The sequence below is a fragment of the Rhipicephalus microplus genome, chromosome 7, assembly GCF_043290135.1.
Source record: "Rhipicephalus microplus isolate Deutch F79 chromosome 7, USDA_Rmic, whole genome shotgun sequence".
NCBI classification, from domain to species: domain Eukaryota; kingdom Metazoa; phylum Arthropoda; class Arachnida; order Ixodida; family Ixodidae; genus Rhipicephalus; species Rhipicephalus microplus.
Window position 1 is genome coordinate 54,434,155 of NC_134706.1, and position 72,089 is coordinate 54,506,243.

A 72,089-nucleotide genomic window follows, 5' to 3' on the forward strand; every position below is an offset into this window, starting at 1 on the left:
TACGACGAGCTGCGGCGGCAGCGCTTGATGACCCGTCGACCGCCACCACATGATGCTGATCTCTCGGCCTTGTTAGCAGTTCCTGACCACGCAACCTTGCTCGCCGAAATCAAGTCGTTCGTGCGTGAGGAAGTTGCCCGCCAGGTCTCTTTACTGGCTTTTGCTTCCCCACAACATGCTCAACAGCCATCAAGTACCCTTCTATCTTCGCTCCACCGAGCCATCAAGCAGGAAATTGCGGAGGTCATCCCTGATTACCACCAGCCGCCTCCTGTATCTGCGCCACTCAGCTACGCCCAAGTTGTCGCCAGGCCGCACCCACCGATTTCCCCTAAGTTTCCCCTGTTCCCCTAAGTTACGCCGAAACCGTCGCGAGGCCCCAGGCCTTCGCAGAAACTGTCTCGCCTACATACGCCCGCGTCACCCACGTGCCCCGAGTGCCGCCTACCATGCACTCATATCAGCAGCCGGCTCGCCCATCGCGTTCTGCGACATGGATGGGACCCGCGAACCAATGGCGCACTGCTGACAATCGCCCCATCTGCTTTGCTTGTGCTTGCGTCGGTCATGTAGCACGCTATTGCAATCATGTGCAGCAACTACCGGTCGCCTCCCACTTTCCCAGCCAATCAAGCCGCTCTTATGACCAACCGGTGCCTATGTCACCGTCATCCCTCCCCGTTCCGTCTACCCGCCATTGACCATCTCCACGACGTCGCTCACTGTCGCCGATGCGGCCACGTCCACTCGAGGGCGACCGAGAAAACTAGCCGTCTGTCACAGAACGAGCGCTCAAAAACGGCGCGCCGCCAAATTCTCGTGACGAAACGACGGAGTGACGCCGCGAGGTCAACGATAAAAGAACAAAAAAAGAGAAAACAAACATCCAAGGCTCCCCGAGCGCACGACCCTCTTCCCTCAGAAGCGTGGCTTCGCCGACGAACCTCCTCACCCCACATCGGCAGCCAAGCAAGCACTCGAAAATTCTAAAAGAAAAGGGGCGTGTTATGCCGGGTTGAGTCATCTGTCGGGGACGGCCCTCGTACAGTCTCGCGCCTTCCCCCAGCCTCCGCTGCGCATCGCGCCGACGAAATGATGAGAACTTTCTGGAATGTCGCGCGGAAAGTATTTAACCGAGCAGCGGAGATGAGAGATGAGGAGAAGACGGAAGTTAGCGCAAGAGCGCATAGGGATTCCGCCGTGTAGTCGGCGAAGGTTTTGTCCGTAAGGACAAAGCAGGAGAAGACGTGAGGTTTCCTGGAAGAGAAACTTCGGAGGAGAAGACGGAAGTTAGCGCAAGAGCGCGTAGGGATTCCGCCGTGTAGTCGGCGAAGGTTTTGTCCGTGGAGACAAATCAGGAGAAGAACATGATTTCCACCTGAGGGGTGACGACTCGAGCTACAGGCAAGAGTGTGTGTTTACCGCTATTGAGCGAAGACGCGTAGCAACAGCAGCGTGTGTGAAGCCGACGTGGTTCCGGCGAAGAAATTTGAACCTTGGAAAGAGGCCAACTGAAGACGCGAGGTTTCCTGGAAGAGAAACTTCAGGGGCAGCGGAACGACAACAACGCTGGACTTTCAGTGAGTGATTCTCGGAAGAGTATCATCCAGACTTTTGTTCCAAGAACTTTGGACTGAATAGGTTTTTTATCTCTTTAGTCTTTAAGTGTCTTGGTTGTTTAATGCATGCGACTGCATTGTGGTGCGTATTGTTGTATTTGTCTATTGTTTCGAGTGTGGCTGATTGTACTGTGTAGTACGTTGTTTGATTGGTGACATATTGTATGCAACTATTGTGGAGTGTGCATTCTTGTGTATTGTTTTCGATCTACCATTATTGAGAATATATTTTTGTTTGTTTATCAACTCTCGGCTCTGACTTGTTCTTTGGGCCACAGCCGGCGTCCGCTGGCGCGCTAAAAAGGACCACTTCTAAATTGTCCACGCTTTGGTGGTGCGGTTCGGGGGGCTCATACTTCGGCCCTTGGAATTAGCCCGGTGATCGCCTCCCTAATTAACGGGACCGGTGTGACACCGTCACAGTCAACGAGGCAAGGGCTGTGACGCTGTCGAACTGCGGAAGCCCTCAGGAAAGCCCATCGAACGTAATAGACGTGCTTGTGGGTGGCGTTCGTGCATCTTCCCTTGTAGATACTGGAGCCGCCGTATCCTTGATGGGCGCAAAACTTAGCCGAATACTGCGCAAAGTGACCACGCCGCTTTGCGGGCTTTTTCTTCGTACAGCCAGCGCCCAAAGCATTCACCCTACAGCGATGTGCACAGCCCGCCTTATGATTCAGGACGTGATGTATGCTGTCGAATTCATCATAGTTTCTTCATGCTCTCAGGACGTCATCCTTGGATGGGATTTTCTCTCCCGCCACGACGACATGATTCCTTGCGCAGCAGCAGAAATAGAACTCACGCAATTCTCTTCTTTGACACCGACCAACAGTCCATCTGCTGCAAGCATGTTACTCGTTAGAGACGACACTCAAGTGCCTGGAAACTCGTCCATGGCGGTGTCGCTCTATTGCGCAAGCCTTTCTGACACCGCTGCACTCCTCTCGCCATCTCATCATGTTTTCATAAGAAAAAGCTTGCTGGTTCCTTTCGCGCTCGTGCAACTCACTCGCGGCAGCACCACTAATTTTGTTGTGAACTCATCTCCGTACAGCGTTACGTTGGTGCGAGGGGAATGTCTCAGAAGCGTGGAACCTCATCGAAGACGCGCAAGTTATGGATCAACCCGATGACATGCACTGCTCAAGTTCCTGTACACTCAGTGCTGTTTCGACATCTGCTTCATCATCGGATGATGTATTCGGTCCCTCCATTCCCGACAACCTTACGCCGGGCCAGCGTTCCCAGCTTTTCGGCCTGTTGGAAGAATTCCGCTCTTCTTTTGATGTCGCTCAAACTTCTTTCGGTCGCACATCCACCGTTACACATCGCATCGACACAGGTGCACAGCCACCACTGCGGCAACGTCCATATCGCGTATCTTCCATAGAACGCCGCCTAATCAACGAGCAAGCCGACGACATGCTTAGCCGCAATGTTATTCGCCCCTCTAGCAGCCCCTCAGCATCTCCTGTCGTTCTCGTCACGAAGAAAGACGGTTCTGTGCGGTTCTGTGTGGACTACCGACGCCTCAGCAAGATCACTCGTAAGGACGTGTACCCACTACCACGGGTAGATGACGTGATTGACAGCCTGCAAGGAGCAGAATTCTTTTCATCCCTTGATTTGCACTCAAGGCACTGGCAAGTACCTATGGCTGAGGACGCTCGACCGAAGACCGCTTTTGTTACCCCCGACGGCTTGTACAAATTCAATGTCATGCCGTTTGGGCTGTGCAATGCGCCCGCCAATTTTGAGCGCAAGATGGATACTGTTCTGCGTGACCTGAAATGGCACACGTGCCTGTGCTACCTTGATGACGTCGTCGTATTCGCTCCGGACTTCTTGACGAATCTTCAACGCCTTCGGCATGTTTTAACGCGTCTGAGCGACGCTAGTCTGCAACTGAACCTAAACAAGTGCCTATTTGCAGCTCGACAGCTGACAATACTTGGCTACGTCGTATCCAACAACGGAATTCTCCCTGATCCAGCCAAGCTTCGGGCCATGACCGAGTTTCCCAAGCCGACATCCGTCAAGGAACTGCGCAGTTTCGTAGGACTGTGTTCCTACTTTAGGCGCTTCATTCGAAACTTCGCGACTATCAAATCGCCGCTGACGAACCTCCTCGGAAGTAACGGGCCTCTCCATTCGTGGTCATCACAGTGCAACGACGCTTTCACAACACTTCTGCGTTTGTTGAAGTCGCCTCCCATACTGCTCGACTACTACCCTACGACCCTACAAAGGTACACACGAATGTCAGTGGTGTCGGCCTCGGCGCTGTCCTTGCGCAGCGCAAACCAGGGTTCCCGGTATATGTCGTGGCGTATGCAAGCCGTACGCTTACTAAAGCCGACACTAATTACACAGTCACCGAGAAAGAATGTTTGGCGATCGTCTGGGCCCTTGCAAAGTTCTGACCTGCTTCGTATAGTCGCCCATTTGATGTCGTCACCGACCATCACGCACTATGCTGGTTGTCGTCATTGAAAGATCCCTCAGGCCGTTTCGCCCGGTGGGCACTTCACCTACAAGACTATGACATCCGCGTGCTGTACCACAATGGAAGGCAACATGCTGACGCCGACGCCCTGTGGCACTCTCCCTTGCCTGACGAAAATGCCAACAACTCAGCGTCTCACCTTGCGATTTCTTCTATTAGCATTCATACCATCGCTACTGAACCGCGCAAGGATCAATGAATTGTCTCACTGATAGGCTTGCTGACTGATCCATCCACTCCACCCACTCGCGCGTTGCGTCGTCAAGCCCACCGTTTCGCCCTTCGTGACGACCTCCTACACAGGCGCAATTACAACGGTGACGGCCGCCAGTGGCTACTTGTCATACCTCGCCGTCTGCGCTCTGACATATGCGAATTCTTTCATTCTGATCCACAATGTGCGCACTCCGGGATATCGAAGACTTACCACCGCATGCGCCAACGGTACTTTTGGCGCGGCATGTACCGCTACGTGCAGAAATTCATTCACTCCTGCATAGATTGTCAGCGCCGCAAAGCTTCAACACACCTGTTGCCAGTAGGTCTGGAACCTCTACCTTGCCCTGCCAGGCCCTTTGGGCGCGTTGGCATCGATTTGTATATGCCACTTCCACTAACGTCGGCTGGTAACCGCTGGGCCATTGTCGCTGTGGACCACCTCACGCGATACGCCGAAACGGCCGCTCTTCCCGCGGCTACAGCGAGCAATGCAGCCTCCTTTCTGCTCCAACGATTCATTCTGCGACACGGTCCACCCCAGGAACTGCTCAGTGACCGAGGCCGTGTCTTCCTGTCTGAAGCCATTGAAGCCATTTTCAAAGAGTGCAACGTTGTTCACCGCAAAACTGCTGCTTACCACCCGCAGACGAATGGCCTCACCGACCGCTTCAACCATACGCTCCGCGACATGCTCTCCAAGTACGTCGCCGCCGATCACAAAGATTTGGATTCCATTCTACCCTTCGTTACCTACGCGTATAATACCGCCCCTCAGAGCACTACTGGCTTTTCACCTTTCTTTTTATTATATGGAAGGCACCCGTCACACACCATCGACACGATACTTCCGTGCATGCCAGATCCGTCTGAGCGGGCACCTATTTCTGCTACAGCCAAGCTTGTAAGAGTGTCGAGAGCTTGCAAAGACCTTTACTGCACATGATCAAGAGCGGCACAAAAGCATTCGCGCTGACGCCAGCACTACTGCGCCCACGTTCCTCCCTGGAGCGCTCGTCTGGCTCTCGATCCCTACCGCTGCAACTGGCCTATCTACGAAACTATTGCTCAAATACGAACGCCCCTACCGTGTCGTCAAATGCACTTTCCAAGTCAACTACTTGATTGAACGCATCGAACCATCTTCGGACATGGGCCGTCAAGGACGCGACATTGTTATTGTGGAGCGCCTCAAGGCCTACCATGACCCGTTCATTGTAACCAGCTGCTAGGTCGCCAGGCGGCTCCCTTGTCGTACCCGGGGTAGTTGTGGTAAAGCCTTTGAACAGTGGGTCGTCCTCTCCAGCGCCTTCTAGTGGGTCGCCCTTTTCATAAGAAGAAGAGCAGGTCGTGCAGAGAGTCGGTCCCCACATTGACTGTCGCTGTCGTGAATCATCGCGGAGTGTCCGCCAATAAACCTCTTAACACATTATTTATTTACTCACAAGCTGTGAAGAATGTACATCATTGAAACTTCTTTTTGTTTTCGGTTTTTGTTTTTAGGCTCGCTTTTTGAATAAATGGTTTACACGTGATATTTATTTCAGTACATAATAATTATTAGGGGTCATTACACCTCACTTCCTCCGTGCACATGTCTATGAGCAAACAATCCTAAAAATATTGCAATCTCACAATTAGTTTTCTTTCGGAATGGCCTGTTGGGCTCTACGTGAGGTGCTGACTCTCGTAAAGAATTCTTTTCATAGGTGTTAAAAATTAGCATATTTGCCAAGGAAGAACATTTACTACAGATGCGCTTGAAGAAAGAGACTACATGATCATGCGTGCAGCACTGTCAGTTGGTAGCCGACGTCTCCGAGCAACTTAAATTAACTATTGGCATCATTACTTTTTATTCCTTTTTACAAAGCACTGTTCACGGACGGAATAGCTGGTTACACCTTGACCAGAGTGTAGCACGACGCCAAAACAACGACCAGTGTAATTGTGAAATAACATTTATGGACTGTTTAACGCCCTTTAACTGAAGGCCAATTGTTGACATTTCTTCCCAGAAATACGCTTCCACATATTCGGCAGCATAGCTGAGAGATAAGTTCAGCAATGTCTCATGACTAACGTGGCTGACACCGTTTTTATTTATCGAAGTCAAAGCTAGCGGAAGAGGACACGAGCTAGCGTGGAAGGGCGCCTTGAAACTTGTTATCTCTTTTTAGGAGTGTCAATAAATTGTTTTGTTGTATTCGAGAAACCGAAGTTGCTTTGAATCCGGGTGTTTAGTTAAAATAAAATTTATTAGAATCTCTATCAAGATGCGAAAGGTGAAATAACTTTACTTACGGATGTCTTGCTCGACTTACGAACAATTTTACATATCTTTTTGATACAACGTAAAAAAGGGACCGCCTTTTTAACAGCACGCTTCTTGCTCAGTAAAAACAAGGCCAGTTTTGATGGCATTTCTGCTTCGCTGGAAAAGCTTTGTCGCGGGTTTAGATTTCAAATACGTGCGTACCTGTGCGCAATACTTCCTTGGTCGATTGATTTTTTTGAAACACCACCTTTAAAACTATGCATTCTATTCACATAGGATGACGTTAGAATTAGCTACCCAGGAATATTGTTCAACTAAACAACTGTTGAAAATTGTTGTATGGTTAAACGTTTTTCGCGTGCACAGCAAGTGCCACTTTCCATTTATGCAAGTATTTCATTAATGATAGTTTTCCACAAATACACGATTTTATGTTGGCAGAAGATATGATGTGGGTTCCTAAATTTATTATTCTTTAATTTTTGTGTCGTTATGTGAAATTAAGAAGGCCATAAAACATCAAAAGCAGCAACCCAATGCTTTTTTTTTTGCATATGGCTAGCGTAGCATTGTCATTTTTGGTTGTGAAACTCGAAACACCATAGCTAATAGACCAGTTGAGCAGCATTTAAATTTTTGAGTATATTTGTTCTTAGAAAATTGCTAGAAATTATGAATGTTCTCAAGACTCCATGTTTCTGAATCTTAAAAAATGTGCTTATTTTTATTACTTCGTGTTTATTGTTATTTTTGTTGTTTATCGACGTACTGAGAGCAGCTTTCGGTACTGCAGACGTATTGAAACAAGATACGACGTTTCACAATAGGTGCGAGGTTTATAACGCATCTTCTGTAGTAGGAGCTGATACCATATTTTAGCAATTATCCGCTTCTAGGATCATTATTTGTTATTTCTATTTCTTTTGTTTCATTATCGGGGAATGAGGTGGCGTCCACATTGATATAGCACCTGCTCATTTTTCTAGACTGTTGCTCGAGCTTTACACGTGATGCTTCTACAAGCTGCCCTAGTAATTCTTGCTGTTGTAACTTGCAGTTTTAAACATAGGCAGGATGGTAGACTTGGCAGTTTGCATGAAATCAAGGTATTTCAGCAACACAAGAAACATTGAGAGTGACAAAGCCTGGCATAAGCCAGGCTGCCCCACCACGGTGGTCTAGTGGCTAAGGTACTCGGCTGCTAACCCGCAGGTCGAGGGATCGAATCCCAGCTGCGGCGGCTGCATTTCCGATGGAAACGGAAATGCGGTAGGCCTGTGTGCTCAGATTTGGGCGCACGTTGAAGAATTCCCGGTGGTCAAAATTTTCGGAGCCCTCTACTACGGCATCTCTCGTTATCATATGGTGGTTTAAACTCCATATATAAATCAAATCAGGGCATAAGCTACGTTCTAATTGCAGCTGAGCTTTTCTAAGAAATATTTCAGCTTTTAAAGCAAGGACAGTGATAAAACACATAACTACATAATAGCAGAAAAACCAAGAAACCATGTTTATTACATGCATTCTTGTGCTTGAAATCGTGAATTTCTCATGGTTATTTCTCTTGACCCTGGCGCACTGTAAAAAGGACAGGATGAAATTTAGCTTTCAATTGTGAGATAGAGAAGTCAGAAGCTGAAAAAAGTGACCGAACTATCCTCAAAACACCTGCACAAGCATAGTTCGTAATTAAGCGTCGTCTTCTTTAGAAATGTGCAAAGTAGAAAAAAGTATGGTGGAATGTGATGACGACGACACTCGCCACCACTAAATAATCAATGACACTTTACCGGCTAACTATTCGATCAGTAGCTATGGTATTTTTTTCGTGTTTTTTCTAAGATATTTCACTTGTTCTTTACAAAGTGGGTCTTCCCTAACACTAGCGTATCGCTCGAAGAAGTGGACAATCTTTATGTCCTAAATATAGGACATCAGGGCTCAGTGGTGGTCAGACATCTGAATGTCGTGTTCAATCAGCTTGCCCTTGTAAACATGAGTGGAAATAACTCCGGCACTGGAAATCAGGATTGATCAATTTTTTTATGTTGTTGTATCTTCCGGTGTGTGCAACAAGTAGACAGTGGTCATTCAAGCGCAATAAGGAGGTGTTTGTCCCGAGCGCAAAGCCTTGCTGTTGAACCGTTTAGGTGCTATAAGAAATACGTGGTTGCTGTATGTTAGTTTCACAGAAATAACTTGAACTAACAGGGTTAAATGAATAGATGTATTTGATTTCACCATATATTCACCATATATCACTTCATAACCGCTAAGACAGGTGTTCTATTCACAAGATATGGAGCCTTTATTCTCGTATATTATTGGGATGCTAAGAAAAAAATATTTTCGTGTTATCGAGCTTGTAGTATCTCGAAATCAACGAGAAACAAAAATACCTGCCGGTTAAAAAACTTCAGGGCTGAAAGGGTTAAGCACACCTATCTCTTTTTTGATTGTTAGACAATGCCACAGAATCTAACACATTTGTTGCCTATTCTGGAAAAATGCAGGGCTTCCTGTGCTTCTGTAGTACACGCATCTTTATGCACACACTGAAACCCCGTGCAATGAAAGAACACTGCGCAACTGCACTCAAAGCTATATATCACCTGGTTACTTCACTTCTTTGAAAATGAATGTGGCTGAACTTTTCATTTCTATATTCAAAAACTAAACTATTCTTTTGAATAAACACATTTTGAAGCGCAGCAATGTTCTCGTCTGTTTCATTTGTATATTTATCATGTTCTTTGCACGGCTGAAGGTAACTTGCATATTCACGCCAGCTGTCCTACTCACTGTTGTTATCCTAACTTCCACGTTTGCGCAAGCTGGATCATCGCGAAGCAGAATGTTTCCTTTCACTAAGCTTACCAGCCATTTCCATGACGGAGCTGGTGTTTTTTTTTCACAGCTCTGGTAGTCGACCCTGCAAGCAATAGAAAAAAAGAATTATTTATAACTAACAAGTTAGTGCATATTATAAAAAAACTCCCACTGAAGGGTAATTTCTTTTATTGGTTTGTTAAAATCTTACCGCGTTTTGGTAGGCTTTAAGAGGTATTTTGGGCAGAGAAGACACGTAAACACGATAATGAAGCGAATCGTTACTTTATTTCTTTGTACTATTATGACTACAATAGGTTTGAGCTGCCGGAAAACATACGATTCAGTAATTTCGTATTATTCTCAAGGAAGGATTTTCTTATTTTGTGTGTACCAAATTTAATACTTGAAATAAAGAGATGTAAGATGACATATTCGATCACAAAAACAAATGCTTAGAGGCAAAGTTGTGAATAAATCACTGGATAGGAAGAAGTCTGCTTTTCATCTATTTTGCATGTTCAGCCACTCCTTCATTGCCCTGTGCTTGAAGCTCCGAGTAAGCGATGCGATATTTTTTCAAACGTTTTCGAGTACCCTGCATTCCAATACAAAGTATCGTCAAGGTACAAGCGAACTACGCGGAAAGCCTTCCAAGTTTGCATCCGTCGGTGTTGTGATCCAGTTGCGAAGTCCTGCGAATTGTTCTGCTGCTGTGCCATCCTTTAACGATGAGTCACGTAACCTAAAATATTAATTTAAGAAAACTCTTCCTGGTCATTACTTCTCAAAACAAGCCTAGTACAGTATGCGCATGGTGGAGGCCTATTCCTATCAAAGTTGCAGGTACTGATGGCTCCTGTGTGACGTAGTGGTGTTGTGTTCTTGGATTTGCCAAAATTAGTGCTATTGTTGCAGCTGTAAGTCAAGTGCTCACCGTTTCAAAGTGCAAGGCGGGATCAGGTCTCTTCCGCAGCGGCTGCGCCCTTCTTCTTCTTCTTCTTCTGCTGCTGCTGCTGCTGCTGTTGCAACTGTTTACAGAGCCTGAAGAATTGATAACGACAATTATTGTTCCAATGACGTCTTTAACTCTATTTTATATCTATGTTTCGGCAATTTGTGATGTTCAAGAACTATAAAAGTTTCTATCATTAAATTTTTTTTGTTCTGTTACCTCCCTTAACTTTGACATTTATTGAATACGTTTGCTGAATTCCCCTTTGTGCATTTTCTGTCATCAGGATGAAAAAGATTGGTAATTCTTGATAACTGGTCACTAATGTATAACATTCAGGAAGATTATACTAACACTAAATAGAAAATGGGACCTGGAATGACTGCATGTTCTCTATATTGGGGGCTGTAGGCCCGTGAGCTCAAATTTCGGAGCATGTTAGAGATACCATAGGTGGTCGAAATTTCCGGAGCCCTCTACTACGGCGTGTCTCATAATCATATGTTGGTTTCAGGACTTTAAACCACACATAATAATGAAAGCATCTTTATATTGAGACTACTACTCAAGGCTACAGCCACAGAGATCATTTATTTTTATTTTTTTCTTGCCGCAGAAAAATACACACTGCGACGAAAAAAAAAAGTCTTGTCAAATCTGCGCGAATTATATATTTCATTACAAATCATTCTAGCTGTGCGCCGCAACCGCTTGCTCTAGCCCAGGCTACTTGGCGAAGCTGTCATGTCAAACCCACACCTAGAGTGACCCCACCACCGCCGCCGACGTTGGCCTTTTATTTTAACTGAACGAGGAAACCCAGGCATAAAAAAATACGTCACCTCATCAAGGAGGGGAGCTCTTCCCGATGTATCCAAGCAATGGGCTCTTCATTTCAGCCACTGCTTATTCGCGGTAGCTCCGCAAGCTGCGTGCCCTCTATCTCCGGTTATTCCTCTTGAACGTGATGTTTACGAAACGAAGTTTCCACAACTTTCGACTCAAAGGAACTGAGTGGGCTTCGACGGCAGAAGGGCAAAAATAGAGACGGTGCACCTATTGCGTCCATAAGCGAACCTCCTCTGAAACCACTAAATGTTCGGGATCACTTCCAAGTTACCACAATGCTGTTGTTTTCACATTTCTTTGTGAGCTTATGGGGAAAATAAAAACGAAAATTTACCATTAGGCGCGCCGCCCGTAGGGCTGAAACGGTAACGTCGTCTATAAAAATGTCCCAAATATTTAAATGTGTTCAAGTCGTCAACAGAAAATTTCCAGATGAGATCATTGATGCAGCATAACCACCCAAACCTGCATGGTCTAGTTTCCCGATGTTAAGGGTCCAGGTAGTGCAGAGGACGTGGATTGAGGAACCATCAGCGACAGAGATGGGTGGACTTGAGGTGAAGGTGATCGGCTAAACCTTCACCTCGAAATGTTGGTATCAGAAGGCTGGGTACCGTATCGAGAAGAAAACTGCCAATAGTTGCCTTCAAAGTGACGCCTTGTCCCAGTGTTCCAAAATGAAGTGGATGACCAACGATCGTAACAGTAACGCGCAATGTGCCTGACGCGAGAACAGTGAAAGTAGATTGGTTGATCATCTGACGTCCTCCAGTTAGCAGAGTTCCGGTGGCGTGAAGGGTACACCGGGATCTGGTTAACCACAACAGAACGTTCGGGAGGGCAAAATCATGAGTATTGTGGTTTAGGGACGTTAAACCAAAAATATTATTACTTCCCCGCTCTACGATTTCTCAGTTAGTGGTTTTGGTGGTGTCTTGATTGCTTTCGTGTGTCTGTGTTTGCCTCTCTCTCTTTTATTGTGGTAGCAATTACACAGACACTCTCGGATGGATTTCGCAGCCGGCGTCGGCTTCAGCTTGGGCGTCGGCGTCGATGTCATGCACCGTATAGGTATAGTATCTATATATATATATATATATATATATATATATATATATATATATATATATATATATATATATATATATATATATATATATATATATATATATATAAAATGCAAAAAGAAAAAGAATCCAGGAAAAATATTCTGGTGCGCGGAATCAAACATGAGGCCTCCGCGTCGTGAATGCGAGATGCTGACCACTGAATTACTGAAGGGTACCTCCTTCAACGTTAAAACGGCAAGCTATTTATATATACCACTTACCACTGTATGCGGGCATATGAGGGGGGGAACACTATCGTGTTTTCAGCACTATCAGAAAGATGGCGCAATGAGCGCGTGGTGGCTCTCATCTCTCACGCGTACTTTGGCCCGTGGAGAGGAGGGGAGTGGGCGATCTATCGCGTGCCCTTAGGTACCAGTGGGGAGGATTTTACGTCTTGGCTGGCGTGGGGCTTGCACTGGAACAATTATGTTGTAGTTAAGGGGCAAACAAAGGTCACTGCAATTGCTGCACAGCCTCCGTTCGCGAAAAAGGCACGCTTTTCAGACACAGCGAAGTAACAACTGAAACACTTATTCGCGTTCATCTGTAGCTGTGAGTAGGTTTCATGCGTCATTTGTGCGTGAAACCGCAAGGCACATTTCGGTATGCTCTCCATGTTGCACGTGACCTTCCAATTTGTTGCTATTGCGTTCATTGCTTCGCCATTGCGGCAAAGCTTTGGCTTTTTAAGGTCGTCAATACGGCCTCTGAAGATAAAAATTCGTGTGAGTTGTTCCCTCTTGACGTTTTTGTTTTCGCTTCTCGTGACGCAATAGTGGTGATTAAAGTGACATGGTTAGTGCCCATACCCTCGATAGGCACATACACTAGAGATATCAGTTGTTAATTTTCTTTTACCCTGCTTTGCCATGCATTCGTTCATTCATCCTTACCTGACATAACTATGGTGGGCGATAAACTCATTTTACATCATTTTGTGACTTCTCTATTGCACATGAGGATAAGCTCGAAATCCTGATGGGATCAACGCCTAGCGTTAACATCCTTCATGCGCTTCGTGAAGAAATAAGTGTGCAGGAGATATAGCCTGTACAAAGTGTACTGAAAGCGAGAAAGAACTCTGTTGAAGAAATGGCGCATTATTTTATTGATCTAACGGACAAACTCCCTGCAGTGAAGGCAGTGCATCTCCGTAGAAAAAACTCCGAGCCTGCTTCTATATGGTTTCTGCATTCTTATTGCGATAATGATTATATGAACATGTCTTCATCGCTGCCGTCATGTTTTGTATGAAGTTCAAATGAATAATACCTGTACGCGCATAGTATGTTGTAGCCGCAAGTGAAAGCTCTCGTGCGCGAGCGAGAAACACGCCTGAAGCACACCGGTCAATCGGATTGTCCATATCCATCGCGCGGAGAGCGCGTGCGATAACATCACTCTCTGTGCGTGGTCCATTGCTCTTGACCCTGAAGCAAGGCTTGTATGCCTTTGACTGCATGAAGAATTATGAAGGGATGCCAGAGTAGGTGGACTGCGTGAATCACAGCCGCCACTGTGAACGTTGACTGTAGGACGGGATCGTGAGTCCGGGCGCGCACGCTGTCTCGGAAGGCATCAGCTCATCGTGCTATAAGCTCATCGTGCTATAAGCTCACCACTTCGTGCTGTAACCCTTGATACGACAAATTGCTCGAAAAGCGCCTTTTTTTACCCGGAGTGGCCGCGTTTGTACATACCATGATCTTGCACTTTCGAGACATCAGATGATTAGCTACTAGCCTTAGTTCGTAATAAGCCCCGCCGCGGTGGTCTAGTGGCTAAGGTCCTCGGCTGCTGGCCCGCAGGTCGCGGAATCAAATTCTGGCTGTGGAGGAAATTTTGGATGGGTGCGGAAATGTTGCAGGCCTGTGTGCTCAGATTTCGGTGCACGTTAAAAACCCTAATTGATCGAAATTTTCTGAGCCCTCCAATATGTCGTCTCTCATAATCATATGGTGGTTTTGGGACGTTGAACCCCACATATCAATTAATCATTAGTTCGTAATACCTTAGCACATGTAGCTTCACATTTTCAGAAAAAAATTTTTAAAGAGGCCCTGCAACACTTTTTGAGCATGGTCAAAAAACACTACCGATCAGTAGTAGAGGCTCCGGACAACACGTGAGCCAAATAATCTGGCACAGCATGCAGCCGGGAACTCGCAATAAATTATCCAAGTCATCTAAATATTGCGTTTTCTTCTCTGAAAAAATCACGTTATATGCCTATAAATCACACGTCAAAGACCCATCTATCAGCCATTGGCTGATTTGAACATGGTGTGCTCGCTCGTTACAGCGATCACCGCGGGATGCCACTACTTGTCCACGCGTGCGCGCTCAATTACACTGCGAAAGCCGCGAATTCGAAGAAAGAAAGTGCTTAAGGTCACGAAGTGCGCGTGACGTTTTTCTCTGGCCCTGCCATTCCTCCCTGCTTAGCTTCCAACGCTTTCGTCGGGATGAGAGAAGAGAAAATGCAACTGCAGCATAACTCTATGCACGCGGACGGTTTTTAAAATTTTTTGCGGCGCTGAATTCATGAAGCAATATCTTCCAGTGAATTGGTTCCATGGTTACCTGAAAAAGTGTTTTAGGACTTCTTTTAAGGGGCGAGAGAAATTCCTACCTCCACAAACTCTTTATTCAGATTTAACCCACTCCCCCCTCATGCTGCACCTCTCCAGATACTACCAAATCTGCGCTGACAGTGCGCCACCGTCGGTAGTTTCAGGCCCGGTGCAGTGGTTTACCTAGTATTGGACACAATTGGCACTTAAAATCATAATTAAATCACTAGGGTTTCTAAGAATGAAGCAATGCAGAAAGTATCGGTGAAATTCACTCTGTTATGGGCCGATCCCCCATATTGGGTACGAGCCATGTGCAGAGGAAAAAAAAATTGGCAGATAGCACGTACCTGGGAAACGACGTTATGTGTAGAATGTGCAGGGAAGTTGACTGTTTTGCATTTTTTATAGCGAGATGCCCTGAAATGAGGCTAAATATATATATAAATGTTTTATGCACAGACATATGTTCAAGAGTTGCAGATGTTTATATAACCAATGGTTTGCACCTGCGCAATTTCGCCAGCTGGAAAACGTGTGTTAGCAACACGAGACGCTGATATAGCGCTGATGCTCGCAAGGATTCTGGCCCTGGACACTGCTGCATAAATCAACTTGTGTGCATGGCAACTAACCACAACTTATGTTGATCCGACCTGACGGCTGTATCAAAGGAGTATATATGTAGTGCTTATCAAATTGTGTAGGCAGCACTGCAACGACTATTGACATTTCACGAAGATTGGCGTCTATTTGACAAGTAGTTCCGGGACCTGCCGTAGCGTTTCGGCGAGTTAAGCAAGGAGGGCTGTCTCTGTGCCATCTGTTTCTTAACCAAGTAATATCACGTTTCCTGCTCATTAAAGACCAGAGAGACTCTTTTTTTACGTTCTTTATTTCAAACAACGCTGTTACATCACATGCCTGACTTCTTTGTATCTTCAGACAGGCGAGAACGACACACCTTGTCACCGTTCTTGCGCGAAGTTGTGTTCTCATATCGTTTCTTAAGGGCGAGGTTTTCGATAGATTACCTAACTAATGTGAAAAGAAAGCGCCTTATGAAAGACCTAATAAAGAATGTTTTTCCTGTGCCTCTGTACCGTTCAAAGTATGAAAAATAATATGGTCATGACGTACTAAAGCGAGTGAAAAACATGTGTATACCACCCAATGTGAAAACCTTCTTTTTTAAACTTCATACGGGAACCTTGCCAGTAAAAACGTGGCTTGAAGAGAGAGGGATGTATGTACCATGGGGAAGCAGCTGTCTCCTGTGTAACAAACCTGAGACCATTGAACATGTGTTTATTGATTGTAAGAACGCTATTTTTTTGGGACATTTTACAGAGGAATTATAAAAAAAGATTTACCTGTTACTCCATATGGAATTCGTTTTTTGCCTTGTCATAGTTCTGTGCAAAATTTGGATGTTATATTTTTACTTGGTCTTCAATCGGTTTGGCGTAGTATGCTATCGTACAGGCACTGTGATGTGAGAGTTCTATCCGGTCATGAGTGTTCCGTGGAAGCTGTTATAAAAGTGCGAGATGTGTATAAGACTACCGACTGTGTTGAAGATGTAATATCTTTGTTTGACGCGTTATCACGCATGAAACACGTGTGATAGTGATCGTCATTAGCTTGACCTGTAGTCGAGAAGGCAATAAAGAAAAAAACTGCCGTTGCTCAGTGGTAAAATGCTTCATTGCCACGTGGAGCACTTGGGTTCGATTTCAGCTGGGACCCTGACATTTATTTTTTGCATTCGTCAGGTCAACGCTACCGATGTCGGGTATTTCTTAACGCTCGCGCGTTAAAATGGCCGCAATGTGTTCTCATCCTCCCTGGGCAGATACTGAGTGTCAGTCACCTGTGGCACATACCCGCAATCAGCGGTACATGCCCGGCCACGGGTATGTGTCGCTTTCTGGCGAGAGTGTTTGACAACATACGCGACGGGTGGTGTCCTTATGACCTTATTCATGTTTTGACAAGCGCGTCATATTCGTCAAACCATCTTACCCTCCCACGCTAATTTTGGTTAACGCCAAGTTAAGGGGGGGGGGGCGCACGAGAGCGCTTAAACGTAACACGCTAGATAGATAGACAGACAGACAGACAGATAGATAGATAGATAGATAGATAGATAGATAGATGGATTGGTAGATAGATAGAATAATAGATAGAAACGCTCAAAGTCGCCGAAGTTCACTTAAAATGCTTCGAATTGAAAACAACAACTACAGCCTTCCAACTGCGCGTTTGAACCTATGGAAAACGAGGCATCATCATCAACAGCGCACGAGCTAGCGAATGATGCTTTCCAATCCACTAGGCACGCAGAAGAGAGCGTATAAGAAGCAGCAGTCTGCTGAGCTTCTTGTACAATCGATCAGGTTAAAAACAAGTTGCGTTGTCCGAAATGGAGCAGGCACAGCACGAAAACCATGCACGCTGCGCTGCACCACTTGAGATGCAAGGGGCGGCTGCTTCGTACTGGCCTGCGGCTCCTGTACCATTCTGGGCAGCCCGAGAAGACTATCCCGACCGATTCTGTAACGATGTAAGTGTTGCGTGTGGTTCATTACACACTCTTACAGTTACGTTGATATTGACAGCGAGTTCAGTGGTGCTAGTGGGTACATCCTAATAATTACAAAGCAGAATCGCGGGTTGGATAAGTTGGTGCATGTTCTTCGTAGAATGTTTTACAGCGTAAAGGTTTATTGTTGAGCTGTGCTCCTTCCCTCTCCGTATAAAAATCGTTGCGCTCTAAAGGAAGCTACGATAAGATTATAATATAGCGATATGCAGGGTAAGTGACGGATGATAGAGGAAAATGGCGCACTGCAATATTTCCTTAACTGATCCTCTGTCTTGGCATTATTGCGTTATATGGAGACTCCAGGAAGACGCTTTTTTGTCGTCGCCGTCATGTCCTACATAGAATCCAAATCATTTACCGGCACCCCGTACCTCGTATGTTCTATGGACGAGTGAACGTTTGCGGACGCAGCAAACAGGCACACGAAAACAAAACAATGAAAAGCTCTGGGCCGTCCAGCAGGCCCGCGAGGTGGCGGTCAGGCAAGGTCTTGACGTCCCCACGCGGGAGACTTAAGGTCCGGTCAGCGATAGCCCTGCCGGACTTTCGATAATGTTGTTACCAACCAACCAAAAGCTCTGGCATGCTCATTCAGGCAAACCAGTGCTGCAGCCTCTGGTGAAGTGGCTGAGTCCCTCGAGGGGCAACTGCTAAAGTTGATGAAAAAGGCGTGTTCGTGCATGAGTGACCGCGCAGTTGTCAAATGGTTCGTTATACATTTGTACGCCTTCTGATTCCTCTGTTTATTTCGCGTCGAGCTCAGAGACGGCAAAAAGAACTTCTTTACTCTCTGAAAATGCCCTATCACCTTGCACCAGCGATTTGTACAGTCACGTTAGATTGGTACCAAAAAAAGATGACGGCAACGCTTACTTCTAAGATCACACAGTGCTTACGCAATTTCTTTAAAGAGCTTGCTTTGAAAAAAATTCCAGCATCGGTGTCATCATTGCTGTGACCGTCATTGGTTGTGAGCGAAAATCATAATCCTGTGCATAACCGACATATCCAGGAAGACTGAAATAAGATAAATAAAAATTTCATGCTGAGTGAGGATCAACCCACACCGTCCTCCTGGCCCGCAGATGTTTTGCCACACAGCAACGCTTCTTATTGGAAGGAGAGCGAAAATCACTTCATCAGCTTGTAAATGTAAGCAAAAACTTTTTTTTGAAGACACATGTCTCCTGTTATAATAATATTATTTGTGTATAAAGTCCCAAAACCTTGATACTAAAGTGACAGACGCCGTAGTGGAAGGCTCTGGCAATTCAGACGCCCTGGAGTCGATATTTCACTAACGGCCGTGTACCTGCGTGCGTCGCACGCCACCTAAGTGCAACACTAGGCCAGGAACACTGCATTATGTGGTGCCTCGGGCATGTAGCGGAAACGAGTAACGATAGAGCAGACAGTGCGGCTCGAGCTATTACTCACCGAGCAACCGTCCCTCGTCCAGACACGCGTTTGCTACTCGAGGCTCCCCACACCCCTCGAGATATCTTAGAATACTAGCGTCGACAATGACGGCGATACTCAGAGCCCCATCCTCGGCTGAGTGTAAAAGAAGCGCATAAGTGGCGCCGCCTGCAGACAAATACATATCTGCATCTGCTTTTGAAACATGCGATGCACCCAACCGCATACGCGGCTTCTTTCGCGTAGTGTGGAAGACAGCTAACACTTGCTCACATTACATGGGAATGTAAGTTAAGGGCAGCTTAAATAATACGCCTCAAACTTCGTCGAAAAATCTTACGAGGGGCAATGGGAAACCCTTGCTCACCAGCAAGAAAAGGGAGGCCCAAGTGGCGCTCCTGGACCAGGCACGGCGGGCTGTTAAGGCCAGTGGAGCCCTGGACAAGGGGCCCCACCCACCTGTTTCTAACCCTTATTTCCTTTTTTTTAAAGACGATAGTCTTTCTTGGGGTCCTCCGACGCGAAAAATTTGACCAATCTATCTATCTATCTATCTATCTATCTATCTATCTATCTATCTATCTATCTATCTATCTATCTATCTATCTATCTATCTATCTATCTATCTATCTATCTATCTATCTATCTATCTATCTATCTATCTATCTATCTATCTGTCTGTCTATCTGTCTATTTGTCTGTCTGTCTGTCTATCTGTCTGTCTATCTGTCTGTCTATCTGTCTGTCTGTCTGTCTGTCTGTCTTTCTGTCTGTCTGTCTGTCTGTACATTTGTCTGTTTGTCCACTCTTAACGGCTCCGGGTACTAGAAACAGCCGACCCCATCCGCAGCACCCACCAATGTTGCTCAAGGTTTAGCGTTCATACCTGTGCAACTGTCAATTAATAAGCAATTATTGCGCAAGTCTGGGGCACCATAACAACACGTGTATATTCTGCATGTGTATCTTTTACTACAAAATGGATACACAAGTGACCTTAAGGACCGTAGCGCTTATCATGCTGCGTTGACCACTCAACCCTTGCACGAAAATAGTGAGTGTTTCCAACGCTTTGATAAGACGCGATGGTGGTGGCACCCACCCGTCGCCTTGCATTCCTCACCTTATCACCTCTGAGACGGGCGTGCACACCCATTTCAGAACACGCGCTTTGTTTTGCAAGAAGACTGCCAGGTGGCGCTCATGTCTTACGTGTGACGACTTAATGCGCTCGTTCGCCTCCGCTGCACTCTCGAGGCACTCTAAGGCAGCGTCTCCAAAATATCGTTCATCAATTTTCTTGCGCAGAACATCAAAATAATTGTTCCCTCTCTCCACACGCAAGACTATCGTCTTTCGATGACATTTGCAGAATAAATGCAGATACGGGGCTAATTTTTTTCTCTGTAATAAACGTTTTTCCATGCATGCTGCTCATTAAATAGTGCGGCCATATGCGAAAGCTTCTGTGGCACGTCATGCGCAAACTTATCGGCCTAAAATGAAGTACACAGCTTCTCCAGTAACTTCGTATTGAAATCGGCACATCTGGCGTACATTGGAAATCAATGTCATGCTAAGCACGCGAAAGGAAAGTGACCACGTTGTAATTTTTTTATTAAGTGACATGGCTTCAAATAATGCCAAGTGTATGTATAAATGTTGCACGTACGGACATGTGAACAGTTGGAGTTGTTTATATACCCACTTGTTTGCACTTGTGAAAAGATGTCATGAGGGTCACGAGTATTAGCAACGCCAGAAGCGAGAAGCAGATAGGTAGCGGTGGTGCTCACGAAGAAGGTATACCCTAGGCGCTGCTACCTAAATCAGCTTCAGTGTATGGAACCTATTTACAAATTACGTTAACGTGACATGACGGCTGTATCATGGGAGTACATATATGTCAACAATATTCAATAGCCAACACTGCAAGCACAATTGACATTCTACTAATAGTAGGGTATATTTGAAAAGTAGTTTCAAGTCCTTGCGTACGCAACAGGACGTTTACGTTATCAATGTTATGACCAGCGCCTCATATTCGCCAAACCACCGTGCCCTTCCATACTAAACTAGGTTCACTCCAAGCAAACAGGGTGATCGCGAGAACACGCAGGCGTATGTGGGTGGATGTATAGATAGATAAACACGTATATAGACGCCAAAAGTAGTTGAAGTACGCAAAAAAGCGCTTGTAATTTAATAAAACGTATGCATTCGGTGGTTCCACACTGAGATCAGGATATTCCTATCGAATTCAACTCCTGATGGCGTAGCTTCATGATTAGTGCAGTTTTTGGCGCAAGTGCCATGGTGGCCACAGAAAAACGTCATGTACATACGATGTAAGCGATGATCAGTGATTGCGATGAAAAGGTGTGTTGCGGCTATTTAGAGGCCAAAAATCAAGCGCTACATAGCAGCGTAAAATGTGTGTTATACAATCAAAGTATGATATTGAATTAATTACAAACGTTCCTCGTACCTGCAAGTGAGCCATCGTAATTGAGCGCAAAATGCCTCCTCAATGCATTTGAAACAAAAGGCTTAGAGGCAGGTGCTTCTCAGAGTGGCTACCACAGCAACAACCTCTGTGATTGAAGTCGCAGCTTAAGGATCTCCAGATTTTCTCTGTGGCATTGTATATTTCACTTCTGCACTGAAACAGACACTTTACATTCTACGGAATGAATGAGTGCTATCTTCAGCAGCTCCCTCCCAGCTTCAACAGGATCAAAATCAAGGAACACCGGAAAAAGTAAGGCGCAATTTCGGTACTTTAGATTACACATTGAACTTTAGACGTTTACAACGCCACGCATTACGGTGACTTTATGTTATGGGTTTTCTTTCAATATTTAGTAGCTCGAAAGTAGCCCTTGCATTGGTCGTAGAAATGCGCAATTTAGGGTACTTTAGGTGAGACATTAAGCTTTAGACGTTTACAAGGGCACAGATTACAGTGGCTTTACGTTATCGGTTTTAATTCAATACTTAGTGGCTTGAAAGTAGCCCTTGCATTGGCTTTGTTGCTAACCTAACTATCTGTGCGAAATGTTCTCTTATTTTTCAGTAAGTGGATTGATTTCTTTTGCAGCTAACATGATTTGCATAGCCACCAGTGTCAAAACCACTGCAAACTTAAATGACATTACCAATTTTGTCGTCCTGGGAGGCCATTTTTATGTGGCATAATGACGTGATGAAGCTGCTATATCTGACTAGGTGACTTTGCACATTGAACACGTTTAATTGAAGTCACTTTACATTATCGGTTTTTAGCAAAGGTGGTGTAGCGGTTACAGTGCTCGCTTGCTGGCCTGAAGGTCTCGGGTTCGAACCAAGTCGTGGTGGTTGTCCCTTGTCGGAAGTAAAACGCCAGAGACCCCTGTACTGTGTGGTATAAGTGCACGCTGAAAAAAAATCACAGCATATTCACGAAGTGAATGATTGATGAGTAGGGCGAAACATTCGTCCATCTGTCCCTGCGTCCGAACGGATGGACAGACAGAGGCACGGACGGACGGATGGAAGCATGGATGTGCGAAGGACAGATGGACGGAGGAAGCACGAACGGACAGACAGACGAACAGCCGGATGAATGGATGGACAGAAGCTCGGACGCGTGGACGTTTGGACTGAAGCACGGACGGATGGACATGCGGACGGACGGAAGCATGCACAGATGGACTTACGGAAAGACGAATGGACAAACAGGGGCGTGAACGGTTGGACACACGGATGAACTGGCGGACGCTTCGCTCCGCTCATCTTCATTCCCTCAGTGGGTATCCTGCGAAAACCACTAACACCATCTAGTTTTAATATTCCCAATCTCATGTAAAAAGAAAGTAGTCTATTTAGCAAGTCATAAACTAGAGGTGGCTGCACATGTACATACGCAGGAAAGAATGACCCATGGACCAAAGGGCTTCACCTCTAAAATACCAGATCGGCAAATTTTCGAAAGCCTATGGCTTTCCTCATAATAATAGCGCGCTCTTGTGAAAAAAAGCCCAGACATTAGTATTATTACAATATCAGTTCCATTCGTGTCATGGAGTATTCGATCGCAATATTTCATTGACTTCTGACTGCTGTTCCAGGAGACTGGAGAATTCATGGGCCACAGCAGCCTATCGGCTGGCCAGAGCACCTGGACGAGGAACGTGACCCGCATGCTGGTCTTCTCTGTGTTGCTCATCGCACTGCTGGTGACGTCGCTGCTGCTCGGACGCACCAGTGCCTGGATGGCCGAACACAACGAGGCGAGCGGTCGTCCGGACAACCACCAACACCTGTCACCCGTGGCTGCTGGAGTGGCCTCCCGCAGGAGCAGCGGCGTTGGAACCTGGATGCGTGCAAACGCGTCTGCGCGTGTTGCAGCGGGCCCGAACAGTGATACTCGAAAGATATTCAACTCACGGTGAGGAAAAAAAAGCGTTCGGTTGGTGGGGCGTGTAGTGCTTTCTTGTTGACGCGGGGAGCCAAAGGTTTTAATATCTCTAAGTTCTGACTTTAAAGTTGTTTCTTGAAGTGAATCCTTACGGTGTCTTTAATGTGTTATAACTGTATTGTACTACCTCTAACCATGTGTATAGTGCAGCAATCGGTGAGCACCTAATTATTGCCTTTTGTCGTATATTCAATGGCCCTGCTGGCGAAATAATTTTTATTTTCATTGAATAGCACATAGAATAGTAAACCAGGAAAGTGTCCGGAGCGACTACTGGTGGCAGCAAGGATGGCAGCTTCAAACAGAATTTCCCATGGCGATAGATGCACCGAGTACTGTGCAAAGCAACGTATTTCAGTAGTATGTAGCTTTACTGATCGTGCACTTGCATTCACCCAGAGACCCTTCGCAAGGCTGCATTTTTCAAGTACTTCTACTTTGCACACGATAATTAGATGAAGAGTAACAATTTTCAAGAAAGTGTTTCTTTTTTTCGGCAATTTGCAGCAAAGTAGCGAGGTTATGTAACGATGCCAACGAGAACGTAAAAAAACAATAATAGCGTTCTTTGCAGTAGTAGTTTATAAGTTCAAATGGTTGTGGTAGAGGGAAATATTTATACCGGAAGAAGGGATCACTGCATATGGTCATGAGACTTCAGAAATGCTGGAGTTGTTTTATAATACACCGAGTCGACAGCTTCTGAAAAATGCCACCGTCGCGGCTGAATCTCAAGTGGAGATGAAGCAAGCGATCTTATTTTCTCTCCTATGACGAGAGCTACTCTTATTTTCTACCCACGATGTGCACACGGCAAATTGTTTTGTGCATTGATAGAGCAATGATTTTTGTCTAGTTGTCTCTTAGGAATATTTATAGGTTCACGAGTATTGTTAACAGTTCAAATGGTATGTTTAAAGGGCATAGACAGCGCATTGCTTTTCTCACCGCCACCAGAGGCATTACGGTGTAACATTTTTTGCCTGGTGAATACTTATCTGAATTATGTGACGTAGACACGAGTATTCTGTATCTAGCTGCAGATGCACTCGATGCCAAGTAAATAATAATGCGTGAAATGCTAAAATCTCCTTTTGTAAAACTACCTGGTTACAATATTACCACACTCATAGCTTCATGTTGTCTTAACACAAAGGATATAGACAATAGTAAATTGGTCATATTGAAAAGAAGGATTACAATATATGGAAGTACTTGTCATTGCAAAAGGATGGTGACGTCAACTTTGAAGTGAGCTTGGATCTTCTTCGACTAGTATAAAGTGTTTTAATACCACAACTTGAAGATTTAAGTAAATAAATGTTAAATGTGAATGTCAATCGAATAAAATACTTTTCAAGTATGTTCAAATACAAACGTAACGGTGACTGACTTGCAAACATTTTCTCACGGCGATGGTTGGGCACTACCCCTGAATAATTGCAAATTTCTAAATGTGCATTACAGCGTCGTGAATAGGCAACTGCAACTAATATGCCTATATCTCCTTTAAACCCTCCAAAATTTAGCATAAATGGGTAACTCTTTGTGCAATTATTTTTCGGATAGTACATGTACTTGGCGAATTGAATCGAGTATTTGAAGTTAAAAACAACATGACACCTTGTATGATTGCCTATACTACTGGTGGGGCTTGAAGGCTTTGATTTGAGCTTTCGACTCATTTGGAAAAAAGCAGAAAACGTTGTTGAATTGGGATTATCTGAAAGAACATTGTAAAAGTCATATTATAAAAATTAATAGCTTTCACTTTTTTCGTGTGCTGTACGAAGTTTCAGTGACGTTGGAATTTGATTTGTTGAACTACAAACACACATTTCGGGCTTGCGCTATCTCATTATACTTGCGCGAAGAGTTTTCACCTTTTGCTCCTTTGTCTGGTCGTGTTGGTAGCTACGTATGCTTTTGTAATTTATTTTTCGCAAGGGTTGGCCTTGTTGGCACTGAATTGACGAAGACGGAACAGGGAGAACACACAAGATAGCCATTATTTTTCGTGATTACGTACCATAACTGCAGTAGGTCCTGGGATTCAATCCTCGGTGTAGGTGGCTCAACTTTGTAACTCTCAGACGCCTTGTCAAGTTTCGTTGAACATTTAGGTTTCACTATAGTCCCATCCGGCCTACTTTTAGAGGTCATAACAAACTAATCGATTAAGCAGCGTATTGTGCAATGTTTTTTTTTTCCACATGACTCAGCGGGGTGGACAAGGCACCAATAGAGGAAGCGGAAACTACAGACGTGGTGACCAGCACGCTAGCAGATATGCCTGCGCAGGTATCACGTACGGTGAGCTATCCTTTTCTTTAGAGTAGCTGTATACACTGGGTGGGGGAGGGGGTCTATGTAAGGTAAAGGTTGGCTTGCTTCAGTAGTGCTATTTCGAACACAATTGGTAAAGTAATCAATCATTAGGTACGCCTAAAACTTGGAAACAAAACTGCTTCATGTGGACTCTTCACATTTTTTGAATGAACAGATTTCATTCCGAAAAAGTTAGGAAACAATGAAGCGAAGCTAGAGGCCATTCGCCCTGACGTGGCTTCGATACGCGAAATCACGGCAACTCAAGAGCAACGATGTGTGCTATGGAAGAGCCCATGAGAATGTTTCCTTTGCTCATCTATATCATGTCTGGCGCCACGAATAAGTGTTTTTAGAGATGCGCAATTAGCTACACTGAAGTAAAGAGCATCCATGCAGAAAAAATTGATTTACCCTATCATACACAATGTTTCACTTGACAAATGACAGCAATGGCAGGTTCGTTGTCTTTGGTCACATTCTGCGAGGGGGTTTTCTGTTTTTTTATCGATTGCTCTTTATCTAGAATAAGTGCAATCAAAACGTACAGGTGATATATAAAAGCTGCTGTCGCTAATTAGCGAGCGCAAGGAGGAAGCTGTCGCTTTTAATCCAGGCAGAAACTTATCAAAACTTGCATCTTTTTGTTCAATAAAACCAGCCCTACAGAATTATCTGCGGGCTTCCCATATTGCTCAGAGAAACACTATCTAATGCAAACTATGTGAACTTGCTGGATCACTGCCTGCTTGTCCGTCCTTGAATAAGCGAAAGTGGAGTAGGGTCAAGAGACGATTAGATCAGTTTGTCGCTAGGGCACGCAAAACTACAACCGCCTGTGGAGTCCTCGACTTAGGACAGCAAGCACTGACAGATGTCACTTAGCCAGCAAATGGCTACTAAGCACAAACCATTTCTGTCAATCTATATTTTTCTTCCTTTCTTCTACTAAAAAGTATATTATTTTTTTGCCACTTGCAGGCTAAGAAGCGAAAGTTTTGCGGGACATTCCGTCTCACTTTCTGCGGGTCTCTGAAGCACGAGTTTTACTTCGACGCCTCCCGAGGAGCGTGCCTCTCAGTCTCTGATGTAGAGGGGGCTGCCCTGTGTATCCGGGGAGCGAACAAGTTCGCATCGCTGGCCAGCTGCGACGCAGCCTGCGGTTCAAACGCCAACCACTTAGAGCCAAAATGCCGAGAGGCAGCTTCCTTTACGGAGTGCAAGAGGTGAGATGATCTCGCCCAGCATTTGTTTCAAGCTTTTGTCGAATATTTCTTGGCGAAACGGTAGTCGTATGTACTGCTGTCTTGATTAAAATCTTACATATTCGTTTCAGGTGAAAGAACACTTTCTGATCTTTTAGAACATCATCGCCAGATTTAATTTTGAAAGTATTTTGGCACAACTATGACATCAATATGAGAATGGGTTCAGTTGAGCGCTTTGAAATTTCATCCACCTAGTCTACTTAAGCAGCGCCAAAGCCTGAGGTCACGGGAGATCCAAAATTTTGCCTTCAATATTATACGATCGTTGCGGTTGCATATCGATAACTGCTCTTGCATGTTTACCGGTAAATCTACGTTCAAGTATGTAGAAAAACATATTGAAACAGGTATAGAAAGGTACCTCAGGCACGGGCGCCGAAATGACACAAAAGGAATGAAGATGACGATGTTCTTGTGGGGCTGCGTCTGGACTGCCGTGTCGTCCTGCATTCTTGCGCACTGTGTGCAGGGTTAGCCCAACCGGCGTTAAGTCAATAAATACTCCCTGTTACTATATAAAGGCTGACGGAAATGTTAGCTCCGTTCGAAATACTTCTTCCAATAATTGTGAGAAAGTTGTTCACCTCGTAACGGTAACATTTTATCTAACATCTCTCAAGCTCGAAATCATCGAGTGAGGTATTTGTTTCAAATCGTGACATGTGATCACTTACATCGTTGCAGCAGGGACCTTGCAACCAGTCGTAAATACACGCACAGCATTCTTTGTGCATTTTCTTTTCGCAAACTTTGTTGCTTTTGGTGTTCTGCATCATGTGTTGGTTTCACAGCGTTGAGGAGGCACCAAGAATTATCATTACCTGGACAGAGGCGTCATTCCGTACAATTGTAGGTGAATGAAACATGCTTTTTTTACATCATTTTTCATAGTGATCGCCCCTACTTCATCAAAGTTTACTGCATGAAGTAAACACTCAAATCACTGAATTAGAAAATGCAGTCCTAATATGTAATCAGTCTGGTGATGTGAGCTTTGGTAGCTGGCTTCACCCAGCCGATCAATGGTCTGCTTTCCCCTACTTTTCGTTTGCCTGGAATTACGCAGTCCGGTATATTGATGCCTCTTCGTACCTGTTTAACAGAGTTCAGCTTCTCCGTATCCACAGCCTTTTGTTTCCTTATGGCAGTAAATGTCACGACAATGATTGTGTACGTCAGTTCCTCACTCTTGGGTACATTTAAAAAGATAGAAACCAGTCATAAATTCGGTGTCCCCGGCCTTGCTGCCATAGTATTACTGTTAATGATTTGTCGCCTTCTGCTGTGTGTAGGCCTTTTCATCTGGCGTCACTTGACCCAGGCACCCTAAAAACAGTTCGAAAGCACTAAATAGTAAAAAACATTACAGTGAATCAACGTGTGACTGCACCTACACTTCTATGGTAGAAACAGCGGTGAGCCATCTAAGTACCATCAAAACAGGCAGTCATGTTATTTTAGTGCCCAAAAGGAAGGTCTAGTATAACCCTTCAAGGACGTCATCTTGCATACTGGCTCATAGCGGCCTCAGTCGCTTGCGTGGCTGCATGTCAGGAAATGCACTTCGAATGCGGATGAATTGTTCGGCGGTGCATGCGAAAATGAGACAATCGCATCGACACACATGCACAATTCGTGACTGCCTGTGGGTGCTCATTGTAGAAAAGATCACCCTGTTGCTAGGCCATTGATCGCATTGAAAATATAAGAACTGGCGAAAAACACACTGACACCGTCAAAGAAGTTAGTAAAACGGGCCACACCACGTCTTGTTCCCTGTACCTGGTGTTCAAATTTAAGAACTATGGTTCGCTTCAAATTCACCACTGTGAACTACAAGAAAACCGCCTTCGCAGATAACTTATGTCCCAGGGGGACACCAATTGAGATAATAATAGTGAATGTCAGTGGCACAATAACCTAAGGTGCAGTCTTTGACTAATAAGCGAATAAACCCATTAGGGATCGTTTTCTTATTTATGAAAACAGTAAAAACAGATTATACTTTTTATCTTATCACTCTCTGCATAGATCGCATGAAAGTTTTATCGTAAACGAGCTTTTTTTTGTTTTTGAAAGATATGGAGCATAAACTTATGGTCACCTTAGAATTTCAGACTAGTGATAAAAACGACAAAAATTGGCAAAATATACTTCGGGCCTTGAAGCAGTGCCCAAAATAAATTTGGGCATTTCTTGGGCACTCATTGAGGAACGGTATGAAGCATGGAATGAATATGGCGAAATCACATATACTGTATACTGTGTAGGTCACGTGCTGTTGCAGTTCTGTCCATCGCGCCTGCGCCTTTTGCAGTTAGGCACAGTTCCAACGAAGTGGACTGGTTCTTCATTCAAAATGTGGACTACAAAATGCACTTCCAGCAAGCTTCGACGTTGTTAAACGGCCACTTTTGTTTTAGGCTTGTCCCACGTTTCCTCGTAGCATTAAGAGGTTGAACTCCTGAATCCGAGTTCAGTGACGTCACATCAAATGCTGCAAATAAGCACCTCGCGTTGCTTAATGACTACTCCGCAAAACAAATCTTGTTCAGCACCATAATTTTCGAACGAATTGCATTCGAAGAGGCGCCTAAGTTTGCATCCATTTGGTCAGTGCCTCCCGGGAATGAGTTATATTGGGTAATTGCATTTGGGTGATTTTATCTTCTTCTGCGCACTTGAAGGAAAGTAACTTTGCGTCAAAACTCTCATCTCTTACACCTCAGCACATAATCGCATCGATGTTGTATCGCCTTGTCTTCCATATTCTGCTTCGTCTTCATCACAGTCACATCCAGCACTGAGATGACCGTCAGCGAGCGCTAGTCTAGCGCCTGCTCTAACCTGCCTGCTAAGGCTGTTTGCGATTCAGGTGCACAGAATGCGAGGTGGCGAAATTTACGGAGCCCTCCACGATAGCATTGCTCTTAGTCACATTGTGCTTTTTGAGATCCTAGAGTCTAACAGTTATTCTATATTATACTTGAATTTTCATTAAAGGACTAACTTTTAACTGCGACATCTTAGTCTAACTAGGTGGTCGCCTCTTATAGCTCATTGTGGATGGTCGATACATATGTATTGTTCTCTTAGAGTATTCTAGGTATTTCGTTTACAGCATACCTGGGAATACATTGAATTGGCACGTGTGTGCAGTGGAATCGATCTACAAGGGGCGTAAAACGATGCAATGGACTTGAACAAAATACGGCACCTAAAAATCCAGCGGGATCTAATGGCTACACGTAAAATTGCACGCCTGTTCACAAGAAAGACATCGTTATAGTGTTTCACATTTTCCCTGAAGATTGTACGGTGCATGTACGAGAGCATGTGCATCACTCAATTGAAAAAGTAATTGATTGATATGTGGGGTTGAACGTCCCAAAACAACCATAAGATTATGAGAGACGCCATAGTGGAGGACTCCGGAAATTTCGACCACCTGGGGTTCTTTAACGTGCACCCAAATCTGAGCACACGGGCCTGCAACATTTCCGCCTCCTTCGGAAACGCAACCACCACAGCCGGGATTTGAACCCGCGACTTGCGGGTCAGCAGCCGAGTACCTTAGCCACTAGACCACCGCGGCGGGGCAATCGAAAAAGTAATAATACGAAAAATTGTTTTTTTTATGAAAGCACGGTGCATACGAATGCGGTGAAATGTAGAACCACAATTTCGCGCTTGTTGTACCAGCTGCCCAATAAACTGAAAAATATTCTTCCACATAGTGTTTGTAAGGGTACTCTATCGCAAGGCGTATTACCGGTGCACTGGTGCGCTTTTTTAAACCTGCATAAAAGGAAAGGTTTCGCAAACAAAGGAGTGATCGTATGTTCTCACGAGAACCCATAGGGTTTAATTAAGCGAGCATACTTGTGTTGAAAAATTCAAGGCAGTCGCGTTTCCTCACAGTTAGACGGGGAGGAATTACTCTATCGCGTCTGTGCTTCGAGATATCACACGGCGGCGTTTATACGTTATTTGCATGATAACACATGTAAAGTGTCGAAGATTGATGCAATGTTCCTACCCGGATGTGACGAACAGCCACAGCTTGCTATTGCCAGCCGGTACTAAAAGTGTAACACTTATCCCCGCTTCTTATGCTCGACCCGTTGTCAGATTAAACGATGCACCAACTACGGCAGCGCATCAGGGAGAAGCTTCAGGAGAGTGACTCTCTTGCATGCGTGATCATACTAAGCACAATTAAATTTGCCGCGGGATATCTTGGAGTCCATGGATGCTATAGGAGGATTACTCCATGTGCAAATGTGTAGAAAAGCGACTGCCTCCAACTTCTTGTTACAAATATCCCCGCTAATTGCAGTCACTGAAAACTTAAGTAATATTTCTCAGGTAATTCGGCCACTGACAGCCCCCCGCCGTGGTGGTCTAGTGGCTAAGGTACTCGGCTGCTGACCCGCAGGTCGCGGGATCGAATCGCGACTGCGGCGGCTGCATTTACGATGGATGCGGAAATGCTGTAGGCCCGTGTGCTCAGATCTGGGTGCACAATAAAGAAGCCCAAGTGGTCGAAATCTCCGAAGCCCTCCACTACGGCCTCTCTCATAATTATATGGTGGTTTTGGGATGTTAAACCCTACATATCAATCAATCACTGATAACCAATGTTATTGTCTTAACCTGTGTGCCCCTGAATACATGTTATCTGCGAAGGTGATTTTAATTTTCTTCCCAGTGCGGAACTTTAAGAAAACCGTCAAGTCTAATTTTGAACACAAGGTATGTTCAAAAATTTTTACCAACTAGTAACTCTTCAGTTTCTGTTTTTTACACATTGATCTGAAGTTTCTTGCTTCACTTTGCGTGACCAAGAGAATGCGAGATACGTTCATCTGCCATGTTTCTGCAACTGTTGCACATGACAGTCAGCTTTACCGAGAGGCCAGTCACAATCGTGCCCGACTATTCGCGCTGGGTCATAACAAAGATCAAATATGAAATGTCCAAGAAGCCCGTTAACGCATCCCATGTTCATTGTGATGTAATGAGGGTGCTCATCATACAATGGCGTCGTTGTCACGCCACTCGCCTCTCGAACGCGCTCAATAATGTATACTGTTGATACTGTAACACACGTTCCTCAAGCGTGGCCTACTCGCAGGCGTGGCCCTTGCACACTTGAATGGTACTGATAGCGTCAGTTTTAGGAACCACATCATTGATGTCGACTGATGAGTAGATACTTTAGGTTGGCAAAGCACACGCTATCGGCGAAGGCGTCCGCGTGCACATTGGTGTGGTCACAGTTCTCTAGAAGCCGGGTGCGTTGTGTGAATCCCTTCGTTAACAATAACATAACCACGTCAATAGTCACGCGGTCAGAGTACATGCCATCCATGCAGAGGAAATTATCCTCTGTTGTTACGCCTTTGGCCAGTGATGCCAGAGGCTTCTCATGCAGTGTAGTAGCAGCACCTCTACAAATTCTGTCAATGAGAGCTCTTTTGCACGGCAGATAATCTTGTGTAACTTGCGATTTTTTCATTTGCTTCGCCTATTTCCGCGAGGGGACCATGGTTGATAACTGAAGAAATGAGAAGCTATAAATGATGTCCCTTAAACAAGAGCACTTGGAAGTATTGAGATTGTTCCTCATTCCAACTACAGGGATAAATAACGTTGCACCCGCCATGAAATGCGGCCGCCGCAGGCTATTTCACACCCTTCGGGTCAGCAGTTGAGTTTTCAAGCAAGACGAAAAATGCACTGGTAGGATGCGCGACGGTGGCTTGATGTTGGTGGGTATAGCCTACAGTTTTGAGTATTACTTGCACGTAGTTGCTGCAAGATAATCGGAACTGCAAGATAACCTGCACGTAGTTTCTGCAAGATAACCCGAAGAAGGGCATGATTTCGAAGCCACAATATGCCGACATGTAGAAGAACCTTGGGAACGCGAAAACTCTGAGGTAGAAATTTAAAGTTCGGATGCCGTGTTCCCTTAACGAAATTTTATTCCACGGGCTTGGCAAGGGATGCACCAGTTTCGTACGCGGTAGTGGACCAGATTCAGCTCTGCAGGCCCAGAGTCCTCGTCTCGATGTCGAAACTGTTCTTTAGGTTGTATATGTACGCTATGCTGACGTTACCCTTGTGAGCTTGAGCGCATGCACGCATGTAGGTTGCACCAAAGACATGCTGTAGGCTTTTAAGAAATCAACTGGCGAAGAAATACAAATGCCTTTATTCACGCAGTGAGGACGTCGTGGGGCCGCTGTGGTACTACAACGGCCATCAGTGTCAATGGTGGGACTTCCCGGGCGGCCTCTGCCCGGCCGCAAATGACAGCCAGGGAAGCTTATTTTCAACGTCAGAAGAATGCCGGCGTGCCTGTCTCAATGAGGGTGCCGGTACCGGCCACTGTGGAGCGCCGAGGGAAGTGGCCTGCGCGCTAGACAGGCTGAAAGATCCCTACTTCGCCAACATGGCGGCATCGGGGGCGGTTAAACGATGTTTGAAAGCCACGGCCAAGAACCTGTCTGGCCACCTGTGTCTGGCGGGAAAGAACCGCTTCAGGACACTGGAGGTTTGCAGGAAAGCTTGCTTGCGCTGAAGTTTGACGACTAGGTGGCAGCGTCTCATCTTCTGTCACATTCTCGAGACGTTAGCGCAGACTTGCTCAGTAGCGCTTTATTTATTATTAAAGTTTCCTTTCCCAGGCACTCTTTGAAGCAACACCTTGTCGGAGAAACTTATTTTGTCATGAATTTTAATGTTACAAGTGTACATTACGCTGAAGAAGCAAGCCAGACAGCGAGAAAGATGACGTGATTCTGGGATGTGGGGCACACTCTCGCTTGCCATTTCGGCTCAGGTTTGGCGTCGTGCAAATATATCACAACTGTCACCTCATTTCTCTGGGTGCCCACCCTTATCAACACATATAAGAGCACGCGCATCTGATATACTTTGTTGTTTATAATTATTTAGAATAATTATGAATATTTAAAATAGTATGTCAGCGGTCTTTTTCTAGTATTTTTAATTGACTACATGAATTTAATAATGCCATTTTATGAAAAGAACTTTTTCGATTCGAAGAAATGTGTAACAAGAATGCTCAGATAGGGTCACTTATACTAATGTTTTTCTCACTTAAGCATTTTTAGTTATATGGAACGATGGGTGTGCCAACGTCCTCGCAGGTGTTGTTTCATCTGCTTTGGTGTGTTTCTTCTTGCCGAATGGCTGGACTTTTTTATACTTTCCGTTTTGGGTAGTATAACAGCCAGAACAAAGGTCGATTAAAAGAAAAATTCGCGTAGCCATGCTTTGTGGCAATTGGTTACGTAATAAGCAGCCAGTTTGTAGTTCTAAGCTGATTTTTTTTTGGTACAGCGAAAGCTGAGATCACAACTCGGGTCACGCGCAGTTGTTCGCCGCCGCCGCCGTCGCTGGTGTCCGTAACCTCACACTAAAGACACAGTTGGGTTTGAAACCCAAGACTGCTGGGTGCCAGCCGAGTATTCTACCACTGACCTGCGCTGGTGCTTGTGACTTCTTCGCAAACCTAGCACCAAAGACAAAACTTCGGCTCGAGCCCGGGTCCGCAAAGTGCCGGCCCAGTATTCCACCACTGAGCTACGCCGGTGCTTATGACGATGGTAAACTTGCCTTAGGCAAGCTTAATGTCGGTAAAGCAATCGCCTTAATACGACTTATAAAGCGTTTTAAAACGGCGAAAGAACCAGTCGTCGCACAATGCTAGTAGCGTAACGAGCGGGCCGTTCAATGCTCCAACCCATTTCGAAAGCTTGTTCTTCTTCCCCTATTAACTACGGCACATGCCCACTTCGGCCTCATCGTCGTCAGCCACTACATGAACAATTGGCACAAAATTCCTCGCAATAGCTTAGCAGATACTACGCCTATCAGAAAAATGACGAAAAATAGCATAGCGAATGCCGGCCTACTACTAACAAAAATTTCTTATTGCCCTAGTGGGTATCAAGCAAGCGCGCTTGCAGTAGTTACCCAATGAGTGTTTTGAAAAGGCTCTGAAAGGCCGCTCTTCGCTGCAACTGAGCTGCGCCTTCCACGCAGGCCTGGCGTTTTCTTGTTTTTTTTTTTTTGGGGGGGGGGGGAGGGGGGAGGGTTGAGACAAGCGTTACGAGGTGAATCGACGTTTTTTCTTTCTTGAGCAGAGAACAAAAGTGTACATGTCAGGTCTCTACGATTTGGCTCCACTTTCTGCACGTAACGTAGTTCAAGAAAATGTCGTGGAAGTACCTGGCCAGTTCTAGTGTAAGTGCCGCATGACACGGGCGGCTTCGGTGCAAAGGTCAAATTGAGGGCAAAAGTGCAGCCACATCTTTAGCGCCGCTTGCACGACACAAGAACTCGTGGAAAAGCTAGTGATGAAGTGCCGATGAACTTGTGCAGCACGAAGCCAAATTGAGTGCAGTAGTTGAGGTGGTGCGAGCAGCACTCGCTAAATCATTGGCCAAAGTGCAGCACTCGAACTTGTGCAAAAGCGCGACCAGATTGAGGAGACATGTCATCGGATTTGCAAGCATGCCGACTGAGATGACGTGTAAGTGGTAAGTTCTTTGTCTAAGTACTCACATTAAAGCACAAACGTCTAAGCAATAAAAAAAGCGCGCTTTGGTACGCTCCTAGGAGAAAGTGAGTGATTAGAAAGATGACAAGGAAACATAAGTATGTCCTTCCTAGTATTTGACATTTAAAACGTAATACAAATCAAAATTTCACAGCGTATTCACAAACCTTAATTTCGCATTCCAACACATGATAAATTCCACTGATTTCTGAGCGTTTAGAGCAACTCAAAGTAAAATAAAACAAAGGTAAGATTACCAATTAGAACCTAGTGTTCACGTTATTACCTTTGTTTTTATTTACTCGAAGTTTCGTTGAAGACAAAGAACTTAACGGCATACACACCTCCCAAACTCCTACTCTTCTTAACTGTTTTCTTTTTTTGAGGGCATGAAGATTGCTCACCGCAAGCCCATTGATGGTCTTGTGAACCCGTATTTTCGCAATCTTCGGAAACAAAAAGGAGTAGATACGCTTTGGCTTGTTTCAGAATGCAATAAAGCTCATTGCTTAACAAGAGATGTATTTAAGGAAACTCCAAATTAGCCAAATGAAAATTGCAGTAAATTCCGCAAAAACTGCCAGAAAGAACATCTACATGGTAAGAGAGACTGAGAGCCAAATCACAGCAACCTGCTATAATGAAGATTTATACAAGTGATTAGGGGCTTGCCGGTGGCAGCATGAAAAGACCCTAATGCAAAAATTAAAAGTCAGAGAAAAAACGTCTGCATAAATTGATGCGAGAACAGAAAGTTATATTATTTCCTTCCACCTTGTGTTCCTACATCACCACCTCAAAAAAGAACTTGATTGCCGAGCAAGCTGCATCTGTTTCACTCGTATTGATTTGTTAAAGTCGAATAGATGTCTCTTATTTAAGGGGAACTATCTGCGATTTTTATGACGTCACCATGCACGTTAATTGATGAAATACGAATAATATGCACGAATATTCCGTCTGACCTTTACAAGACGAACTGCCACTCATGTCTTTTTAGCCACTCAGTCATTAGCGGAGGAAACGCCCCGAAGGAACTTAATGTTCGTTAAGATCCCACTACAGGATATATCTGTTCTCAGTTTCCAGAGAATAACGCTGCAGTACAGAGCCAGTTTTACAACTGAACACGAAGTTGATATTTCTTGCCATGCTCACAAGTATCAATTTAGATGCATTTGCCTTAACTCAGTGTTACACGAAGTTTTCTGCCAAATCTGACCCCTTCTACACAACTCACGGGCCCAGAAATATGACATAGAGGCGAGATTTCACCCCCGAGTTAAATTTGTAGTTGTTCGTGGGTGTTCTTCTTGAAATGAATTTGAGTCCCGTCAAGGATACAGATGATCGAAATTGATGAAGCAGGAGGCAGGTTTGAAGCAACCAAAAATATTGAAGGCCCCGCCGCGGTGGTTTAGTGCCGAAGGTACTCGGCTGCTGACCCGCAGGTCGCGGGATCGAATCCCGGCCACGGCGGCTGCATTTTCGATGAAGGCCAAAATGCTGTAGGCCCGTGTGCTCAGATTTGGGTGCACTTCAAAGAACCCTAGGTGGTGGAAATTTCTGGAGCCTTCCACTACGGCGTCTCTCATAATCATATGGTGGTTTTGGGACCATAAACCTCAGATATAAAAAATTTTGAAGGTATATTGCAGCGAAATATCTAAAGCCTAATATATTCAGCTTGTCGAACACACTGATAGCAACGTAGACAATAATAGAATCTTACTTTTTCATTTGACTTCCTTAGGTTGGCCCCCAAAGTACTGGTACTATATACAACGCACCAAGTTTCACTCATCAACCACAAAGTTGTTACGGCTAAGGCAAAAATTGCATTGTACGCAGACTTACTAATCAATTAGTTCAGTGATTACAGCATAGACTAAAGGAAGGCGAACTCTATACAGTCTCTAATACGTTGTGGTAAACAATGATAAAGAGGTGACCACTGCTGATACGCCTCAACATTATCTTGGCCAATCTGATTACCGTTAAGGTAAGTCACTCTCCACATTGCTGCACCAAATAACAAAAGCAGTGCTCTTGCGGTTTCGACACGTGCTTTGGCCCTAGTTTATATTATGGTTTTATCTTTCTTCTCAAACGCACGCTTTAAGTGATTTCTAGCTGAGTCGATTCATGTCCAAGTGTTTTACGCATGTTTGCACACTTTGTCCGCAGGTCAGCTCTCAACCAACCTAGAAGTGACAGCAAGTTTGCATGTCACGCCCAAGATATATCAGTGTTGTACTTCACACCATGTACACATACTCAGCGAGCCTGAAACGTGGTGCAAGTCGTTACAGTAGTGGTGAACAGATCACCAATGTCCCCTCGTATGACCACGGGAAGTACGAGGTGTATGACTGTCATTCCTGCCTTCTTATTAGCACCGCGCGACGAAGCGCCGCGAACTTCAACTCGAGCTTTAAGCTATAGAGTTGCAAGCGGTAGCAAGGTCACGTAACAGAAGCCACGGAGACCTATGCCCGAGAGGAGCCGTTCGAGTGAAACCGATTGCGTTGCTGAGATGAGCACATTGTTGAAAAACATGCGGAGAGAGAACCGAAATTGTAACGCGTAATGCCTCGCATCTATTCAGCGTGATTCGTATATATAAATGAGCGGCAGAACGTAACACCATCTTTCTTCAGTGCAATATTCACAGTAACAGACTCATTGACGTAGTACCTCCCTGGAACTTCTGATCAGAAACTAAACACCATCACTTACACCACGCGGCGATACTAAAACTTCTTTCAAAGCACGAAAGGATATCGCTGGGAGCTCAGCAATATGGTGATCAAGATATCTGATCCGTCACGGCTGACGCGCTTCTCTTCAGTGCCCTGTTTTCGCCCGCGCGAGAACTCAGCTACGATGACCGAGAAAGAATAGTCGCGCGGCGATAACCGCAGCTCACGATGATTAATGCCCAACCGCATGTACGCAATTTTCTAACGATCGCGACAAACTTGCTCCATCGCGCTGTTACGTCGCAATGGTGGCAACCGCTTTTTGGCAGTGGAATGTCATGACTGCTTCAATGAAAACTATCACGTGCATACCTATCAAGTGCAAATAAAGAAGTCGTCGTTGCCAACATACCAGGTTTCATGACCTTCTTTTTTCGAAATTTGATTTCACTGCGATGGGGTGCCCAGGATCATACGCTGTATGCCTACGACACACTTCAAACGACGCCTTTCACAGTGCAGAGAGCGAACAGATTTGTCGAAACATCGAAATAAATCTTCAATGACGAGATTTACGACAGAATACAGACGCTGTGTCACTTTAGGCGTGAGATGCGCATATAAAAAAGGCATCCTTGAAATACGCGCAGATGCCAAGCATCGAGAGCAAATTGCAGACGAATCGAGGACCAGGGGCGCGCAGCCCTGTTTCCAGAAATCACCGTGCTGGCTTGCCGGACACAACAATATATATATATATATATCTATATATATATATATATATATATATATATATATATATATATATATATATATATATATATATATATATATATATATATATATATATATATACATATATATATATATATATATATATATATATATATATAAATATATATATATATATATATATATATAGGGGAACAAGTGTATACTTAAGGGCTCGTTTTTTCTTGTTTTATACAGAATCATTGAGATCTAACAGACAATAATGCCAAGGAAAGGATAGGGGAAGTTATTAGGCCAATCGTAATCTAAATGAGAAGAAAGAAAAGTGGGTGAAAAGATAACTTGCCGTGGGCAGGATCCGAGCCTGCGACTTTCGAATAACGCGTTCGATGCTCTACCACTAAGCTACCACGACCGCTATCCCTCCAGCCACTTTGTTGGGTATCTATGTCAATTTAAACGTGGGGTGTCAGTCAGCGCCACTAGTAGCCATGGCGGCGAGTGTGGCGCACTCTTTGTGAGCCTGTTTGGCGTCACGTAGCACGTGAACTTATTACTAACTGGCAGCTGACGAATAGTCCCCCGTATACAACCTAAAGGCACCAAGTCTGCCAGTACGAGACCCTCGTTAATCAATAAGAGAAAAAAGTGTATACTTAAGGGCTCGTTTTTTCGTGTTTTACACAGTAATAATGAGATCTAACGGACATTAATGCCAAGGAAGGGATAGGGGAAGTTATTAGGCCAATTGTAATGTAAATGAGAAGACAGAAAAGTGGGTGAAAAGATAACTTGCTGTGGGCAGGATCCAAACCTGCGACCTTCGAATAACGCGTTCGATGCTCTACCACTGAGCTACCACGACAGCTATCCCCCCAGCCGCTTTGTTGGGTATCTATGTCAATTTAAACGTGGGAGTGTCAGTCAGCGCCACTCGTAGCCATGGCGGCGAGTGTGGCACACTCTTTATGAGCCTTTTTGGCGTCACGTAGCACGTGAACTTATTACTAACTGCCAGCTGACGAATCATCATCATCATCATCATCAGCCTGACTACGTCCACTGCAGGACAAAGGCCTCTCCCAAGTTCCGCCAGTTAACCCGGTCCTGTGCTTGCTGCTGCCAATTTATACCCGCAAACTTCTTAATCTCGTCTGCCCACCTAACCTTCTGTCTCTCCCTAACCCGCTTCCCTTCTCTGGGAATCCAGTTAGTTACCCTTAATGACCAGCGGTTATCCTGTCTACGCGCTACATGCCCGGCCCATGTCCATTTCCTCTTCTTTATTTCAACTATGATATCCATAACCCCCGTTTGTCCCCTAATCCACTCTGCTCTCTTTTTCTCTCTTAAGGCTATACCTACCATTTTTCTTTCCATTTCTCGCTGCGTCTTCCTCAATTTAAGCTGAACACTCTTTGTAAGTCTCCAGGTTTCTGCTCCGTAGCTAACTACCGGCAAGATACAGCTGTTATATACCTTCCTCTTGAGTGATAGTGGCAATCCACCTGTCATAATTTGAGAGTGCTTGCCGAATGTACTCCACCCCATTCTTATTCTTCTAGTTGCTTCAATCTCGTGGTTAGGCTCTGCGGTTATTACCTGCCCTAAGTAGACATAGTCTTTTACAACTTCAAGTGCACTATTACCTATCTCGAAGCGCTGCTCCTTTCCGAGGTTGTTGTACATTACTTTCGTTTTCTGCAGATTAATTTTAAGACCCACCTTTCTGCTCTCCTTGTCTAACTCCGTAATCATGAGTTGCAATTCATCCCCTGAGTTACTCAGCAATGCAATGTCATCGGCGAAGCGCAGGTTACTAAGGTATTCTTCATTAACTCTTATCCCTAACTGTTCCCATTCTGGGCTTCTGAAAACCTCCTGTAAACACGCGGTAAATAGAATTTGGGAGATTGTGTCCCCCTGCCTTACACCCTTCTTGATTGGTATTCTGTTGCTTTCTTTATGAAGCACTATGGTAGCAGTTGATCCCCTGTAGATTTCTTCCAGAATGTTTATATATACTTCATCTACGCCCTGATTCCGCAGTGTCTGCATGACGGCTGATATTTCTACTGAATCAAACGCCTTCTCGTAATCTATGAAGGCTATGTATAGTGGTTGGTTATACTCTGAGCATTTCTCTATTACTTGATTGATAGTATGAATGTGGTCAATTGTTGAGTAGCCTGTTCGAAATCCTACTTGTTCCTTTGGTTGATTGAATTCTAATGTTTTCTTTACTCTGTTAGCAATTACCTTTGTAAATAGCTTGTATACTACAGAGAGCAAGCTGATCGGCCTGTAATTCTTCAAGTCCTTGTCATCTCCTTTCTTATGTATTAAGATGATGTTAGCGTTCTTCCAAGACTCTGGTACCCTTCCCGTCAGGAGACACCTGGTAAACTGGGTGGCTAGTTTTTCTGATACAATCTGTCCTCCATCTTTCAGCAGATCTGATGTTAACTGATCTTCGCCAGCAGCTTTGCCTCTTTGCATGCTCTCCAAAGCTTTTCTGACTTCTTCTATCATTACTGGTGGGGTGTCAACTGGGTTGCTGCTAGTTCTTATAGTATTAAGGTCGTGGTTGTCTCGGCTACTGTACAGATCTCTGTAAAACTCCTCCACTATTTTAACTATCCTATCTATATTGGTAGTTATTTTGCCTTCTTTGTCCCTTAGTGCATACATCCGACTTTTGCCTTCCCCAAGTTTCCTCTTCACTGCTTTGACGCTTCCTCCGTTTTTCAGAGCTTGTTCAATTCTCTCCATGTTATACCTTCTTACATCGCATACTTTACGCCTATTAATCAACTTCGAAAGCTCTGCTAGTTCTATTTTGTCTGTTGTACTTGACACTTTCATGCTTTGACGCTTCTTAATTAGGTTCTTCGTTTCCTGGGAAAGCTTGCCAGTGTCCTGTCTAACTACCCTGCCTCCAACTTCCACTGCACACTCCGTAATGATACTCGTTAGATTATCATTCGTTGTATCTACGCTAAGGTTGGTTTCCTCACTAAGAGCCGAGTACCTGTTCTGCAGCGACACTCTGAATTCCTGTATTTTCCCTCTCAGTGATAGCTCATTGATTGGCTTCTTGCATATCAGTTTCTGTCGTTCCTTCTTCAAGTCTAGGCGAATTCGAGACCGTACCATTCTATGGTCACTGCATCGTACCTTGCCAACCACTTCCACATCCTGCACGAGTTCTGGGTGTGCAGTCATTATAAAGCTGACGAATAGTCCCCCGTATACAACCTAAAGGCACCAAGTCTGCCAGAACGATACCCTCGTTAATCAATAAGGGAAACAATTGTATACTTAGGGGCCCGTTTTTTTCGTGTTTCACACAGTATCAATGAGATCTAACAGACAATAATGCCAAGGAAAGGATAGGGGAAGTTATTAGGCCAATTGTAATGTAAATGGAAGAAAGAAAAGTGGGTGAAAAGATAACTTGCCGTGGGCAGGATCCGAACCTGTGACCTTCGAATAACGCGTTCGATGCTCTACCACTGAGCTACCACGACAGCTATCCCCCCAGCCACTTTGTTGGGTATCTATGTCAATTTAAACGTGGGAGTGTCAGTCAGCGCCACTAGTAGCCATGGCGGCGAGTGTGGCACACTCTTTATGAGCCTGTTTGGCGTCACGTAGCACGTGAACTTATTACTAACTGGCAGCTGACCAATAGTTCTCCGTATACAACCTAAAGGCACCAAGTCTGCCAGAATGAGACCCTTGTTAATCAATAAGGGAAACAAGTGTATACTAAAGGGCCCGTTTTTTTCGTGTTTTACACAATATTAATGAGATCTAATAGACAATAATGCCCAGGAAGGCATTGGGGAAGTTATTAGGCCAATTGTAATGTAAATGAGAAGATAAAAAAGTTGGTGAAAAGATAACTTGCCGTGAGCAGGATCCAAACCTGCGACCTTCGAATAACGCGTTCGATGCTCTACCTCTGAGCTACCACGACAGCTATCCCCCCCGCCACTTTGTTGGGTATCTATGTCAACTTAAACGCGTGGGAGTGTCAGTATATATATATATATATATATAAATTCTAGAAACGCGCGACGGGACAAGCGGCGGTGACAGATGAAATCTTGTCGCTCATCGCTGCCGCTTGTAGGTCTCGCTAGAAGATTGCGTGCACGTGAATGGTCCTTAATAGGGAGTTTTAGAATACCGTTTGCAAGCGCTGAGGACGTTTCGGGCGTATCGGGCGCCGTATGAGTTTTTTACTAGCGTTTGCCATGCTGCGATCCGCAACGCACGATCGCAGCGACACCGTAGCCTCGAAACCAGCGCTTGCGTGCTATATGCGGGCTGTCATTACCGCACGCAATTTCGGATTTTCTGCGTGCGGTCCGCGAACGCGAACGCCGACTCGCGTTACGATGCATGCGCAGTGGCAGCGACCGCACCGCAAGGGCTCGCGCTGCGCTATTCTAAAACTCCCTAATATTTGTGAGGTCAGCAACAGCGGCAGCGATAGGCGCACAGGCTGTCCAGGTTGCTTGAGTAGGTGTGTTTTACATGAATAACAAAACACATTTACAATGACAACGCGATACTTTCTCCAAAAAAGCGTTTATTCTGGCCCGCGAGTACGAAGCCAAACCGCCTCAATTTTTTTCCCGGTGTGCCAAAAGAGTACTCCGTCAATGCTGGCACAACATCGTCAGTGACACATCACACAAGGCGCGAATCACCACGGTTAAGCAAAGTAACTAGTCCCGACACGCAATTAGGTGCCAGTCCTGCAGCTCGCCTGAGTACAGCGAGCTGTGCGATTAAGGCACATGACCACAAATAACGACGGTTGAACTTCGCCGGTAAATCTCGGCCAATTTTAGCCAGTATAATATAGTACTACTAGCCACTATAGCCAGTATAGTAGCGAGGAAACACAGCTTTGGGGCATGTTGGTGCCGAAACGAAACTCAGGCGAATGGCCACGCAGTGAATTGGTGATTTGTGGACATACAACTCCGTGACACCAAAAAAGCTACCAAGTTATTGAATCCTACCGTACAATGGTTTGACAGGAGCCATCGAGTCTGTGACGATGGCAACGTTGCACGCCTGGACGTTGAAGCAAAAAGCCCGAGTAGGTATCGAAGGAGAGCCGGCGCGCCACCATTTCCCGGCAGAGCTAAAAGAATGTTCTTGAGCGCGATGGCGTCGATCGGCCATGCGGATGCCGAGCAAAAAAGTAGTGCGTTCTAAGCTTTAACGCTTGAACAGCTAAATCTCTGGGGCATAGGCGTATTTGAATGGTAGAATACAATCACGTTGAGCAAATATCAATCACAGTGATAGTAAGCCTTTACGAATGCAGACGACTAAGTAATATTGACATGGCGAAGCAACTATATTTTACTTCACCTTGCGCAGGTCACGAAGTCCAGAAGAAAGGTTTCCGGGAATTCACAACGCGGGGCTGCTCTGCACAAAAAAAAAAAATGTATTGTCGCCCACAAAATCAGAGTTGCTACTGTACCGGCAATCTCGCCAAGGCGTTCGTAACTTAACACCCTTAGGTGATCTACCCATAGCGCTACACGCCAAAGATGGGCAGCGAATACCCCGAGTGGACTCCATACGCATTCTCGGCCTCCTCGTCGAGGCCACTGGCTGTCATGCAAGAACAATTAAACATATCACAGCAAAAACAGAGAACATGCTCCGACTCATTCAGCGAGTCTCGGGTCGTAGACGAGGCCTTGGAGAGGCCAACCTTCTGCGCATATACCACGCGTTCCTAATGAGTCACATCAATTACGTCGCCTCTGCCCACAACTGGACGAAGGTAGAAAAGACGAAACTAAACACACTCATGCGCAAAAGCATTAAACAAGTCCTTGGTTTGCCTCAAAACACGAGCACTTCCCGTCTCGACCAACTAGGCATGCACAACGGCATCGATGAAGTGATCGAGGCCCAGACCACGGCCCAAGTGATCCGCCTCTCCTCCTCCAAGGCAGGCCGCCGACTTCTAAGCGAGGCCGGCATGTCCCCACACCCCTGCCTTGAACGCGCAGTAACCCTCCCCAGAGTTGTCCGAGCTACTTACATGGTAACCCCATTTCCGCGAAATGTCCACCCACAACACAACGAAGGCAGACGGCTGGCCCGCGCTCGCGCGATCCTAAACCGTACCGCCGCGAATCGCAACTCTACCGCATTCGTCGACGCAGCGCAATACGGTAACTCCTCCTCTTTCGCACTCGCGGTAGTAGATGGCGACGGAGCCCTACGCTCAGCCGCCTCGGTTAGGCTATCAACAAGCGCCATAGCCGAACAAGTTGCTATAGCTTTAGCGATGACCGACCCCTCACTCACTAATGTCTTCACAGACTCTCGCGCCGCCATTCGGGCTTACGAAACCGGCAACATCGCTCCAGAAGCAGCCCGCATTTTACAAACACGGAAATATACGGGCTCGCACTACCTCTCTTGGTTCCCTGCCCACATGGGCAAAGACGTTCACCCACAACAACCCAACCTCAACGAAATGGCTCATGATCGAGCACGAGAACTGACCCGCCGTGACGATCAATCAGCCACCGAAGAGCTGGGCCCAGACGTGCAGTTTAATGACCCACTACTCACCTTCCATGAAATTACCTCCCACTACCGACACAACAGAAGCCGATACCCTTTACCCCATTCAAAACTAGAACGCGCGCAAGAAGTAGCCTTTAGAATGTTACAAACGAGATCGTACCCATCACGGGGCCGACTCAGCCATTATAACTCAGACATAAATTCACAGTGCCCAGATTGCACAGAAGTGTACTGTTCACTCGCGCACATGCTCTGGCAATGTCCCGCGTTACCTCAGGGACCTCTCACCAGTGAGTCCGACTGGGAGGAGGCACTCAGGAGCCCCAATCTCCGAAACCAACTTAAGGCAGTCCAGAGGGCCCAAGAACTGGCGGAACGCCACCACGTTCCCGCCCCGACTCGGGCGTCGCCTACGGTAGCGGCTGCTAGGATGTCCCACGTGGGCACCCTGGTGGCTTAAACTCCTCAGGACCATATATTAAAGTTCTTGACTGACTGACTTCTAGGACCTATCGGCGCGTGTAGGAGCGTTAGCTTGCTGAACATGTTATTGGTGGCACCAAACTTTGACCATGAAGGCTGAAAAGGAAGGTAGTATACACTTAAACAAAAAAAAAACTGTGTATTAAAAAGATAACTCGGATCCATATAGCTCAAAGAATGTGTCACTGACACAGGCCAACTATTTCCTTATAATGCTAAACAATTTTGGTTGCTCCCTCTCCGTTTCTTCGCTCCTCTAGTCGCTCTTGCTGTCTTTGTCTCTTCTGCAGTTACGTCGAAACTACTCGTAGTCTTGCGCTGTGCAAATATGTTAATTCCGAATCACCAACTAGCCCAAGCATCTGTCTTATCAAGCAGCACTCATTCTGTCCTTGTCTCTTCTTCTGTAGTTACGTGGTAACTACTCGTAGTCTGGCACTGAGTAAATATGTTAATTCCCAATCACCAACTAGCCTAAGCATCTGTCTCCTCTTGTCTATAATACTAACTTGTGCGAAACCTAGCACCTATGATAATGACGTAAGAAATGCCGGAAGATGCGCATCGTCTGTTTTTCCTATGGTGCTGGAATTTCTTGCAGGCGATCACAGATAAACCATGTAATTTGTCTTGTAGTAATGACTGCCTGAGGGCGCATGCGAATAGCATAGGAAAAACAAAGCATCTTCGAGCGCACGTTAAATAATGCTCATGTGTGCCGTTTTTCAATCAAGTCAAGAGCAGGAGTGAAACGGGGGTGGGGGGAGCTATTAGGAGCGCTTAAAATTAGAGAAGAATTTGCCTGTGTCAATGACACGTCTGTCGTGGCTTATGGGTCTCAGTTATCGTTTTCTTTTCAACGACATATTGAGCGCGAACACTAATTGTCGTCCAGTTCTGTTTACCATCAAGCCCAATAATTGCATTTTCTTTTCAATACACAGCTTTCTGGATTACATGTATTTCGTCACTTCTTCACGTATATGCTCGGAAGTTTTCTTGGCTTGCAGCCTTTGCTTTTAATAAACGGTTCATGATGATTGATTTATTGATATGTGGAGTTTAACGTCCCAAATGATTTGAGTGATATGGGGGGTTAGCGTTCCAAAACCCGCACATAACTATTAGAGACGCCGTAGTGAATGGCTCCGGAAATTTCGGCCATCAACGTGCTCCCAAATCTGTAAACACGGGCCTACAGCGCTTCCGCCTTCATCGGAAATGCAGCCGACGCAGCCGAGATTCAATTCCGCAACCTGCGGTTCAGCAGCCAATTACCTTAGCCACTAGACCATGGCGGTGGGGCGGGTTTAACGTCCCGAAACCACCATATGATTATGAAAGCCGCCGTAGTGGAGGGCTCCGGAAATTTTGAAATAAACAGTTCGTAGTTTGCGGTCATCTGTTTTACTACCTTTCTAGTTTTAATGTTTCAAGCTGTGATCCACAAATAACTAATTCGGTAAACTTACACACCAACTCGCCCAGGAAAGAGCTCATTTTATTTATTCAAAAATACAATACAGGCCTCAGTTTGATGGGGGCAGTACAAAAAGTGAAATATTTGAATCATTCACGAAATACAAATAAAGAAACATACCTAATGAACTAATTGACAGGGCAGTACAACAGAAAGTACTTGCGGCCACACCGGTTACAAAAAATAATCGCAACACTAGCAAAATAAAACATAACAGGGAAAGAATAACTGGGGGCATTATCTATAAAGTATTGTTAGTCAAGCAAACCTCAGATTTTATACAAATATTGATCTATCAAGAAAATCAGAAAAAAAGAAAAACAAAAAACCGACACAACGGTGTTTTAAAATGATGACCTAATGTACAAGAAAGAAAGATTACTATGTCACTAAGGACATACAGGTATAATGTCAGATTTCTTTGCGCTTCCCTGGCGAGATAACTAGTCAACGCGTGACTAAACGTATTAGTGTTAACTAGACTGCCGATGTTATCTGGCAGGGAGTTCCAACATAGACAGCACGTAGAAGTGCTCAGATATCAAATGCACGTATTTGCCTGCAAATGCGCGAAAAGCTACAATAGTTATTAAGCCTCTGTGACGTAGAATAGGGTCGTTTCAAGCATGCCAGTGGTCGAAATGAGTGAATGAAATTGTGAAACAGTGTCAGCAAGGCTATGTCATGGCGAGTACTCAAAGGTTGCAATGAAAGGTCAAGTTTGATTTGTGTGATACCAGACTGATACTTGTAATTTTCGGAAATGAAGCAGCTCGCGCTGTTTTGAGTTCGTTCTTACACGTCTATCAGGTACTTCTATTGAGGAGACCAAATAGGGGAGGCGTACTCGTGTTGAGGGGGAACAAGAGTGAGGTATGCTGCCTTACGTATACTCGGAGGAGGAATTTTTAGATTTCGACGCAGCTACCTCAAGACTCGGGAAGCTTTAGCTGATACGGAGATGGTAAGGTCAGACCAAGAAACATTTGAGGTGAGTGTAATTCGTAGGTATTTATGCACCACTTATATGGTCTAGGATATCTTAAAGAGCCAGATGATCTTCTGTAGTTTCTATTTGGCGGTAGACTATGCTGTCGTTGGCAAATATTCTTATAGTAGAGGACACGTTATGTGGACGATCGTTGATAAATATGAGAAAAAGTGAAGGACAGAGGACGCTTCCCTGTGGTACACTAAACGATACTTTATCTGAGGAGGATGAAAAGTTGTTTGCAATGGCGAATTGGTGACGATTAGAATGAAAGTTCCAGAGCCATGATAAAGTGATACTGTCCAGTTTAAGAGCTGAAAGTTTTGAAATGAGGCAGCAGTGGCTCCTGCCTTCGGAGCCCTCCACTACGGCGTCTCTCATAATCATATGGTGGTTTTGGTACGTGAAACTCCAAATACCAATCAACTTCCATATTTACAGACACCTTGAGACTAAAAACTTATATTTCCGTAATCAGCATGGTTTTAGAAAGGGTATATCCTGTGTCTAAGACGACACGGTGATGGCACCTACCTGTCACCTTGCGTTCTACACCTGATCACCTCAGAGACGGGCGCGTACGGCGCGCATCCCATTTTCCAAGATAACTGCCAGATAGCGTTCACGTCTCACGTGTTACGTGACTTGATGCGCTCGTTCACCTCCGCCGCACACTCGAGGCACTCTAACGCAGCGTCTCCAGAATACCATCCACCGATTTTCTTGCGCCGAACATCAAATAAACGTTTTGTTCACTCTCTCCAGACGCAAGGCTATTGTCTTTCGATGACATTTGCGGTATAACACGCAGATACGGTGCCAATTTTTTTTTCTAGAGTATGCTGTTTCTGAGAGGTGAAAACCATCCGACGTGTTGCGACGATTGGATGACCGGCCGTGTGCCACGCAGATGCTGCTGGAGCAGCGTACTCGTCTTTCGTCACCCCCCAATTATGGATAAAGGCTTTCTCAGTTTTAAAGACCATGGGCGCATGTGAACGCCTTTGCTTTTGTGTAGTGCCACCGCTAAATGCGCATCATCGCAATTACTCACCATTTTCTACGCTCGTTTCCTTCTTTCTTTTTCTCTCTTTGTTATAATTATACTACCCCTTCCCATTTTTCCAGCTTGTGGTAGCCAACCGGGAGAGTGTCTGGTTAACCTTCCTGCCTTCGCTCTTGTTGTTCCTCCTTCTTTCCTCAGTTAGTCAGCAAACATTCAGCGATAGTGTTTTACCATATCGAGGCCCACCAAAGCTGAGCTGTTTGGTCAGGTGGCCCCCTCTGATGATGGGTTGTGTAGCCAAGCAAGCAATTACCTATAAACAGGTGTGCTATCTTTCATCAAAGAATGTGAATTTTGATTCGTCATCATATGTGTTTGAGCCGAAGCTTTCCCTTTTCCGGCAGCTCCGAGGATCCTGTGCACGTAGTACGGTCGCAGACGTGGCACGGCTGTTGCGAAAGGTGAACTTACACCTGTGTGTCCGCTCTTTGCCGCTTTCGCAGATTTAATACTCCGTGCTTGAGGGATCGGCACGTCTTTCACGATTCATTGCTTTTGCAACTTCTAGCGTCCCTCGAAGGCACGTGCAAGCTTGGTTTTGGGTTTCGGGTACCTTTGGGTCTGCCTGTGAGTTCCCGCGAGTGCCCGTAGGTACCCGAAAGTCTCCAGACAGCCTGATATTCATCCTTTAGTTTGCCGTATCGCGCATGTGTCCTGCTATGTCTGGTCGGTCTAGACGGCAGTACTTGTAAATAATTATTGGCCTCTGTTGAAACTGAAGTGATAAAGTGATGCGTAGTGTGTCTGGTGTCTGAAGGTGGCTATGCGACCCCCAGATGCCCTCTACCGCATTGTTTTGAGGGGCACCGCATATTGCAACTGCCCGTAGAAGCCTTAGTTCGGCATGTCTTCAAGACACCGCGTCGGCAATCTTGTAGCCGGTGAGAGACGGGGGGGGGGGGGGGGGGGTAGGCGTTTTTACGTGGAAACCAGTTTTTGCGGCAAATGTCGCCTTCGTAAATTAGGAGAGTGTGTGCCACTTCACTCAAATTCTGCCCACTGGTTTTGCTGCATATGACCACCTCAGTGTTGCAGTGACCTCGATGTCTACAGTTGTATACGCGGGCTGTCACCACATGTTCCGCCACCTGCGATTCTTGCCCACCCATTATCGCGCTCATGATGCAAGTTCCTCCGTTATCTGTGATCTCGATGACAAAACTTGTAGAACGTCTGAGATTCGCCTTCAAGAGCAGATCGAAACAGGGATATCAGGCCTCGCGCCCATCACCTTATGCATGACTAGCTTGCATCAGTTGTAGATTGGTGCCTCAACCATGCCACGCAAAAATGAAGAATATTCCCTACTGTGGTCGTTGCAGTGAATGTCTGCTGCAAGCACAGATAGGTTCTACCTATACGCCATAAGTATTCCTTTAGTAAATCGGCGACGGGGCCATTACGTTTTCGTGAGACAACATGCGAACCTATACAACTGCTGAATCATTTGTTGGCTCTGCTCTTGGAAATGACCAAAAAAAAAACGCCAGGCCTGCGTGGTAGGCGCAGCACAGTCACAACTGAAGCTAGAAGAGCGGCCTTTTAGAGCCTTTTCGGAACACACATTTTGGTAACCACTGCAGACACACATGCTTGGTACCCACTTTGTCGTTATAATAAAGTTATTTGGGCAGTAGGCCAGCATTCGCTACGCTATTTTTCGTCATATTTCTGAGAAGCGTGGTATCCGCTAAACAACTGCAAGACATTTGGTGCCAATTGTTTCTGCAGTGGCTGTCGACGATGAGGAATTATGGTTGAAGTGGGTATGCGCAACAGTTAATAGGGAAACAATAATAAGCGTTTGTGTTGGGTTGGAGCATTGAACGACCCGCTAATTACGCAATTCGCATTGTTCGATGACTGGTTGGTCTTTCGCAGGCTTTAAAACGCTCTAGAAGTCCTAATAACGCTATTGCTTTCCCGACACCAAGCGTGCCTACGGCAAGTTTGACAAGTCACAAGCACCGGCGTAGCTCAGTGGTAGAATACTGACTGGCACCAAGCAGACCTGGGTCGAAGTCTACTGTGCCACTGGTGTTGGTGCGCGATGTGGTTACGGATTCCGGCAGCGGCGGCGGCGGACAACTGCGCGTGACCTGAGTGGTGATCTCATAACAGTTTTCGCTGTAATATGTGTAAGCACACTGTAATGATCAGGCCTTTAAAAAGCCATTGTCCCATATTTGGTACCTGCTTGCCCCACAATGAACCCGGGTCGAGGTCCACTGTGCCACTGGTGCTGTTGCGTGATGTGGTTACGGATTCCGGCGGCGGCAGAATTCTGGGACGGACAAGAAACCAACGACGTCAAATTCGACATGGATGCCGAAGTCGGAATTTCTGCGGAGCGAGCTCTTGGATACGATAGTAATAAATCCACATTAATACCATCCATTTACGAGGTGCCTCTACGTTAGGTTTTGCCGAATCGTAACAAAAACACTCGATCAAATCCAAGAAAACATATTCTCTCTAGATTTTAGGTCTGCCCATAATCTTGTTTGTTTCTCTGGGTAGTACGCATTCACTAAAACACATCGCTTTGCATTACTTAGCAGACATGCACTGGAATGTATAATATGGCAAGTAGAAAGCACCGGAAACAAATAAATTAGCAACAGCGTTCTACAATAGAAACATTTCACTTTGGGGGAATCATGCATCAGTTTACAGTATAAAAAAAGCAAACTAAAACTAAACTAAACCATACTATTTCTGAAGACGCACTTACTTCCAAGCTTATTTCAAATTAACACACTAGCGGGAATCTTCTTTGCCAACCCCCCAAAAATTAATTTCTTCAACTAACAGAACTAATATGTCATAGAAAAAACAAACGCACTCGAGAGTGAATCACAAATATTCCACAGACTCCTTGTGAGATATATTTATCATAATACGTTCGAATATATTCTATATATATACAACACGTAAAACGCAAATTCGAGAAGACAGAAAACTTTGGTTCTCAAAGGATCGAGTCTCGTTCCGGTAGACAGAATAAGTGCCGAGACCGCATCCAGAAAGCCAGGCTGTACTGTTGCCTGAAAAAAAAAATTCATCGTCTTTTTATGCTCTCGAAGATATAAACTTTCTGGCGAGCTAGTGGTACACTCCGTATGAAAATGAATACGTTTATTTACATCAGCAGACACAATGTTTCAGCGTCAAATTTTACAGACGGACTGCGAAATTTTTGCGAAAACGATGTCCCTCAGATGCACGTTAACAACGAAAAATTATATCCAGACATCCCTTCTCTCACTACGTAAGCAAATAAGAGCAGTCGACATCTTTTGCGGCAGTTGTACACGCCGTCACAGTATTGCACATTGATCGCCGTATATTAGCTAATAGCGAGAACTTTTCATAGAAATAATATTGTCGCACATGCTATCACTTCATTTAAAACGTCATGTGAACCAGAGAACGCAATCAGCATAAATACGATGGCGTCTTCTCTAAGAGCCAAAAAATCCCGAGGAATAAAAATTCTTCTAAGAAAAATTTTCAATGTAACATTGAGTATCGCTTTCTTGCTCCCTATTTATCATAAATAAACGCACGTGTTGGACAAAGGACAAGTAAAAAAACAATAATCACCAAATAATGCCATGATGCATCTCGTGCCTTATCGTCCTAAAATTGTGTTGAATAGATTGGTGGCTTCAATACCAGGCCTATATATTTGGCTAAAGGCGATGACTCATGTTACAGTATTCTAATTTCGCTTGCCTGGTGGGGCAGTTGGCAGTCAACTTAAAGGCGACAACTTGTACTACGCAACTCGGTGTGCACGAGTATATTAAGACAGCAGTGCACCTAATCCTCGTTAAACTGAAAAAGTTGACCCACGCTACTATAGATCGGCTTGGAAGCTCTTTTTGTTGGTCCCATCTGTCGGTGAGGCCATTTTCAGTCGCCAATGCAGAAAAACCGGTGTTGTGGCTGTAATGTAAAAAACTGCCTGTTCGTCCCACTGTGACGTAAGACAAACATTTTTTTTTTGAAATCTTCAGACAAAATATTGTATGTGGTAGTGTTCAGCGAATGTTGCCAAGTGCAACAGTCAATTAAACCCTTGTGGAGCTCCTACTTCAACTCAAAAGTTTCGAGTTTCTTAACCAATACAACTTACAAATAGATGGCCATGCTATGGGCACTCGAGTAGCACCTAAATTAAATCTTTTATGAATCATACGTATGTGACGCTATGATGAATAAGAGACGTAGCCTGGCTGATACCCCATGTTTATTCCACTCTCACTTCTTCATCATCTGCCTCTACCATCAGTCACTGCCTTCGTGCATCACAGGATTCCCCCTACCCCCGAAAGAATGCGCGAGCTACAAAGTTTAATGCATCAACAACTGCAGTCTAATAATAAGAAAAAAAGCCAGAAACTGAAGTAGTTCCATGTCACACAGTGGTTCTATGCACTTGCACAAAAACGTTCACAGAAAAGGAAGTCTGGTGATATCTAGGAAACCACAGGTGGGCGAGGTTGTCTGTTTCGGTCTGGAGAGCATAACCATGAGTTCCACGTGGAAGATGACAATGACACAGCCTAGATAGTAGTAGGGAACGTACAAGGTTTAGAGTCCTTGTAGAGTTGGAAGGTCGGATGTCCCATGAGTTGGTAGATGAGTAGTGGCTGCGACGGACGCTTTACTTCTAGAAGGCGTGCTTCTTGACAGATTGTGACGGCGTGAATCCTGAGTGCTGGCGGTGTGCAAAAAGTGCTTCCGCGCCTTTCTTGGCGCTTTCCGTGGTGTTGTCGTGTTTGTAACCACACGTGCAGAGAGCGTCTGTGGCGAGGTTGCTTCATATGGAAACGTCCCACTTCTTGAAATGATCCTTGGATCAAACACCTTATTATTCAATTTCGTTCAAGTCGTGAGTGTGCTTCCATTGAAGTTTTCGTTTGTTGTCTTTTCTTTGTTTGGTCATAGCGCTGTGAAAATTGCGTGTGGTCATCGTCGTTGAATGAGTAGAAGCTGTCGGTAGTCCTAGCTTTCTTTCCGAGTAATATGTAGGCAAGATTTGTGTCAAGGAAAGCAGTAGATACCTGTTCGTTTTTATCGATGGGACTTGCATTCAATGGTAACTCCGTACAGTTCCCACTTTCGGTTGGTTCAGCTCCTGAGGATGAGATCGCCACAAACATGGCTTTATGTGCTTCCGTTTCTGAATGTTTGTTTCTTTGCGGGAGAATTGATCTAAGCGGTCCTTAAGTGCAACCGCTGTCAGAGTGGCAGTGGTTTGACAAGGTATTAGGCGAATATTTTAGATGGTCTCTTGCGCCTACAGCGATATCCTTAGGCGCGCGATGAGAGTGACGAGCACCAAAAGAGCTACATGACGCAAAACCAGGTGGTAGCTTACGTAAGCAATACGAAGAGTCAAGTACGTTGGGTGCTTGAATAATGTCTTGATTTGTGTATTGTCTGGAATAGGTTCGCGTTGGCGATATTTGTACAGATGCGAAACCAGGTGGAAGGTTGGGCCTCGTAGACAAGCGGACGGGATGTCTTTCCATGAGCATATGGCTGACTTCAATTGATGGGATATGTACACTTCGGATCTGTGCTCGAATGCGGGAAGGCTGCCTATGACTTTGATTACTGAATTCGAATGAATCAATCTATATGGCTAGTTATAATCGAATATTCAATATAGACTTCAGGACCCACTTTTGCTGGTGGTTCTGATGTTCGTGTGGAACATTTTGCGGTGGGTGCTCTTCTTGAACATCAGGCCGGTTTTCTTGACAACTTAATGTGGCGTACAGTCTGTATCTGGTAGTCTGTGGGCTCTTTTCTTGCAGTTCGGGCAATGCAGATAATGCTTCACAGTTGACATAAAGCTCTTCAGAAGCTTATTCTACTCTGTTCACTACGAGGGGCCCTTGCGCCTGGCAGCGTGCGACGTTACATGCGCCCGAGCCTTCTGTTTTGCTTAGACTGTCGAGTGTGTATACAATGGACGGTGATGCATGAGCCCGTGCGGAAGGAGCGAGGTTCGAAAAGATATTTTACCGATGTGTCAGCTCATCTATCGTAAACACGGTGTCCTTATGAGGCATTTGGTGAGCGTAAGGAGCCCTTGAAGAGCAGCTTGTGGGAATACATGGTTGACCACGTGTGCCTGACGAAGAATGAAGGACGTCAGGTGGTAAGCAACGTCTCGTGTCGTATGCTGGGGCGACGACTTTGAAAATACAGGCTTTCGGGAAGAGAAACCTGATGGAAAGCTTTACCAATTGAGTAAAGATCGCGGACTGTGACGGCCGAGTGTGATTGTCTCCAGACGGTTCATCATGAGGAAGTTTACGTCGTAGTCATTAAAACGGGCAATCATCTCTTTTCTCATCTTCTGCCACGATTCGTCGCTGTCGAATATGTGAGTACGGTAAAATTTGAATGCCTCACCAGTCACGTAGTCGCTGAAGTTTGTAACAATCTCCCATTCGGACCATGATGCCGCGGTAGCGTGGAGCTCGAACAGGTCGAAACAGTCCTGTAGAGGTCCATCGTCTGCTGCTCCGGTGTACTTAAAGATGAAAAGGTCAGTCGATGGTTCTCTCATAATGCCGGTAACTGCGTGTGCCCAAGATCACCTCTTCTATGGTCGATATTCAATTGAGGCGCATTGCCGGTGGCTTTGTGAATGATTTTAGGTTGATAAGTGGCGGCCACGTCTTTATCCTGTCCACTAGTGTGACGCTATGACGAATGGAAGACGTGGCATGACCCCATGTTTATTCTACTCTCACTTCGTCATTCTCTGCCTCCACCATCAGTCACTGCCTTCCTACGACGTCACACACACACACACACACACACACACACACACACACACACACACACACACACACACACACACACACACACACACACACACACACGCACGCACACACACACACACACACACACGCACACGCAATATATATATATATATATATATATTGCAGACACCGCCTCTACTCAGGGGGTCAGTTAGCCGAAATTCACAGTGCCTGATCTAGCAACGCAGGGGAGAAGAACCGCCTTTGATTCGCGTTTCAAAATATTCAAAAAAAGCCGTCCAAACCGGCTCAACACGACACTGACGCACAAAGAATTATCAAAAATCCAGAAGAAACAATGCCCGCAGACTGCCGGTCAATGCGACATACGCAGCAAAACAACGGCAGGAAAGCCACCGCGAAACATAACAAACAGCAAGAAAGAACACTCACACGCAGCTCACTGTAGACTAAGGGTCATCGGCTCGCCTTATAGCCGACGCCCCCAAAACCGGTGAAACCTCGCCTTTGTAGCACGCGCGGCGGAAACACCCTTCGCGCCTAGCGTGACCGACGCCGCATCCGATCCCTCGACTGCCACCGAAAAAGCCTCTGGCCTGGTCCCGTACCCCTTCTTATCTCCCCTCGGCTTTTCATTCTCTGTGGCCTTTTGGATGCTGACGCTCGTCCTGCGCATGTGCAATGCGCCTGTGTTCTCCTCGCTCTGTTTCCACCGTGCGTGCTACAGAAACGGGCCCATCGGCCCGGCAATATATATATTGTTGAGACGTTTGTTGGCGGACACTCGGCGATGACTCACGACAGCGACAGTCAATGTGGGAACCGACACTCTGCACGAGCAGCTCTTCTTATGAAAAGGGGGACCCTTTAGAAGGCGCTGGAGAGGACGACCCACTGTTTGAAGGCTTTGCCACAACTACCCCTTGTACGAAAAGGCAGCCGCCTGGCGACCTAACAGCTGGTGACAAAGAGCGGTCATGGTAGACCTTGAGGCGCTCCACGTTAACAATGTCGTTTCCTCGACGGCCCATGTCCGAAGATAGTTCGATGGTTCAATCAAGTAGTTGACAAGAGAAGTGCATAAGACGACACGGTAGGGGCCTTCGTATTTGGGCAATAGTATTGAAGATAAGCCAGTTGCAGTGGTAGGGGTCGAGAGCCACACGAGCGCTCCAGAGAGAAACGTGGGCGCAGTAGTGCTGGCGTCTGCGTGAATGCTTTTTTGCCGCTCTTGATCATGCGCAGTAAAGGTTTTTGCAAGCTCTCGACACTCTTCAGCAAGCTTGGCTGTAGCATAAACAGGCGTCATCTCGGACGGATCTGGCTTGTACGGAAGTATGAATCGATGGTGTGTGAGGGGTACCTTCGATATAATAAAAAGAAATGTGAAAATTAAGTAGCGCTCTGAGGGTTGGTATTATATGCGTACGTGACGAAGGGTAGAATGTAATCCCAATTTGTGTGATCGGAGGCGACGTACTTGGAGAGCATGTCGCCGAGCGTACGGTTGAAGAGTTCGGTGAGGCCAGTCGTCTGCGGGGGGTAAGCAGCAGTTTTGTGGTGAACAACGTTGCACTCCTTGAGAATGGCTTCAACGACTTAAGACAGGAAGACGCGGCCTCGGTCACTGAGCAGTTCCTGGGGTGGACCGTGTCGCAGAATGAATCGTTGAAGCAGAAAGAAGGCCACATCGCTCGCTGTAGCCGTGGGGAGAGCGGTCATTTCGGCGTATCGCGTGAGGTGGTCCAGAGCGACAATGGTCACGCGGTTACCAGACGACGTTAGTGGAAGTGGCCCATACAAATCGATATCAACGCGCCCAAAGGGCCTGGCAGGGCAAAGTAGAGGTTGCAGACCTACTGGTGACAAGTGCGTTCAAGCTTTGCGGCGCTGACAATCTATGCAGGAGCGAACGAATTTCTGCACGTAACGGTACATGCCACGCCAAAAGTACCGTTGGCGAATGCGGTGGTAAGTATTCAATACCCCGGAGTGCGTACATTGCAGATCAGAATGAAAGAATTCGCATATGTCACAGCGCAGACTGCGAGGTATGACTAGTAGCCATTGGTGGCCGTCACCGTTGTAATTACGCCTGGGAGAAGGTCGTCGCGAACGGCGAAATGGTGGGCTTGACGACGCAACGTGCGAGTGGATGAAGTGGTAACCCACTTCTTAGCAATCTTAGCAAACGCTGTCACGTAGGACTCAGTTGCCCGGCGAGACGTGCACAACCTACATTGAAGAAGTATTGAAGCTTTGCGGGATCGTCAACGCAAATTTGTCTGACGAAGACAAAGTCGGTCATTTGTTAAAAGGCATCGCCGAGGACGTGTATGATTTTTTGATAACAAAAGAAAACATGAGCACTCCTTCGATTTTCAGGCAGCAGTGTCGCGCAGTCGAGGCGTTGAAGACCCGGAGAATTCTACCCAAGTTCGGGCGCTGGGACAATGTTCCCACTGTTGCAAGTATGGACGTCGCCAACTGCGAAGACATTCCCTTCCTCGTACGTCGGGTAGGTCGAGAAGAGCTCGTACGACCTCAAGCAGGTGACGTTCACCACCAATGCTCGTTCGCCGCGTGCCCCGAACCACCTCCCTACTGGATGCGAGAGCGTCACGTCGAAAACCGCCCACGCACAGAAACTGCAGATTTTACCCCGCGGCTTCCGTTTTCCCCGACGGGTCGTGGCCACTACCGGATGTCATCATCTCGACGTGCCGCTGCGGACCCCCGACCGTCGTCAACCAGGCCTCTACCAGAAGATTACTATGCTTCATCACAAAATGTTCCTACGGAGCACGACCCGTCTCCGCGTACTTCTACCACCTCTGCTCCGGCTAACGTAAGTCGACAAGTCCCCGTTTGCTACACATGTGGTCTCCCGGGGCATATTTCACGCTTCTGTCCCAGACGGCCGCCTGCACCGCCACGTTTTTCGACGTATCCGGCTCGTATGTACGAAACGCCTGTGCCGCCACGTTTTTCGACGCACCCACCTCGTATGCACGAAACCTGGACCTCTCACTCGGCCGACCACCGTCCCCGACAGCAATGGCTTAACGAATTTCGCAGCGAGTCCCCTGCCTCCGAGAGAAGCCTGACGCCGCCTCCGATACGGTCCCGCCGGTCGCCGTCTCCGCGTCGTCGGTCACCTTCCCCGCATCAGCTGGGAAACTAACTGGTGCGACCGATGGAGGTGCGGTCGCGGGACGGTCAGTTTCGCCAATTCCTCCTTCTGCTGTAATGTTGATGAACAAAGTGCGTGTGTGTATAGACGGTGTAGATACTCTTGCTCTTGTAGACACTGGTGCTGCTGTTTCGGTTATGAGCCTTCGTTTCAAACATCGTTTCTTGGGTCACAAAGTTATGTTCGCGTGGAATCGTAAAGAAACTTTTCGTGGAGTCGGAGGCGAAACGTTATGCCCTGTTGGTATTTGTTCAGTTGTACTCACGATTGGTGGACAAAATTTCCGAGTTGAATTCACCGTACTGGCTCGCGCAACTCATGACATCATTTTAGGGATAGACCTCCTTCATGAATGCGGCGCTACGTTTGACTGTGGAACTGGAGAGATTCTTCTACAAAGTACGTTGCCCGCTGCAATAGTTGACGATTTTCCGACTCTGCCCATCGATGCTCTTTCGTTGCCTGAAGATGTGACGATCCCTGGTCGGACAGCAGTGTTTGTACCCGTATGCTCTTCTCATGTCCGCTCAGGACCCTGCACTGCACTTGTGGAGCCTGATCATGGAAACGCCATTAAGAAGAATGTGCTGGTCCCACGGTCTGTCCTTACAGCCATCGACGGACATGCTTGCTTGTGGGCACTCAACGCAGCCTCAAAGCCTGTTGTTCTACCAGCCGGATTCAAACTGGGTACGTTCGAGGAGCAGGCCACAATTGACGTGAGAATGGTCTCAGAGTCTCCAGCTGTCAGTCAGACTGCGCCCAACTACTCAGCCGAGATTAAACGTATGATCAACAAGTCGTTGCCTTCTTCCGAGCAGAATGTCCTTGAGGAGGTACTTACACGCTACGCGGGCGTCTTTGATTTCGCTCAAAACAAGCGTTGTTCCATGTTTCCCGAATCCCGTATGCACCACTGCATCAACACGGGAGATGCTACACCGATGCGCCAGAAACCCTATCGCGTATCCCGGTCAGAGAGGCAAGTGATCGCCGATCAGGTCAACGACATGCTGCAGAAAGGCGTTATTCAAAAGTCAAGCAGTCCCTGGGCAGCTCCTGTTATATTGGTAAAAAAGAAAGACAACTCTTGGCGATTCTGTGTAGACTACTGCCGTCTCAACGCCGTCACAAAGAAAGACGTGTATCCGCTACCACGCATCTACGATGCTGTTGATTGTCTGCACTCGGCCGCATACTTTTCGTCTGTCTGTCTGGATACTGGCAAATACCAATGCATCTGTCTGACAAAGAGAAGACTGCTTTTGTCACGCCTGATGGATTATTTGAATTCAACGTTATGCCGTTTGGCTTATGCAATGCCCCAGCTACCTTCGAGCGATTCATGGACTCAATCCTTCGCGGTCTCAAATGGGAGATATGTATGTGTTATCTCGATGATGTAATTATTTTTGGCAAGACATTGCACGAACACAACCATCGGCTTAGCGTTGTTCTAGACTGCGTCAAACAAGCTGGTCTCGTTTTAAACGCAAAGAAGTGTCATTTTGGTGAGCGTCAAGCCCTTGTGCTTGGATATCTAGTTGACAAGGACGGTATACGACCAGACCCGCACAAAATCAGTGCTGTCCGAGACTTCAAGCAACCGACGTCTTTGAAGGATCTCCGTAGCTTCGTGGGCCTGTGTTCTTATTTTCGTCGGTTTATCAAAGACTTCGCCCAGCTTGCTCATCCCCTGACAGAGTTGCTCCGCAAAAACACTCCATTTCGATGGACCATTGAGTGTGAGGCTGCTTTCGAGCAGCTGAAGTATTTGCTTACTTCCGGGCCCCTCTTGCGCCATTTCGACCCGGAGGCACTCACGGAACTGCATACAGATGCTAGTGGTATCGGAGTTGGTGCCGTGCTTGTTCAATATCACGATAGCCGGCAGCACGTCGTGGCGTATGCAAGTCGTACTTTGACTAAGGCGGAGAGGAATTATACGGTCACCGAACTGGAATGTCTTGCAGTTGTTTTCGCCGTCCAAAAGTTCAGACCTTATTTGTACGGCCGGCAGTTCAAGATCGTCACAGATCATCATTCGCTTTGTTGGCTTGTCGGACTACGTGACCCAGCTGGTCGGTTGGCTCGCTGGGCCTTACGGCTTCAAGAATATAATTATTCTGTGACCTACAAGAGCGGTCGATGTCACGCAGATGCCGACTGCTTATCTCGTCTTCCATCTCCAACTGTGGATGCTGATGATGATGATTTTGACGACTACCTGGCCGCAATCTCATCCAACTTACCAAATTTGGATGTCTTTCGTCACGAACAACATCGTGACCCTTCGCTGAAACGAATGATTGATGTGGCTCGTAGCTCTAAACGCGCCACGCCATTCGTGATTCATGACGCTCTACTATATCGCAAGAATTACTCCAGCCATGGTTCCACACTACTACTCGTCGTGCCAGAATGCCTGCGTCTTGCGGTATTCCAAGCCATGCACGATGACATCACGTCTGGGCACCTTGGATTTGCCCGAACGCTTCACCGTATCCGACAACGTTTTTACTGGCCTCGACTCTGGAAGACCACCAAGCACTACGTCGCAAGTTGTGATGTCTGCCAACGCCACAAACAACCTACCACACCATCGGCCGGCCCACTGCAGCCGGTTAAGCCACCGACATCACCATTCGAAAAAGTCGGCATAGATTTACTGGGCCCTTTCCCCAAGTCTACGACCGGCCGCCGCTGGATTATTGTGTGCGTAGATTACCTGACGCGGTATACTGAAACGATGGCGGTTGCTTCAGCCATATCATCTGATGTGTCATGGTTTCTTCTACACTCGATCATACTTTGTCACGGGGCCCCTCGTGTGGTGATAAGTGATCGCGGCCGTCAGTTTACCGCTGACGTTGTCGAAGAGTTGCTACGGCTTTGTGGGTGTCAGTATCGCCATTCCACGCCATACCACCCTCAGACCAACGGCCTCACTGAGCGCACCAATCGTACCATCATCAACATGCTTTCAATGGACGTCGCAGCGGATCACAAGAACTGGGATGCCGTATTGCCTTTTGTTACATACGCCTTTAATACAGCGAAACACGAAGTCACAGGTTATACGCCTTTCTTTCTTCTCTATGCTCGTCATCCGCAAAGTTTCCTTGACACCATACTTCCATTTTCGAGGAACGAAAACGCCAGTGTCGCGCAGACTTTGTGTCGCGCCGAAGAAGCTCTTCGACTTGCTCGGCTCCGAACTCTTTCCGCCCATGCTCGCGCGAAAGACCGTTACGACGCAAAACACCCACCTGTGACTTTCGCTACAGGTGATTTGGTCTGGCTGTGGACGCCTGTTCGAAAAAAGGGACTTTGCCAGAAGTTTCTTTCTAAGTACTCAGGACCGTTTGTCGTTACTCAGTGCTTAAGTGACATCACTTACGCTGTCGCGAGAGTGACAGCTCAGAACCGGCGTTCGCGCAAGACGCAAATTGTGCACATTGCCCGATTGAAGCCCTACAACAACCGATCGCTTCTACTCGCTCGGTGAGCTTCGTCTGGCCCGGAGGGAAATGTAACGCGGACTGAAAGAGCGAGGAAGAAGAAGAGATTGGACGCGCTCGAGCGATGGTGATTCGGCAGTGACGGTAGAGCGCTGACATTTTTCATTGAAAATAAACCCATCACATCCGTAACAATATATATATAAGGGAAAAAGTGTATACCTAAGGGCTCGTTTTTCGATGTTTTGACACAATTATTATGTGATAGATTTGATAGATAAAGCTCTTTATTCAGTACAATACAGTGCAAGTAAATAGTTGATATAATACAGAAGGAGGTCCCAAAGTAAAAACTGTCAGGGGGACCTCCTGTGAATTCATGTTTAAAAGTATAGAACAAAGATTGGCAACTAAGGAAAAAACAGCAAGCGAATAAAACAAAATGAACGTAATGAAAATTATTATTGAAACTTATGGTAGTTCAAAATGTTTACATGTAAGTGATAAAACAGGAGGTAACGAATTGGAATAAATGAGATAACTAATTGATTGAATGAGATCTAACAGACAATAATGCATTATTGTCCGGTAGGTCTCTATAAATATATATATATATATATATATATATAATTAAGAATGAAGGAGCACACTTACGAAAATTTGATAATTGTTTACTCTACGTTTCGGCCGTGGCACGGCCTTCGTCAGGATTAACAGAAATACGAGTATGTGGCCGCTTTTATGGGCAGGCATGAACACGTCAGTACAAAACACGTGCGATCAGCATGTGAGTGTCACAAAAATTCTTTTAAACAGCCGTGACTACACTACAAACCATTAAAATCTAATACAATAGACAACATTGTGGGCATGTAAAAGGCATTTTTAACATCACCATTGACGACGAGGATCACGCATGAAAAAATAAATATGTGATAACCTTTAGGAAGTATATTATACTTCAGGGATGCTTCTTTAAATATTTCTCAAAATTTCGGACGTCAGGGCATCGTAGAAAGGCATGACACTTTTCCTACGCATTCATTAATGCCGGATAACAGACTGTTGAACTTGTGAATCAAGAACGATTCTCGAATTTCGCGATCATGGTGCGATTTAAAGCCAGATTCTAATAGTGTTACCATAATCTTGTCAAACGAATGACCTGGTAGATGACAATGCTTTGACAATGGAAGATGTGGCAAACTGTTTACGTGTGATTTGTGGTTGTTGAAACGGATGCGAAAAGATGTCTCGGTTTGACCAATGTATTGCATGTGGCAGATTGAGCATTCAAGTAAGTAAATAATGTTGCTGCTATCGCAGTTTAAGTCCCCTTTAATCCTAAGTGAAAAGTTAGATGCCGTGCTTTTAGCAACAGTTGCAGTGGTCATGTGCGCACAAACTTTACATCGCGTTTTTTTACAGGGGTGACAACCAACGGGAGCAATGAATCTAGTCTTGGAAGAAGTTACCATGTCGCGCAAGTTCCTTGATCTCCGATATACAACCCGTGGTGATTCAGTGAATATGTCCTTAAGCCGATCGCTCTGTGTCAGTATGTTGTAATGCTTTCTGAGTATATGCGACACGTTAGGAATAGATGCAGAATGCGTTAGAACGAGGTTGGTTCGGGAAGGTGGCGCTAATCGCTTGTCTTTACTGATGAGCTCTTTCCGATCGAGACATTTGGCCCGTTGGAGAGCGTCGTCAATTATTTGTGAAGGATATTGCTGTCCGGTTAATGCTTTACGGAGCTGGTCACAGTTGCGAGTGAAATCCCTGTTGTCCGAACAAATTCTTTTAAAACGTATAGCTTGGCTATAGGGGATACTTGTTTTGCAGTGTTTGACATGGCTACTTTTAAAATGAAGATATCTTTGTCGGTCAGTGGGCTTCCTGTATAGGTTTGTCGTTAGTTTTCCATTGCTTAAAGCTACATTGACGTCAAGGAAGTTTATGGTGATTGGTGAATAAGAGTGGGAAAAGGAGATGGATGGTTCTACTTTGTTAAAGTCTGCAATGAAAGAATGTAATGCCGCTTCACCATGGTGCCAAATTAAGAAAATGTCGTCAATGAAGCGTTTGTAATAAAGTGGTTTAAGGTCACGAGTGGCGAGAAAGTTATTTTCTAGAATGCCCATGAAGATGTTCGCATAATTGGGACCTATTTTTGTGCCCATAGAGGTGCCGCTGGTTTGAACATAATGTTCACCGTTAAATTCAAAGTTGTTAAGCTCGAGTATCAGTGATAAAATAGTGCCCAAGGTGGAACTGTCGATGGGTTTGTCATTTACCAAGTCATTGTATGCTTGGAGTACAGAACGAATCCCGTCCGCATGGGGTATATTTGTGTACAGTGATACCACATCTAATGTGACCAGAAGAGCCTCACTCGGAACACGCATATTTACAATGTCACGCAGAAAGTGATTAGTGTCCTTGACATATGAAGAAAAGTTAGGAGGAATTGAACAAATTAGGCTGTCTGCATATCGAGACAGGCTTTCCGTAATGGTTCCTATTCCTGAAATTATTGGCCGGCCTGGATTATTTTGTTTATGAATCTTAGGAAGCAAATAAAATCTACCAGCTACCGGACTCAGGGGGACTAAGGATTTAAGCACAGTTTCTGGAACTTTATTTTTTCTTACAAGCTCTTTTAAAGTTTCTTTTACTTTGGTCTTGAATTCCTCGGTTGGGTTGTAGCTCAAATGTCTGTAAAATGTGTGGTCATTTAATTGCCTGTAGGCCTCACGAAGGTAATCAGCCTTGTTCATTATTACGATTGCTCCCCCTTTATCGGCCGGTTTGATGACGATGTCGTCTCGAGAAGCCAGGGTCTGGACCGCTTGTTTTTCTTTGTCGCTTAGGTTGCGGTGAAACGGCGATTGCTTTTTGTATGCTTCGAGTACATCTCGCTACACTGCTCGGATGTAAATATCGAGACATTTATCCCTTTGGGAAGGGGGAGTCCAGTGCTTAGTAGAAAAAAATGCTGTTTTGATAGATGGAGGCTGATTATGAAAGTATTCGCGTAAACGCATGCTTCTTTCAAAATTGTGTAAGTCACTGATTAGTTGGAATTCATTGTATCCTCCAGTGGCAGGACAAAAGTTCAAACCACGGGAAAGAACGCTCAATTCTTCATCCGATAACGTGGCACTAGAAATATTTACTATATTTCCAGCTTCTGCGGAGGACGAATGCACTGAAGACGTTGCGTCATCAAGAGTGCTGACGCTTGTGCAAATGTTATCGCGTATCAACTTTTTATATTTTTTGTCGCTGAGCTCGCGAATTTTTTCTTGTCTGTAGTTATCAAGTGACGCTCTTTCATCGGCAGTGAAATTCCGCGTAGCAAAGAGTTGGTTCTCTTTGTTCCTTAGCTGTTTTCCCAATGACTCATAATGGTTAGTCACAATGCGCGTGAGTTCCAGAGACGCTTGTTTGAGCGTGTTGTCCCACCTGGAGAGATTATTGCTAGTCATTTCAGACGTAGCAGGCCTTAGGTTAAGGCTTAAACCTTTAGGTACTGTTGATGTAGCAATATACATCTTTAATGTGGAAGCATGCAGGTCGCAGCGAATACGCTTTTCTATCACTTTTCTAAGCTTCAAAAAATGCACTGAGGCATCCCCAAAGGGAGTCTTACCCCGGCTAGGTGGTAGTCATTCGGTTGCTTGGGTAGAATCAGGCCGCTTGCTTCTGAATTGGTACCTTGACTGGGACGACGTGGCACCGCTGGGAAGCAGAGAAGCGGCCGGTGTTGCCTTGCTATATATATATATATATATATATATATAAATATATATATATATATATATATATATATATATATATATATAGCACAAGGATCCCTGGATCAATTCTCTGCTCGAATTCCTCTCTCACAGTTTGGTAGAATCGACTTCACGGTCCCTTTCTCGTCAAGCAAGACACTTTGCTGTTCGTGAAGGCTTTGTGGTATCGCCGCAATTACGAGATGGATGGCTGTAGGTGGCTCGTTGTCATCCACCGTCATTTGCGCTGGGACATCTGCGCAGCCTTTCACGATGACCCCCAGTGTGGCCACGCTGGAGTATTCAAGACCTACTCTCGCCTTCGTCTAAGATACTGCTGGCGCGGCATGTATCAGCACGTTCGCCAGTACGTTCTTGTCAATCACCTCGTGTGAACGCCGCAAGACGCCTTCTCACAGCACCACTGGCCCTTTCCAACCCTTAACCTGTCTAGCGGGACCATTCGACCGCGTCGGAATTGATATTTATGGTCATCTACCCAACACTCCTCGAGGCAATTGGTGGATTATTGTCCCCGTCGATCATTTGACACGCTACGCTGAAACATCTGCGCTGCCTGCTACCTCTGCGAAAGACGTTGCGTCCTTTCTTCTTCACCATCTGATTTTGCGGCACGGAGCACCTCGTGAATTACTGAGTGACCGTGGACGCGCATTTCTCTCGAACGCCGTCGACGAGCTTCTCAAGGAATGTCGCACTGTCCATCGGAAAATCTCGGCATACCATCCTCAAATCGAATGGCATGGCAGAAAGCTTTAATCGCAGCCTTGGAGATACGCTTGCCATGTACGCGTCTGACGACCACACTATTTGGGACCAAGTGTTTCCTTTTGTAACGTACGCGTACAACTCTGCGCCACAAACAACCACCGGCTTCTCTCCTTTGTTCCTCCTGTACGGACGTGAACTATCATTCTCCATGGACTCTACTCTTCCGTAGAGACCTGACGTTTCCGAAGCGGCGCCTGTTTCCGAAGCAGCTGCTTATGCCGAAAAGTGTCGTCAACTCGCTCGCTCGTTTACCACGCAAGACCAATGGCGCCAGAAAACTGACCACGATACCTCTGCGTCTAGTGCCCCCTATAACCCAGGAATGTTGGTTTGGCTCTGGGTCCTGTCTACAGCTCCCGGTCTTTCCCCAAAGCTTTCTTCGAAATACCATGGCCCCCTACCGTGTGGTGCGAGAAACATCTCCTGTCAACTATGAAGTTGAACCCATTGATCCACCTTCAAACCAACGCTGCCGCGGGCGTGAAACGGTTCACGTATCACGCCTGAAACCATGCAATGACCCCCTTGTCGTGTAATTACCTTAGATCGCCAGGTTGGCTCTTTTCTGCTCGGGGAGTAATTGTACCGCAGCATAGTGGCGCCAACTCTGTGCCAGCGTGAAAGAAGAGGTTGACTTCTGTGTGGCTCGTGCTTGCCGGGTTCCTGCCTGTACCAGCTTGTTGCGGCTAACGCTTCTTGATTCATAACAAACGTTTTCACGTGAACTCGCTCGTTGCATTATATATATATTCTTAATGCGTTTATTAGTGGGCAACCAGCGAACATACAAAATGGCGACAGTCACGGCCAAGCAAGGACTCTCAGCGTGAGCGGCGTCCTTTTCGGGTAGACCCACTAGAAGCTACTCGAGAGTTCGACCAATTTAAGTGTTCGGAGGCTTCTATACAATTACCCCGGGGTCGGAGAGGGAGCTGCCTGGCGACCTAACAGCTTGTCACTATGAGCGGGTCATAGCAAGACTTCAGGCACTGCACGTTGACTATGTCGCGCCCGCGACGGTGCATGTCTGAAGATTGTTCAATTGGTTCAAACAGATATTTGACCAGATATGTGCTCTCGATGACACGATAGAGGCCTTCGTATTTCGGTAGTAGTTTGGAAGAAAGGGCAGCTACAGAGGTCGTGGTAGAGAGCCATACAAGAGAACCAAGAAGGAACGTGGGCTCAGAAGTGGCGAAGCCGTCTCGGATACTCTTCAGCCGCTCTTGCTCATGCGTCGTAAAAGTCTTGGCGAGCTCGGGACACTTTTCAGCAAGCCTGGCTGTCTCAGAAGTACGTGCACACTCAGATGGATCTGTTGTGTACGGGAGTATCGTGTCGATGGTGTTTGACGTGTGCCTTCTGTACAGCAAGAAAGGTGAGAAACCGTTTGTGCTCTGAGGGCCGGTGTTGTAGGTGCAGGTGACGAAGGGTAATAAAGTATCCCAATTCGTGTAGTTGACGGAGACGTACATCGAAAGCATGTCACCGAGGGTGCGGTTAAAGCGTTCGGTGAGACCATTCGTCTGCGGTGGTAAGCAGTAGTTTTGTGGTGGACAGAATGGCATTCCGTGAGAATGGCTTCGACGACTTCTGACAAAAAGACAGAGCCTCAATCACTGAGAAGCTCCTGGGGTGGACCGTGGCGCAGTATAAATCGATGCAGTAGGAGGGACGCAACATAACGCACAGTAGCCGCAAGGAGAGTGGCGGTTTCGGCGTATCGCGTTAAATGATCTACGGCTACGATGGCCCAGCGTTTACCAGCAGACCTCAGACGACGTTGTCCATACAAATCAATACCTATGCGCCCAAAGAGACGCTCAGGGCAAGGTAATGCTTGCAGACCGGCTGGCGGCATATGTGCTGACGGTTTGCGGCGTTGGCAAGCGAGGCAGGAGCGAACTGCTGCACGTTGGGGTAGATCCCGCGCCAGAATTAACGTTGTCAAATGCGATGGTAGGTTTTGAATACTCCAGAGTGCGCGCATTGCGGATCAGAATGGAAGGATTCACATACCTCCGACTACAGACTGCGGGGTATCACGAGTAACCACTGCCGGCCATCGGCGTCGTAATTGCGTCGGTGTATAAGGCCGTCACAAATGGCGAAATGGTGAGCCCGACGACGCAAGGCACGCGTGGATGGCGTTGTGGACGGAGCAGAGAGCAAGTCGATCAGCGGGGTTATCTAATTATCCTTTTGCTGTTCGGTAGCGATGATGGCAACATCAATGTCAGAAACAGCAACGGAGGATACTGAGCAGAGCACGTTATCTTTAGGCAGAGGGGAGCGCGAGAGGCCGTCGGCGTCAGCGTGCTAGCGTCCGTTGCGGTACAGCACGCGGATGTCGTAGTCTTGTAAGTGAAGAGCCCAATGGGCGAGACGGCCTGAAGGATCTCTCAATGATGAAAGCCAGCATAGTGCATGATGGCCGGTGACGACATTGAATGAGTGACCATACTACTAAGGTCGAAATTTTGTAAGGGCCCAGACGATCTCCAGGCACTCTTTCTCTGTGACGATGTAATTTGTCTCGGCTCTCGTGATTGCACGGCTTGCATATGCTCTGACATATTCCGGAAATCCGGGTTCGCGCTGCGCTAGGACAGCGCCGAGGCCTACACCGCTGGCGTCCGTGTGCACCTCCGTTGGGGCCATAGGGTCGTAGTGGCGTAGAATGTGAGGAGACGTCAACAAATGGCGGAGCTTCACGAACGCGTCGTCGCACTCGGACGACCACGAATTGAGAGATCCGTTACTTTCAATTAGCTCGTCAGCGGTAACATGATCGTTGCAAAGTTTCGTATGAATCGTCAGAAGTATGAGCACAGGCCCACGGAACTACGCAGTTCTTTGACGAACGCAGGTTTGGGAAATTCGGCCACGGCCCGAAGCTTGGCTGGGTCAGGAAGAATGCCATAATCGGACACGACGTACCCTAGGATGGTTATTTGCCGTGCTGCGAAACGGCGCTTCTTCGGATTTAGTTGCAAGCTAGCATTGCTTACACGGGCGAAAACTTCTTTCAGACGTTGCGGATGCGTGGAGAAATATGGAGCGAAGACAACAACGTCATCGAGGTAACACAAGCACGGGTGCCATATTAGGTTGCGCAGAACAGTGTCCATCCTGCGCTCAAATGTCCTAGGTGCATTACATAGTCCAAACGGCATGACGTTGAATTCGTACAAGCCATCGGGTGTGATGAACGCAGTCTTCGATCGAGCGACATCAGCCATGGGTACTTGCCAGTACCCCGAGCGCAAATCGAGAGAAGAAAAAATGCGGATCCGTGAAGGCTGTCAATTGCGTCATCGATGCGCGGCAGTGGGTAAACGTCTTTGCGAGTGATCTTATTGAGCCGTTTGTAGTCCCCACAGAACCGAACAGAACCATTCTTCTTCGCACCAAGAAGAACGGGAGACGCCCATGGACTATGCGAGGGCCAAATGACGTCACGTCAGACCATATCGTCAACCTGCTCGTTAATTTCCTGACGTTCAGCTGGCTACGCGCGGTAAGGACGTTGCCGTAATGATTGATTGATTTGTGGGGTTTAACGTCCCAAAACCACCATTTGATTATGAGTGACGCCGTAGTGGAGGGCTCCGGAAATTTTGACCACCTGGGGTTCTTTAACGTGCACCCAAATCTGAGTACACGGGCCTACAACATTTCCGCCTCCATCAGAAATGCAGCCGCCGCAGCCGGAAATCGAACCCGCGACCTGCGGGTCAGCAGCCGAGTACCTTAGCCACTAGACCACCGCGGTGGGGCGTTGCCGTAATGGTGGTTGGGCACCAGTGTCGATACGATGTGTAACAGTGTACGCGCGACCGAGAGAACTTCGCCCGACATCGAAAGAAGAATTGTATTCTTGCAACAGGTCTAGTAGCTGGAAACACTGTACCGAGGTAAGGTTGTCATCAATGTAGAGACCAAATCAGGAGATGATGGATCAGAAGTGGGAAGAGCACTGATGGTATGCGAATTGGGACAATGCGAGTCATCGGGTACGTCCAGGACTTCTGCGTCATCAACTGGTTCTACTCTGTCGAGACATTCCCCTCCAACAAGGTAACATTGTACAGAGATGGGTTGGTCACAAAATTAGCCGTGTTGCTCTGAGTAATTTGCACGGTCACGAAAGGTACTAGCAACCCTTTTTCTTCTGCAAACACGGTGGGAGGGCGAAATGAGTGTGATTGTGTAGGAGAGACCACCGCAGTAGACCGATACACCTGTCGTCGAGCTTGGAGGCACTATGGTATCATCTTTCACGAGAATCTTGCTCACTTTCGAGGGACTGTCTTCTGGCATCAAATACGAGAAGGGTGAAAGTTCAATTACGGTGGCGGTACTATGGATGATGGCGTCGTTGCGGGAGAGAAA

At 46.1% G+C, this 72,089-nt stretch overlaps 1 protein-coding gene across 1 annotated transcript; it reads left to right on the top strand.

Moving 5' to 3' along the window:
* The first annotated feature begins 23,085 nt into the window (after positions 1 to 23,085).
* LOC142766939 (uncharacterized) lies at positions 23,086 to 33,706 on the top strand. The gene is made up of 4 exons (XM_075868131.1): positions 23,086 to 23,399; positions 25,652 to 25,742; positions 26,739 to 26,983; positions 33,257 to 33,706. The coding sequence occupies exons 1-4, from the start codon at positions 23,095 to 23,097 to the stop codon at positions 33,612 to 33,614; spliced, it is 999 nt and encodes a 332-aa protein (XP_075724246.1). The 5' UTR covers positions 23,086 to 23,094; the 3' UTR covers positions 33,615 to 33,706.
* Positions 33,707 to 72,089: the final 38,383 nt, after the last annotated feature.

Excerpts from the sequence above, each read along its gene's own strand:
- LOC142766939 (XM_075868131.1), top strand. The coding sequence starts at position 23,095 with ATGGGCCACAGCAGCCTATCGGCTGGCCAGAGCACCTGGACGAGGAAC. Across the intron at positions 23,400-25,651 it reads CGAAAGATATTCAACTCACG|CGGGGTGGACAAGGCACCAA; the intron begins GTGAGGAAAAAA and ends CACATGACTCAG. Across the intron at positions 25,743-26,738 it reads CTGCGCAGGTATCACGTACG|GCTAAGAAGCGAAAGTTTTG; the intron begins GTGAGCTATCCT and ends TGCCACTTGCAG.